This window comes from Cheilinus undulatus, linkage group 16 (assembly GCF_018320785.1).
Source record: "Cheilinus undulatus linkage group 16, ASM1832078v1, whole genome shotgun sequence".
Lineage (NCBI taxonomy): Eukaryota > Metazoa > Chordata > Actinopteri > Labriformes > Labridae > Cheilinus > Cheilinus undulatus.
The window spans coordinates 17004703-17075376 of NC_054880.1; the positions used below are offsets into that span (position 1 = coordinate 17004703).

The 70674-nt window shown below is 39.5% G+C and overlaps 5 protein-coding genes across 7 annotated transcripts in view; 4 read left to right on the forward strand and 1 right to left on the reverse strand.

Moving 5' to 3' along the window:
• The window catches only part of LOC121523276 (transmembrane protein 268), a 12047-nt gene extending 2143 nt beyond the window's left edge, over window positions 1-9904 (reverse strand). The window contains exons 1-6 of the mRNA XM_041808084.1: window positions 9672-9904; window positions 6010-6109; window positions 3738-3832; window positions 3528-3635; window positions 1742-1894; window positions 1539-1649 (exon numbers count right to left, since the gene is read on the reverse strand). Of these exons, the coding sequence (XP_041664018.1) occupies window positions 1539-1649; window positions 1742-1894; window positions 3528-3635; window positions 3738-3832; window positions 6010-6109; window positions 9672-9677 (573 nt within the window). The 5' untranslated portion in view covers window positions 9678-9904. The remainder of the gene's footprint in view (window positions 1-1538; window positions 1650-1741; window positions 1895-3527; window positions 3636-3737; window positions 3833-6009; window positions 6110-9671) is intronic.
• A 3687-nt stretch (window positions 9905-13591) lies between these two features.
• Window positions 13592-22365, forward strand: neu1 (neuraminidase 1). Its single transcript, XM_041810045.1, has 7 exons — window positions 13592-13834; window positions 15210-15399; window positions 17281-17543; window positions 19118-19300; window positions 20546-20765; window positions 21079-21307; window positions 21396-22365. The coding sequence occupies exons 1-6, from the start codon at window positions 13748-13750 to the stop codon at window positions 21297-21299; spliced, it is 1164 nt and encodes a 387-aa protein (XP_041665979.1). The 5' UTR covers window positions 13592-13747; the 3' UTR covers window positions 21300-21307; window positions 21396-22365.
• Window positions 22366-24349: 1984 nt separating this feature from the next.
• On the forward strand, window positions 24350-43426 carry prrc2a (proline-rich coiled-coil 2A). Of its 3 annotated transcripts, XM_041809536.1 has the most exons (17): window positions 24476-24661; window positions 29592-29743; window positions 30849-31026; window positions 31139-31235; window positions 31365-31446; window positions 31559-31702; window positions 32121-32362; window positions 32474-32562; window positions 32720-32871; window positions 35297-35399; window positions 36056-36245; window positions 36444-36536; window positions 36792-37332; window positions 37470-37726; window positions 37868-38174; window positions 38307-38529; window positions 38666-43426. In XM_041809536.1, exons 2-17 carry the CDS (start codon window positions 29629-29631, stop codon window positions 41688-41690), a joined length of 5838 nt encoding a protein of 1945 aa, XP_041665470.1. In that variant the 5' UTR covers window positions 24476-24661; window positions 29592-29628; the 3' UTR covers window positions 41691-43426. The 3 variants fall into 3 exon arrangements, with proteins under 3 accessions (XP_041665469.1, XP_041665470.1, XP_041665468.1); XM_041809535.1 differs by lacking the exons at window positions 24476-24661; window positions 36444-36536 and adding an exon at window positions 24350-24466; XM_041809534.1 differs by lacking the exon at window positions 36444-36536 and having other exon boundaries at window positions 24477-24661.
• A 2174-nt stretch (window positions 43427-45600) lies between these two features.
• Window positions 45601-56425, forward strand: csnk2b (casein kinase 2, beta polypeptide). The gene is made up of 7 exons (XM_041809659.1): window positions 45601-45708; window positions 46271-46352; window positions 49533-49635; window positions 50088-50203; window positions 50848-50923; window positions 51389-51578; window positions 53872-56425. Exons 2-7 carry the CDS (start codon window positions 46281-46283, stop codon window positions 53960-53962), a joined length of 648 nt encoding a protein of 215 aa, XP_041665593.1. The 5' UTR covers window positions 45601-45708; window positions 46271-46280; the 3' UTR covers window positions 53963-56425.
• Window positions 56426-66303: 9878 nt separating this feature from the next.
• spaca4l (sperm acrosome associated 4 like) overlaps window positions 66304-70674 on the forward strand; it is a 20912-nt gene continuing 16541 nt past the window's right edge. The window contains exon 1 of the mRNA XM_041809995.1: window positions 66304-66428. Within this exon, the coding sequence (XP_041665929.1) occupies window positions 66377-66428 (52 nt within the window). The 5' untranslated portion in view covers window positions 66304-66376. The remainder of the gene's footprint in view (window positions 66429-70674) is intronic.

The following is a 70674-nucleotide window of genomic DNA, read 5'->3' on the forward strand; positions in this document are numbered from 1 at the left end:
ACTTTACATGATCAGTGGAGATGCACTTCAAAACAAGAAATGCATGGTGTGGATTTTCTTGCTTTATTTAAGTGGTCTTTACTTTTATTAGTAACCTACTTATTTTCTTATATTAAGAGTATACTTCTTAACAAAGGTGGAAAAAGAACATGACTGATGCACTCAAGTAAAAGTACAGTTGCTCTGCTTAAAGTGTATTGAAATAGAAGTGAAAAGTATTTCGTGTAAAGTTTACTTTAAGTTCTGAGGACTGAGTTGCTACTGAGTAAGCTCAGAGAAATATAACTGTTACTTACTGGCAAATAAAATAAGATAAAAACAAGAGAGTATATCTCCAACGAGGGTGTTCAGGTAAAGTCAGACCTCTACAATAAATTTAAATAAACAGAGAAAATTGACACACTCTTTGTTTCCAATGCAAAGCGTCTTCCCCTCTGGTTTATTTCACTCTCCACAGTCGTACCAAAGGTCCTGTTCACAACACATTCTGATTGGTTAGATGTCATGACTACCAGCCAATCAACATCCAAGCCTGGGTGCCACTGACACAGTCAGCATATTGTATCTCTTCCTGATTTCCTGCAGCTATGGTGTTGCTCAGTGCCATTTCTCATGCAGATGGACCTTGGGCTAAATTGTTTATTTTGATTTTTTGATCAGGCAATTTTACTTCAGCCACATTAATTACATTTTGCATGTCATGAGAAATGCATTTTGGTTCCAAATATGATTATCAGTCCAAAGAACTACTAATGACTGGTAACAGCCCTGAACAACCCAGGTTGACCCCAAACTCTTATAATTAAATAATAATTTCTTTTACTCTTATAATAAACAATAATTTCTTCAAAACTCATGATCTGCATGAAGTTATTTTCTAAACTTGCAGATACATATTTCTATAATTTTCCTAGCTGACTCTTAATAGGACTTTCATTAAGATAGACCTTATTGATCCATCAAGAAGAAGTTCAGTTAAAACTTCATGTTGAACAGGATTAACACACTCATGAGGCTGAAAAGGTTGCCTACATTGTAATGAACACTTTTTAATGAGGCATGTAGTGAAGAATAAAATCTTAGATTTGCATAGTTTACCAAAGTAATGGACGGCTAATGGTGGGATTTTTTTTTAAAAGCTCAAACCACAGTAAAAATGAATGCCACTCTAATTCACATCTAAATAACATAAGATGGCCAAATAGCTTCACATCGGCTGGTAAAACTGGTAAAAGACAAACAAATAATTACTATCAAAAGAAAAGTTTTTTTTAGCCTTGCTCTTTGTTTTGTTTTGTTGATGACATTTTGTTTTTTTTTAATCTTGCTCTGTCATCAACCACATTTTATTGAATCATAGTTATTTTTTGTCAGTCTCACTGTCATATGATCCTCATCATCCATCAACATGTTATTTTATCTCTGTGTTGTCCATCCACAACACCACAAAAATGCGAGAAAGAAAAACAAAAGTAACACTCTCTAACAGCTATGTATTAGCTAAAATAATACAATACTGCTGATTATAAAACGTCTACCTTCATGTTTCCCTTGCAGTTCTGCACCCAGTCAGCCACAGCCACCAGCAGCTTGTGTTTGATCAACCTCTCATTCACCTGGATCAACCGCACATCCAAGTTCATGTTGATCTGACACACAAACGGACAAAAAAAAACACTCTGAGTAATAACCTTTTCAGCATTCCTGTAAACTAATTTTACTGAGAAATTCTTCTACTTACATCCTTGTTGCTATAGTGGAGGATGAAGATGATGGTGGTGGTGATGAAGATGGTGACCATGCTGACAGAGAGGCAGAGGACCCAGTAGTCACTCACAGTGATGTAGACGTGGAGGGTGGAGAAGACAGCACACCAAATCACCATATACAGAATCTATTGGAGGGAGTAGAGGTTATGTTTACACTAATAGAAAGCAAAAACATGAAATATCCAGAGCTCATTAATTTATTAAAATTTTTGGTTAATTTCATAATAGGTGAAAGATATGTCATTCTCATACCAGTCAGTTTTTAGCTACAAAGCAGATCCTGTTTTTTTGCTCAGTTGAAAGACTCAAATCAAGGAAAGGGTCAGTAGCATAACTAATGAAACAAACTGGATTTTCATAAGATAATAAGCATCATAAGAGCTATTTTCCTGCTCTGTTGCTAAGCTAACTAGTATGTTCATTAAGCTCCACATCAAAGCAAAAGAAAACATGATATACTGTAGATACACTATATAGTGTGGATTTGGCCACACGTGTTAATTATTGAGTTCAGATGTTTAAATCGGACCTGTTGCCTGGCTGCATTCTGCCACCTGTGAAGTTTGGCGGTTTAGGCCACACCCTTTTGGGCAAGACAGACAATGCTACACTTCCAACTTTGTGGCAACAGTTTGGGGAAGGTCCTTTTCTACTCCAACAAGACTGTACCCAGTGCAAAAAGCAAGGACTAATAAGACATGGTTTGATGAGTTTGACTGGCCTGTACAGAGTCCTGACCTCAACCCCATTGAGCACCATTGGGATAAACTGGAGCAGGTTTTCTGGTCCAACATTAGTGCCTGACCTTATAAATGCTCTACAGAATAAATGGGCACAAATTTCCACAGAAACACTCTAAAATCTTTTTGAAAGCTTTCCAAAAAGACTGGATGCTCTTATAGCTGCAAAAGGGGACCAACTCCATTTTAAAGTACATGCATTTGAATACAATGTTAATACAGCCCCTGTCGGTGTAATGAACGAATACTTTTGTCCATATAGCATATGTTTGAAATTAACAAAATTCTCTAGACTACGGTAGCTGATTTAAAGGGGTCCTTGTGGGCATTTTTTAAATTTGCTAAGCTAACTAGTGTTGGCTTTGTCTACAGAGCGGTAGCCAGTTAGCTTAGCTCAGCATGAAGACTCAAAGACTTCCAGCATGGCTCTTTAAAGTTAACAAAATTCACTTATTTTTAATTAGTTGACTTAAGAATTACTAGCAGACATTTTCATGCCATTTGAAAGCACAAAGCTTGCCTTTCTACCCCCAAACTGCTGTGCTAATTAGCATTTAGCTACAGAGCAGGATTTCTGTTAGCTTAGATTTCCATACAGACTGAAGATGAGGGCTTGCAGCTAAAACTTACCAGCACCTATGTTAAATTCAGTTATTCTTTATATTTTTATTATCCTGAGCCTTTTGGACTTATGTTAGAACTTGTTTGATTATGCATTTTGGACTCAAGAAGTGAGTTTTGGTTCTTGTATTTGGTCTAAAAAAATACCTTTTGTTTTTCTGCAACTGGGTTCTTCTTCCTTATCTTGACTTGTGACTGGCATAGTTTTAAAGACTAGGCTGTCTGTGTCTTGCAATGTGTCTTGCGCATTTTATGCGATGTAATTACAGTGCCCTTTAGAAGCAAAACCAAAAATAGTCTGAAGCATAAAGAGATGAAAGGAAAGGCGTGAGAGTTAAACCTGAAGACGTATGGGACAGAGGGTAATTAACTGGGGAGAAGAGCGGGATGATCATACCGGAGCAAAAATAAAGTGAAAGAGGGCCGAGTGGAAAACCATGAATCTCCTGACTGAAGGAGCATCCAGAGCTTTCCTCAGAGGAATCTCCAGGTCTCTGACTGGAATCTAGAAAAACAAAACCCTATTTTAACAAAAATTGTGATAAAAATGTAAAGAAACGTTCAGTGCCACAGCGTGTTGTTTAAACATGTTGGTGTGTCTGCTGACCTCGAAGCCATCATCCTCTAGTTTTGCCCGGCACAAGGACAGATCAAAACTGGGGTTTAGCGTTGAAGAGGTCGGCAATGCAAGAACACAACGACCTGAGAGAGAGGGAGAGATAGAGATCAGTTCAGGATAAATGTTGGCAATAGGCAGTCTTTCATCTGTCCAAATACTGTCATAGGATCTGAGAAAATAGCAGAGAAATAACAGAGAAATATTATCAAGGTATTCACATGAAGATTAAAGCAGAACCACTGCGTGTTTATAAGAATTTATAAGGTTTGCAATGAAAAATAAAGTAACAAAGCAAACCAGGTCAACTGTTATCAGTCTGATCTGAGGTGAGCTGGCCTGCTCAACCTCAGACTATGCAGACAAATAACTTGCAAAACTTTACTTTTAATGATTTTTTCATATCACAGAACTTTGTTTTCAGGTTTATCAGAGGGAATCTTCACAAAACAACCAAATATACTTGATTAACTGATGTACATATTCTTTACGTCCTGGATTTACAGTACTCTATTCTTGAATTTACAGGGGAAAAAAGGAAGAATGCAGTCAAGTTGTTCTTCTTTCACATTTTTATGTCTTTTTCTTTGGCATCTGAAGCATGTGAGACTGATTTTATGGTAACTATACCATGATAACCCTATCCCAGTACTGAAGATGCCCCGGTTGAGAAATCTGAGGCAAGGAAAGGTAAAAGGGGAGAGCTTTCTGGGGCCCTGCAAAATGGGGGCCTATGCAGCAGAATCATGGTCCATTGTAAAGTTAACCTGTGATAATCATATTTATATCTAACCTGAATAATAACCACTCCGATCAAAGCAACAAAAAAAATGTTTTTTAAATGTATTTATGCTGTAGTACAATACAGCCTTTTTCATAATGAGACCCTTTTTTCTTAAAACAGAATGACCCTTTTAATGTTAAAAATGTGGATGGACACTAAACTAACTGAACTAAACCATTTGGAAAGTAATATCAGGCTTCATTTCTAAGACATGATGTGCACAATTGTTAAGGTGCCAGAAAATAAAGCAGAAAAACACTGGGACAACTATAATAGAAAAGAATTGAGTATTGAAAGTCGCAAAAAATGTTACAGTGGCAAAAAGAAATGGGAACAATGGGAAATTAGTGGCAAAGCATGGAAAAAAAATGCAAAAATGGGCTGAAAGTGGCAAAAAAAATAGCTTAATTGGTTTAAGTGGCAAAAATGGGCAAAAAGTGGAAATTAGGGGGAAAGTGGCAAAAAGGGAAAAAAATGAGCAAAATCTGGTTAAAAGTAGAAAATTAAGGAGCAAGATTTGGCAAAAATGGGTGAAATTGAAAAAAAAGTCATTTTTTTTAAAAAGGGACAAAATTGGTTAAAAGTGGCAAATACAGGAAGAAATTGTGAAAATTGCAAAATTAGGTCAAAATTGTTCAAAAAAAAAAAAAAAAGTAGCAAAGGCACCCTTTATAAACCAAAGTTGGTTGAAGAAAATATAAAAAAGGGCAACTATGGGTTGAAAATGGAGAAAAATGTGAAAAATTGCAAAAATGGGTCAACATTTGATAAATAAGTGGAGGCAAAAATGGGTTGAAAGTAGCAAATGAAGCAACTAAAGTGGCAAAAAAAAGGCTAAATTTGGTGAAAAGTGGTAAAAAGGGAAAACTGATTAAATGCAGCAAATTAAGGAGTTAAAAGTGGCAAGAAATCAGTCAAAAATTGGTGTAAAAAGGTGTAACTGGTTAAAAAGTGGCACAAACAAATAATCCCACAACAGACCCAATAATAGTTTGACACTGTTTTTAGCTCCAAAATGAGGCGACTGTTAGCTAAAACACCAGCACCAATGCTACTGATTCAGCACACATGTATTTACATCATCAATAAACTGGGGAAGGCCCATTTCTCTTGGTTTTTCAGGGGCCCTGTCAACTCTGTGGGCAAGCCTGATCTGAGTTATTTATAAAAGGGCACTTAATACAATTGAATCAAGGTTAAAGTGATCATCAAAAATACAATGTAGTAAAATGCTTTAATAACACTTCTCTTATTTAAGAATTTGGACATTGGCTGGATTGATGAATATATTTTCTGGCTTGTTATCACGCCCAGACATCAAAGTGCTAATTTTGCTAATATGAAAGTCTTTCTAATGTCATGAGGGTCCACTGTAGCAGGAAATATATAGGTAAACACAACATATCTGACCTGGTATCTACATAAATCTCATTCTCATTCTCATTCCTCCTACATAGACAATAATAGAAAAGCATTTACCATTGGACCATTTGGGTCTGATTTGAGTATCCACCTCATCCTCCTCCAACAGATGACCTCCACCATTCTTCTCCGCCATCATCTGAGATGAAACCACATCCTAAAGTGGGTAGAGCAACAGCAACAATGAACAATTCTACTAACACTGAGCTACTGTCTTAATGTAAGGTTCAGAAGTCAGAAACAATCACTATAGTAAGACTCTTGAAAAAGAAGAAGTAATTTCCTGCAGATTTCTCTCACTTACAACGTCCTGAAATCTCAGAATGAAACAGGATGTTCACTGAGTCATACGCTGCTTTATCTGCAGCTACTTAAGAAACTCCAGAAATCATGAAACATGAACAAAAGTCAGCAGTTTGATGTTGGTTAAATGCTAGTGCAAAAGTTTATACTGGAAATAAAGAGCTAATTAGTTAGCTCTAGCAATACAGTGGACAATCAGTCAGTTTGCTAAGGTTAGCTTAAAGTATGTGATACACAGATGTTCGTGCTTACCTTAAAGTAATGGAAAACCAGCTAAAGTCAGCAAGATGTAACAGCCGATATAGTTTACCATAATGATAAAAATGATAGCTAAAGTCTTGCTGACAAATTAACTACAAATTAGCTTAAGTTAAAAGTCAGTAAAAGAACTATAGCTCCAAACAGCAAACATGGTAGACAATTAAAAGACAGCTTAAATTTGTCATGATCTCTGTTCTGATTTCTGTTGTTTTTACTGTTTATTCTGTGTAGTTCAGTTTATTTAGTGTTTAGTTCATGATCCCTTGTGCTCCATGTTTAGTTACTTCCTGTGTTTCATGTTTAGCTTTACTGCTTGTGTTTCATGTTTAGTTGATTATTGTCATGATGTTTTATCGTTTCTGTATAGTTCTAGTGTGTTTGTAAATCCTTGTGCCTCCCTGTGCTTGAATTTCCCTCCTTGTGTTTGGTTCTTCGTAGCCTCCTGTGTTTTCAGTGTTTCCTTTGTTTAGCTTCTAGTGTACAGTTTTGAGTCTTTGTGTGCTTCTTGTGTACGGTAGTGTTCCATGTTTCCTGTTTTATTTTGTAGTTGCCTTCCCTTGTGTTTGATTCCAGTTTTGCTTCCTGCTTCAGTTTCCCTCCTCTGTGATTACCCTCACTAGTTTCGCCTGTGTCTCGTTATCCACACCTGTTTCTCCTTGTGCAATCACTCCCTGTGTATTAAGTTCTGTGTTTCTCCCTGTCCTTTGTCAGTTCATCAGATGTCTTCCCTGTTGTTACTCCCCGCACCTTTCCTCGTGCTCCTTGTGGATTTTGCTTTGGTTTTTGGACCTTGGGTTTTGATTCCAGTGATTTATTTTGCAGTAAGTTCTTTTGTTTGTTTAATTAAATCCTTTTTGAGTTTATCTGCATTTTGGGACCTCCTTTTGAGTTTTTCCTACAAATCTGACAAACAGGCAGGTATATAAGGCAGGTAGCTAGCTTAGAATGAAGAACTAGGCAAACATTTGACATAGCTCAAACACATTCATAACCCATAAAATACTGATGCTAAAAGAAGGGTAACAGCTGTCTCCTTATACCATTAGAGATACGAAGAGAGAATGTTAATTACATGAAAGAGCTCAAAGTGGTTTGTCAAGCACATTTGACCACAGCAGCCTTATTAACCCTGACTAATCCATTATATCTCTGTACACATCCATGATGAATGGCACCAATGAAGAGAAGGCCTTTTATTCCCAGTCATGTAAGGGTTTACAGCTACATTCCTATCTGATCAGCAACAGCTAAATGCGTCAAGCTTGAAGAAGCAAAGCATTCACGCCAGATGACTGTGATCTATTCCTGTATAGGCATTCAGATAAGTCACAGCTTTTATCACTGATAAACAATCCCTGATTATTTCAGGCGACTGTAAGAAGGGGATAAGACGTACAGACACACAGCCCAACCAGAGCACTTCTGCTTTCAGATGAAAGTAGTCAGATCCTTTACTAAAGACAAGAAAAGCCAGATGAATGATGCAATAATGGCATTTAGAAGAAGCAGGAAGCAACGGGATCTGGCTCTAGCCCACACCCCACCACACTCTTTTTAGAATAAATGCTCATTACATACATATCTCAATTATGCAACGACTTTTAGAGCAGCTGAGAGATCCATAGAGTGCCTATCAATGTATTTACCAACTTGGATGCTTACCCTTTTATTGATGTTATAAATCAATCTTGGTCAATATAATTTAGCTTTTTTAACAAAAAAATACAAAAAACTCTCGAATGTCAAACTCAAAAAAAAAACATATTTTTTTTTACCAAGTAATGTCAATTGAATAGAAATGTGTGAGTTTAAAAAAAGTAATCGCATAAACACTCACCTCCTTTAAAGTGACCTAATTCAACTGAGCTCCAGCATATTGGTTCTAGTAATCTTACAGTGAAATGCAGATTACCTGAGTGCAGGGAATGTGTCTCAAATAAAGCATAAAAACACCTGTGTCTGGAGGGTCCGTCACTGGTTAATCAGTATTCCTGACTACCATTGCACCATGAAGACAAAAGAACACTCCAAAAAAACTCAGAGAAAAAGTTATTGAAAATCAGACGTCAGAGGACGTCAGCTGTAAGTCAGAATTCTACATCTGTTTTCAAGAAGTCAAATCTATGAAACTATATTTATGCAGGATACTACATTGATATGAGGAAAGTGTTTACAGATTCATGCCAGCTTTCACTCTGAAGACATAGAGCTGATCTGTCTGCTTTCACAGGTCATCACTCCCCAACTAAGCAGATTCCCTTTAAGGATTTAGATGTACATTTCTCAGGCCCTTAGAGCGGCCTTTATACTTGAACTCCTTTTATAATAAAATGTCCAGAATGTCACATTTTATCTCTGCGGCGTAGCTCAGTCTGTTCATGGTAGATAAGAGGCCACTTTAGTCGTGACATTGCACTTCAACAGGGACCCTCCAAAGACCACTTCCTGTGATCCTTTCAGCTGCTCACAGTCCACAACAGGAAGAAAAAAAAGATAAAACTAAAAGAAATGGTGCTCAGAGACAGAGGCAGCTCTCTGTAGAGGTCTTTCTTCCTCACTGTGGTGGAGCCACATTTCACCACTCAAGTGTGAAAACTCAACTGCAGCTGTAATTTTTAACCCTTACTCAGCCTCACTTCTGTTGCCACTCCTCTCTATATTTAATCTACCGTCTTATTTTCACTTCCTGGTGTGTTAATGAAGTCAAACTGACACTGAGCCAAGCTATCATTTCTGCTTATGCCTCTTTTACACCTGCTGAAGCAGAGACAAATGTATGATACTGATCACAAAATACACTGGTACTTTTTCAAAGCGGAAATTGCATGGTTAATAAAAGCTAAACATGCAAACTATTATCTGTAAGATGCATCCTGTCTATTTTCATTCTCCTGTATTATGATGCAAACTTTAAAAAAAATCACCCTTATGTATTTATTCTGCAGGTTGATACCTGAGCAAGGTAATTCCTGCAAAAATATCAACTACTTTTATCTAAATTAACACTAAAATGAAGCTGATTTGGTACATTTATGAAGTGTGAATATTGGATATAGCAGCAATGTTACATTTCTTGTTTTTTTATGTACCTGTAACTTAATTTGATCATAGTGAATCCCTTAAAACCAAACAAACCTTTATCAAACACATCTTACCTGCATGTTAGATGAAAGTCCATCTTGCCAACAAAGGTGTGATGATTATATTCCCTTCTTTCTCATCTCTCCTCTTGTATATGTCTCCAGAAAACATCCAAGTATGAGGTTTAAGGTTCTTTGAATGAAGTGCTGCTGGGTTGTACTACACTCACAGACTGATGCTGTATCTTGCTTTTAACACTCAAATGAGACCCAGCAGAGTTTCCCTCCTACTTATCTTTCTTTTGGTTTCTCTCTCTCTTTTCTCTCTTTCTTTTTGTGAGCGTGTGACTCGGATCAGCCGGCCCCATGACTGCAGGAATGTAGTCTGTGGTTCTCAGCTCACACAACACTAGAAAGAGCATGTTTGATTAGCTCAACCATTTTCTTAATACTGCATGTCAAGGCTGATTAAACCGGCGTATTTTCATCTTAATTAAAAGCTGCAGTTTGTAATTTTTCAAGCTTTAAAGCCCAGCTTCTTGTAATAAAAATATTTCATGATGCAAATAAAGTAACTGGCTTTTGTGTTTATTTTCATGGCAATATATTGAACTTTCTGCAGCACTATTTGTCACACATTAACTCTTGACTTTGGGGACTTTTGTGGGGAGGTCAAAGAAAGGACACGAAATGCCTCACACACTTAATATTTTCAGCAGGACTGAACTCTAAATGCCCGCAACAGGTCTTACAGAGATACAGTAAGAAAAAATAGTAGTTTTTTTTAGTTATTTTATCAGTTAAGTATTGGGGCCGTCTACATCTGAACTGACCAAGATGTAGAGAGAGAAGTAGGGGAAATAACAACAAAATACCCTTTTATTGATTTTATAAATCAACCATGGTCAATATAAAAACCTCCTTAATATCAAAGTGAAAACCGATTTCTACAAAGTAATGTCAATTAGATAAAAATATGTGATGTAAAATAAGTGACTGCATAAATATTCACCCCCTTCGAGTCACTATTTATTGGATGCACCTTTGGGTGCAGTCTCAACACTGAGTGCAGTTGCACAGCGACCTGGTGTGAACAGTCCTTTCAAATCCAGCCACAAATTTTTTATTGGACTGAGGTCTGGGCTTTGGCTCTACACTTTGGGTCATTGTCCTGCTGGAAAATAAATCTTCTCCCAAGCCGTAGTTCTCTTGCAGACTGAATAAAATTGTCCACCAGGATTTCCCCGTATTTTGCTGCATTCATTTTACCCTCTACCTCTGCAAGCCTTCCAGGGCCAGCTGCTGAGAAGCATCCCCACAGCATGATGCTGCTCATCTGACCAAAGAGCTTTCTTCCTCTTGACCATGGAGTCTCCCACATGCCTTTTGGTGAACTCTAGTCGAGATTTAATACATTTTATTCAACAGTGACTTTCTCTTTGCCACACTCCCCTGCTTTGACTGGTGAAGAACCCAGGCAACAGTTGTTGTATGCAGAGTCTCACCCATCTCAGCTGCTGAAGCCTGTAACTCCTTAAGAGTAGTCGTAGGTGTATTGGCCTCTCTCACTTGTCTGCTTCTTGCGTGGTCACTCAGTTTGTGAGGACGGCCTGATCTAGGCAGCTTTACAGATGTGCTATATTCCTTCAATTGGGGATGTTCGGTGCCTTGGAATAGTTTGATATTGAGCACTTCTGTGTGTTTTTATTACAAAGGTGTAAAACTCATTCTTAGAATCCAAGTTATGAAATGATTGTGATCTTGAAAAAACTGTTGCACTCTAAGTGTCTGCACGTTGGGGGTTCAATGCATGCGGTTGGCTCTTTTCCCCTTCTTTCTAATGAGCTTTCTTTTTTCCCTGTCCCTGCTCCTCAGACAACCTGAACTGCCATAAGAGACGTAAAGGCAGAAAGAGAAGTTGAGACATGGGGTCATGGACTGAGGTTAAATAACTCTTTGATGGTATTTGCTTAATCACATTACTGTATGACTTGTTTAAATCTTTAGTCCTAGCCAAGAAACCAAAGTTGAATATATAAGAAGTTGCATTGTAGGAGTGTGCACATGAGGAGAAAATACTGCAGTGTTTCCCCACTCATAGGACATACTTAGCCTTAGTAAGAGAGGTGGACAAGAACCCAGTGGTCACTCTGACTGAGCTCCAGAGATCCTCTATGGAGATGGGGAAAAGTTTCAGAAGGACAACCATCACTGCAGCCCTCCAAGGATCTTTATGGCAGAGTGGCAAGAGGGAAGCCTCTCCTCAGTGCAAAACACATGAAAGCTGGCTTGGAGTTTGCAAAAAAGCGCCTGAAGGACTCTGAGACTGTGGGAAACAAGAATCTCTGGTCTAAAGAAATCAGGACTGAACTGTTTGGCCTCAGTTCTAAATGTCATGTCTGGCAGATTCCAGGTACTGCCTGATACCATACCAACAGAGAAGCTTGGTGGTGGCAGCATCATGCTGTGGGGTTGTTTTTTTTTTTTTTAGCAGCAGAGACTGGGAGGCTGGTCGGGGTTGAGGGAAATGTAGTGAAGCACAGAGATATCCTTAATGAAAACCTGTTCCACAGGACCTCAAACTGGGCTGAAGGTTCACCTTCTAACATGACAATGACCCCCAGCACAAGCCAAAACAAGGGGATACTTAGGGACAACTCTGTGTATGTCCCGGAGAGGCCTGACTTGAACCCTATTGATCACCTCTGGAGAGATCTGAAAATGGCTGTTCACATCTGACCTGACTGAGCTTGAGAGAATTTGCAGAGAAGAGAGGCAGAAAATCCTCGAGTCCAGGTGTGCATGTCAAAGTGATGTCATATTCAAAAGACTCAAGGCTGTAAATGCTGCCAAAGGTGCCTCAACAAAGTACAGTGTAAAGGGTCCGATACTTATGTCAATGGGATATTTCAGCTTTGTTGCTTTTTAATACATATGCAAAGAAAATCAAAAATTCTGTTTTCACTTGGTCATGATCAGATACTGAGTGTAGATTAAAAAGAAAAATCAATGATACGATCGTAGCAACATGTGACTGAAAAAAGTGAACGGGGTCTGAATACTGTTTGAATGCACCGTGTAACTGCAGGGTTTCCTCTAGAATACCGGCTGGTGTGCATGTAAAATCTTTTTAAGTAAAATTGTACCCCCTTGTGGATAAAAGTTGTTAGTGGCATTAAAAAGAGTATAAAGTAAGAACGGTAAAAAGAATAAAGACAATAAAAGAAAATTCATTTATTTAATAGCCTCAATAAAAAAAACACTCTATTTGTTATGTATCTGCTGATAGCATGTACTGTATCTCTTTTAACAACATTAGGCTGTTTAATCAGTATTGAAATTAATTTGATATCAAGCTGATATACCACCTTATAGACAGGAAATGAGTGCAGCAATTTTTAAAACATGCTACTCTGTCGATGACTTTTAATTGCATTAATATTAATGTTAATTATAAGGATAAAATGAAATAAACACCAGCGGCAACGTCAATGAGTAAATAGTTTTGTAGCTATGGCTACGAACATCTTTCAAACATAGTAGGCATATTTTATAAAATAAAAACGTTGAAATTGCATTTCATTATGAGTCTAGTAGGCTTATTATTGGAAACACAATCTCACTAAATTGTCAATTTAAAAAAAAAAGATTGTTCGAAAGACTTTTATTTAAATTGTTTTGATTGTGCACGGCTTAAAAAATGGACTCAATGGCTTCATCTTTTTTCGTAAAAAGGTAAAAACGCTCAAAATTAACAAATAGTAGTTTAATTTCAAATCTTTAATAAAAAGTAAATAAGGTTAAATAAATCGGACGAAAGACGAAAGAGGAAAATTTAAATGAAATCATGTATTTATATTTCCATGAAAAATTGAAATGTTCTAACCTTAAAGAGTTTCTTTTCATAATCGTTTAGCGTTAATAGTTAACTTTTATTTTGGTGGGTACCAGTTGTCATGTGACCGCCTACCTAAGTCATATGACCCACACAGTGAGCTGCTGTGTGGTTGGACCTGTGGTTGTGGATGTGTTGAAGAGACAACTTCCGGCATTATCTGTGAGATCTTTGTCCGGTTTTTGTCGTTTAACTTTGGGATTTATATTTATATTTTTATTGGAATAAGAAGAAAGTTTGATGACGTAGAATTGACATGGAAACAAGATGCCGGCTCGCCGCTTTGTCGGTTCTTCTCTCCGCTCTCTTTGCACCCAGTGTTTGTGTCATCAGCCCTAAACAGGTAAAGTGATAATACAGCCTAAAATGTGATACAGAAATGTTAAAAAAATACAGTAATGTAGCCTGCTAGAATAAGTACTATCAGCTCCTTCACGTGAAAACTGCTTTATCTTATTTCAATTAAAAGCTTATAGTCTCTGTAACTGTATTATATGTAATTTTAGTTATTTATTTGAATGCAATCATTGATCTTATTGAGCCATTTAATTTTAATGTTACTTTACCTTCTGTTTGACTTACTTGTCAAATATGTCCCCTGTTTGGGTATTTTGATGGCCTTTATCTTGTGGTTAAAGTGATCACTGCTGTCTGTCTTATATTATTATTTATCATTTAGAAAAGGCTTGCCAAAGCGACCTTTCTTGAAGGAGAGAGTGAGTGCTATGAGCTGATGTAGTATTTAGTGTTTATTTGGTTTAGTTTAAAGCTCCAATGAGGTTATTTATGCTTTGTCAATTTCGGCACCCCCTGTGGACAGTATTTGCCGATTTTGTCTTCACTTTTGTCAAAGCATCATTCATTAAGAAAAAGTCTGTTCCTGCAGCGCACTGTAAATATTTTTTTATGGTGGTGGTTCTCAACGTGGGGGTCAGGACCCCCTCTGGGGTCGTGAGACTTGGGACAGAAGGGGGCCACCAGATGCCTTCCAAAAATCAAAGAATATTTTAAAATGATGTCAAACAGCATATTTAACCCTTGCTTATTTTTTTAAAAAAGGCCTAAATGTAGGTGAATTTAAAATAAATACATGGTCATTTGTTGAGATTTAAGCTGAAATCAGAGTAATATGTTTATTTTTAAAATCCTTAAAATTTAAGTTTGCACATGACTATTCTTGAATTTGCACAGTGTTTTTCAACTGTGCTTCAACCACCTTCAGGTACAGAGGGGCTGCCCCATCCCTGGCACCTGTATTTTGGGGGGCGCGACCTGAAAAGTTTGAGAGCCCCTGTTCTATGACACCTACCGTGTAGCAGGCATCAAAAACAAACTGTAGAAATTTATAATACAGTTGCTGATGGTCTAATTTGCTTTCACTGGTCATAAGACATCAGATGTACTTTCGGTTTCATTACCTGCTAAAAAAGTCCTGACAAAAAACTAAAGTGGTCAAAGTGGACTTTTCAGAGGCCAAACATGTTCCCTTTATTTTTTACAGTCAGTAAATGCTATGATGTTTTTAAGAGACTTCTGCAGCTTTGTGGTTTGAAATTTAGGAATGAATCCTGTTGAGGAAGTATGACTATCACATGCCTGTGTAACCTGACACCTAGTTCAGGTTAACATCCCTGCCCTAACTGGTCTTGCCACTTCATAATAAAAGCACCTTTTCCCTCACTCAGCCTGATTTAATCTTTGTCTTCTTGACTTGTCAGATTGATCCCCTGGTGTACGAGGAGCAGCTGCTGTGGGTGAGCGGGTCTCAGGGGGCGGTGAACACCTACAGAATCCCACTGCTCAGCTTCTCCCCTAAAGGAAGCCTGCTGGCTTTCTCAGAGGCCAGGAAATTCACACACGGCGATATGGGGGCAAAGTTCATCGCCATGCGTCGGTCTACAGACAAAGGCAGGCCCAGCACAGTGACACAGACAGATACACACATAATAAATCAAACCGTAAACACACACTAACAAACACGGTACTCGGCAGTCACTAATCCTATCTAGATTTTTCTGATTCAGACTTATCTTTGTCATTATTTATATAGTTTAACATATCGATAATTTTCTTAATTTTTTTAACCTCATAGTTTTGTTTGTATATCTATTGAAAACCAAGAAAATGAAGCAAAATACAATCTAAATGTGAAGTTACCAGATTTTCCAGAGCTTTCAGGCTATCAGCAGTTAACATAGTTAGCTCACAGAGGAAGAGGATGTTGTAAAATATTTCTTCATCAGGTCTTTACAAAAAAGAAACCCATTGTTTTACTATTATGTGTAATGCTTATGTTATGCTTTGAAATGTTTCCCACAAAAAAAGTATAATCTTTAGACACTTTACAAAAAGAGCTTTTTATAAAGCAAAGATCCACCATCAGAGAGTACATGGCCCACAATTGTGCAGTTCAGGTTAAAGTCTGGCTTGTGGCTCCTATCACTCATGTCATTAATAATAATAATAATAATACATTTTATTTAAGGGCGCCTTTCATGACACTCAAGGTCATCTTACAAAAATGTGCATTAAAAAAAAAATTCCCTACTCTCTTTAATCCTTATCCAATAACATCTTCTATTAATAAAAGCGTATAATGTCCAAACATATCTTAGACCCAGTGGAGACCCAATATTAATCCACCACGAGAAAAGCTATTAGCAGTATTTATAAAAGTCAGAAAAGTTGCAGTGGCAAGACGAAACTTTTCTCAACATGAAAAAGCCTTGAGCAGAACCAGACTCACATAGAGCAGCAATCATATGCAGGTATGTTGGGCTAGGGAAGTCAGATAAAAGGAGATGCAAAATGAAGAGATGGATAGAGACAAACAGATGAATATACACAACAATCGATAGATTTATTAACCTTGCAAAGCAGATGTGTGTTTCTCACTGGCGAATCCATCTTGCAAAGCCCCCCTCTGAACTGTTTGGGCCCGGTTAGAAAGTGACAGAACCAATCAGCGATGAAGGGGAAGTACTTTAGAGCACAGCGGAGTCGTGTCATAAGCAAGCAGCAACAAGAAGCCGGTCCAGTTATGGTGGAAGACATTAGAGTGAATGCTGCTAAAGCCCCAGTTTTATCAGGACCTGACGACATTTCTTCATTAATAGAAGAACAAAGAACAGTACTGAGTTGGCTTCTATTCAAAAACGACAAAAGTTGTGCACTGACATGTCTATAGTTGACATGGTTTGGGTTATGCTGTTCTATATGGAGTTTATTACTCAGTAGCAGTCCACGCGCACCTCAGTACATGCAACAGCGTCACGTGTTTTGTTGCTTTTTAAATCTCTTGTTTTGTTGCTCATTAAATCGCTGCCCAGTGCCTTTGCTGTGTCTTTGGAAGATCCTGGATAATGTTAAGCCAGAGATTTTTTTCTCTATGCCTCTAGTTAAGGATTTTTTGGTCTCATGCGAAGGCCTCTTTGTATAAACAATATATGCCATAATCAGCAAGTTTTTCCACCTGTGAAACAGAATTAATTCATTAAGTCAACCAAGTAAGCAAGCTTTATTTGACATTGATAACAGCTCTGATTCCCCTGGCCTTCTTTCGCTGCCAGCAGAGAGAGAGAGAAAAACACTTGTTTAAAGCGATGCCCCCCAAGAATGACGAGGCCCTACATGCTGTACATGGTCTACGTATGGGGAGTGGTTGGCTTAAGTACTGTAGAAGGATGTCCAAAACACTTAAATATGTTTATATACTCAGTGTAGACTTCTTCGACTTTGGTGCAGAAGTTACCTAAATAACTGTCTGAATCCTCCCCTACCTGCCTGCAGGAGCCACCTGGTCTCCCACCACCTTCATTGTGGATGATGGAACGAAGCCGGATGGTCTGAACCTGGGTGCAGTGGTGGTGGATGAGGAAGTGGGCTCAGTGATCCTGATCTACACCATCTGCTTTTACCTCAACCAATGTTTCCCAGCCAGCATCATGATGGTGGAGAGCAAGGACGACGGCCTCAGCTGGAGCCCGCCCAGAAACCTTTCTGTGCAGCTTGGAATCAAAAACTTTGCTCCTGGGCCGGGCTTTGGCATCCAGGTGAGAGAACAAAAGACACCCTTGAGGTGGTTTCTGGCTGCAAAGTGAGATGACATGTGGGCTAAATGTCCTTTCATGCTTCATAAAAGTCCCCTTGTAGGTACTGTTTTAAATAGATACTGCCATTTAAGACTTTGAAGTACTAGTGCTATTTACATGTGTTAATTTGACTTTTTAAAAGCAGGACTCCCTGTCATATAAACCAGGGATGTGCATGTTCAGCTAAATAAACAATTAAACATTGCCATCCTTGCTAGGTGGCATTAGAATGTGTAATTGGTTTAACAATTTATTAATGTTCTATAAATTCAGACCCACAGTTCTGGCCAGTGTCTAAGCTTTAATACAGCTGCTCACCAGTAGCTGGGGCTGTTCCTACGGTTAACGTCCATCACCGCACCGCTAGACTACCTTGATCCAAGTCAGTACAGTGGATGCTTGCATCTTAAAACCCAGGGTAGTGTTGCAGCAGTTTAAACTAGAGGATTAAGTATGTGATGTCAGCATAATTGATCATTGTGACGAATAACCCATTTAACATAGGCATGTTGATATTAATCCGTCTAAGGTATGAAGGCTGGAGGTGCTAGCATTACCCACACTTGCCCATGTAAAATAAACCGTGAACTGGATATTTACTGTTTTGGGGCGTTTTCTTACCTTAAGACCAGTCAAATAATCAGAATTTATGCTTGCATTTAGTCAGTATTGAAATATGACACTGAGGATCATCCCTTCTTTAAAGTTACATGATGTAACCTCAGCTGTCCTAGTCCTCACCAGGGTTTTGTAATCACCTTATTAAACAGGGTTGTAATTTTTCTTATTATACTGCAATTAGTCTTAGAGATTATGAAATGCTTGAACCTAACTGATCATTAGTTCATGTTTTAACTTTGGTTTTGTTAGAGGAAGTTTTTCTTGTGTCCATATAAAAGAAGAAGTGAAATTAACTTTGTTCACATTATGGCTGTGTCTTAGGTTTTAGTGTCTGACCTCTTTTTCATGTACTAGTAGAACAAATATAATGATATTGCTTTCTGCATTGTGTCTAAGGTCTTATATGATACTATAATGCCAGGTTTCAGTATCAGCAAGCTTAACATTGTTTGCATTAATTCCATTAAACCTCCACAATGTGTACCCTTGTTAATTTTTTAATTTTCTTTTTTTATTGGAGCTGGGTTAGATAAATGTTCCTACACTTTTAGCCTCTGTATACCTCAGTGCTGGTCATTTTGAAGGTTTAAATAAGAGTCAACAAATTCATTACAGAATTTGAGGGGAGCTGAAATGTTGCAAATTAGTGGCTTATTATCCCTCTTACACAGTCTGAGCTGAGCATCTGTCCAGTTATTTTGTTTGTGTTTGTGCTTGCCAGTTTTTAGGAAATTAAACCTTCTGGTGTCCTGCAGCAGATTGTTCACTCCTGATAATCATTTCAGTTCATTTAATGAGATATTAATGTCTATGTCGCTTGCATTTTACCACTGAAATATATACATTATTCAACGTTGTCCCTTATGCATCATGTTCTCACTGTATGTCCTGATTTTTTGTGTCTTAAACAACAGAAACACTATGAACCAGCTAAGGGGAGGTTAGTTGTTTGTGGTCATGGCACACTGGAGGGAGACGGAGTGTTCTGCATCCTGAGTGATGATCACGGGAAAAACTGGTTCAATGGTGCTGCACTGAAAAGTATTCCTTATAACCAGCAGAAGAGGGCACAGGACTTTAACCCCGATGAATGCCAGGTACACTATGATTGCTGCCACTGGTGAGAATAATGCCATGTTGATCACATCTTATTGGATTGTCAGCCATACCAGAAAGATTAAAGTCCCTTTAAAGTGAAATATAAACTTTGTTTCTTAACATACTAGATATGTTGGAATAAGGTTGCTTTAAACATGTGAAAACACTGTGTGCGACTGTTTGTTTTTTTTATTCAGACCAATAGAAAGTTGTTCACCTCTTTCCTGTTTGCTTGGTTAATTTGAGCAGAGCAAATCTGAGCCTATAATGGCACCAGTCTTGATGAGGAATTACCCCGTACCCTAACTCTACTATGATAGAAAATCACCAAGCAGTTCATATCAGTACAGTTTGTTGTTAGCCGATGTCACTGCCTTCATTGGAAGTTGACAGCCAGCTACATGCTTTGTTTTGTTCATTGTGAGGTAAATTTCCAAAATCTATCAGCCAAGGTGGCCTAAGGGTCATTAAAAGTATCATAATGAGAGATTTGTACCAGAAAACAGTAAATTCAATTCCCAACTTCTGTCTCTCTGCTCTGGCACAAAGCCAGGCATCTGCGCTCTGATCAGAAGCATTTTTATTTTTTTGAGAGGATCGTGTTTCTTGTGAGTGGGCCTGGCTTCAGCTAATTCAACTGACACGCCCACACCATCTATATTATTACTGCCTCATTTTTCATGATTTTGAAGCTCAATTTTATAAACTTAGAGATGTTTTTCATGACTGAAAATTGGCCTGGTGGGTCATAAAACAGTGGCCTGTCATACGACAAACTTAAAATACAGATTGTTTTTTATCACTTTACAGGGACTTTATTTGGTTTCTTTAGTATTCAGAACATGAGATACAGCCTACTCTACCTGCACTGCTTTGTGAGTTTTTTTTAAATGTGGACAAACAAGAAATCTTCACAAGAGTTTAAAAAATATTCAGATTAAACCAATGAATATTACTTATTCAACTGCAAACAGCAGGCAGCCTATATAAAATCATAAATTGTGAAGAAAATTACAATTTTAGTCAGTGAAAGGCATGTGTAAAGTCTGCCAGCTTGTTATGGAGCTCACTGCCGTCTAGTGGCCAAATCAATCCAGCTAAAAATTAGTATTTTTAGACATTTTGAGTATATCTTCACCCATGCTTTTGCTACAATAATACTGCTTAGTCATAATTACTGAACTATTTTTTTATGTTTGACATCAATAAACCTCCCTTCACTCTCCCTCTGCGCATTCCTGCAGCCAGTTGAGATGACAGACGGCAGCATCGTCATCAATGTTCGGAACCAGAACAGCTATCACTGTCAGTGTCGTCTGGTGGTACGCAGTCTGGATGGAGGATTGTCCCTGCCTGTAGAGGGTCTGTACTTCGACTACACACTAGTGGACCCTGTTGTAGCAGCTGGAGCATTGCAGAAAGACGGAGTTCTCTACTTCACCAACCCGGCCAACAAGCAACACAGTAAGAACTACAATGCAAAAAAGTTAAAGTTGTTTCTTTCCTACTAGTTATTTTCACTGGTGCTGCTATTAAATTGGCCAAACCACAATACCATGTTACAAATATTTTCGATTCTTTTTGTTTTTAAAAGCTGTGATCCTGAAAAAATACTTTGTTTGCCCTAGATAACATAGTTGGTTTTCAGTTACTACTTGACTTTGATACATGATATGAACATGGATGAGACACAATTATAAGAAGAAATTAGGTACTGTGTTATCTCCTGTCCAATCAGTAAGTGAGGGTTTGAACTTCTTGACATCTCTGCTCTCAGGAGTCAACCTGACTCTGCGCTGGTCGATGACCGATGGTAAAACATGGGAGAATCAAGCTGTTCAGATATGGGCAGGGCCGAGTGGTTATTCCTGCATTACATCACTTAACAGCGGCTCTGCTGAGGACCGGAAGTACATCTATGTTATCTACGAGAAGGGACACAAGGACTACTGGGAGACCGTGTCGTTCGCCAAGATCCACCTGTTTGGTGGGCAGTAGAGCGGGAGGTAAGCCAAAGCAGAAACTCTGTTTATCTGAAAAGATTTGGTTGAATTACTATTTGACAATGAAAACTGGTGTCTTAATTTATTCTAGGTTTGTCTCCCGGATTCAAATGTTTGGAAGGAAAGGGAAACGGGAACTTGTTGATTACTCCCACGACTTTCTCAGGATGAAAATAAAAGACTTTCAATCACTTAAAGACTAAATCATGTTGGGAAACAGCAGGCACAGAACCAGGAATGTCAGACATTGTTAGTTCTGTAATGAACTGATATAAGAGGGCTCCTTTTTATGGTTAAGTTGCAGATATGTCTGTTTTATTGCATTCATGTATAACAAAGTTTGTTTGTCATCTTACACCAGAGATTTTTAAATTTCTTCCTGGTAAGCAAAAGCAAATATGGTGGAACAATGGACATTTTTGAAGCAAATTAACTGTATTCAGGACAAGGACACTAGTTTCTATGCAAGTTAAAATTTCTTTCTTGTAAATATTTGTTTTGAAGCTGGATTTTTTTCCACAAAAAATGATAATACTGCATTGAAGTATCACTTCAAACTGATAAATGACTCACAGTGGTAATTTTGGGGTCTTGAACTAATATGGTGGTTATATGCATCTGTCACTTACTCCTCTAACAGAGTCATTGTTTACTTGGTGATGGTGGAAATGGTTTTGAATTTACTTTAACCAATAGTAATCATATTCATCTACGAGGTTGCACAAAAAAATCCCACCTTTGCTTGTCAATATAATGAGGGTACTTTTTGCTCTCATTAAGATGTAATTGTGCCAGAAGTTATATATTAAAAGATTTTCATTTTAGCAGAACGGTATGTATAATTTAAAAGATGAAGTGTGTATGCGGTTGAATGTTGACTGAGTGGGTGCATTACATAGCCAAAGTTTCTCTTCTGCTGATTGTTTTCTCATAGTTTGTCATTTTATCTCTGCTTTTTTCAAATGACATCACCAGCATTGTACACTAGTTCACAATGTGCAAATGCAGAACACCATGTGATCTTTGCTACCCGCAGAATAAATAAATGATTTCTGACTGTAGCATAGTATTTCCTCTTTATTTGTGCCAGGTAAAGATGATCTGTTTTGCAGGGTCATTTTTTTAATAAGAAAAAAAGTGTATCTTGTTTTTCTTGAAAATGTGTAGAATATTTCCTGTTTAAATGTTTAAATGTATTTCCTGTCCTATTTAACCATCAAGCTTCAATTTTAGATACAATTTTGGCTTCCCAAAAACAAACAAGGTAATCAATTATTCTGCCACTTATTTTTGTCCAAATTGTTTGTCATATGTTAAAAATGGAGTACACCCTTCCTTCCTCTACAGCAGTGGTTCAAGGCCTAAAAGTGAGTCATGGGGCTGTTTTCAGTGGTACAACAGTTTGCCTGGAAATTTTTTTTATGCATAAGTCCGTGATGTACAGCAACCCTGATTTTTACTCAGTTTTGCTGCAATTACAAGTAAATTCAGGTTGTTTTCTCTGGATTTTGACTTATTTTCTCTTCTCACCTTGGTACAACAAAGCTAGTATCCCCATGATAATATGTCAATTTCTCAAGATTTCCATAAAATTTCCAATATTAATGTGTCAAGGACAGAAATAGAATAAATGTATTCATGTTCTCCTCTGGTTGATTTATTGCTTGATCTAGAGAAAGTAAATCACAAGCAATGCTTACTAAAGCAAAGCTATTTACTGTCACAGACTGACAACACTGTGTCATCGGTTCCCTCAACCGAGCAGCTCGATTGTGGTGGAAAAGCAAATCCCCTGCCACACTATGCCGAGTCAAACCAAAGTAAAGCCAAGCTGCTCAATGTCATGGAAATGCCCCGCAAGGTTTTAGAGCACACCATGTGTTATGCCCCTCCCACCAAAACAGCTCTCAATTAAATTTAAGAGAGGAGCAGAGGGACCCATGCATATCCTCCAGTCAGTTTGAAAAGCAACAAATAGGAGAAAGGCAGCTGTTAGTTAGCATAAAAGATCAAATGGCCTCAGTTATAGGAGAAGTTACACCTGGAACAATGCAGAATATGTTTAACAATTGTGGCTACTCCTCAAGGCAATATGATACATTTATTAATTATTGAAATTCATGGACAGAGTGGCATACATAATAAAAGTGATAAAAGTATCAATCAAAATAAAGAGTATTTTTGCCATAATCGGGCAGCCTTACTCATTTATAATGGTTTATCTTTTATAAAACTTAAGAAAAGCATAAGCTACTGATAGGTTGTTTCCAAAAAGACAGTAGGGTTACTCCTCAGAAATATGCCTATTTTTCAGATGAAACCAGTATTAACATTCAGATCAACAGATCACAGCTTATTATGTTTTGTAAATGCTTTCTTTAATTTCGACTGTTTCTTCTTTATTTTTTCTTTAACAGAAGGGTAGTCATCTTTCACATCTGCTAATAAAGGGATTGTGCTGCATGGGGACACAGCTTCAGGTTCTTATAATCGATTCTGTCGATCACTTTCTAGATTAATGAGTTCTCAGTAAAGTTCAAATGGTACTTGAGAGTTGACCCAGAGTTGACGCTCAAATGTTTTAGTGTCTCCACCTCATTGATACTGTTTATTTCAAAACCTCAAAACACATCACAGGTTTCATATCACTTTCTTTAGAAAAACCAAACATTAATTTCTCTTCAACAGATGCGGATCAATTCATTATTGACGTGTAATTGATTATCCTTCACCTCTCCATATGTGTGACCTGACATGCCCTTAACTCTCCAATAATAGACGCATTTCTCTGCCTCCTCAAAGTGTTTTTCTTTTTGTTTCAGGGACAAAAACGGGGGTTTACTGCTGTCACATTCTGACTTTATAAAGCGCATCCAAATTACATATTATCCAAATAGATAAATCACAGTCTTACCTTACATCATCAATAAACTGGGTCCGTGTATTCTTACATTAACGTTTATTTTCAAACTGTAAATGAACAGCGTTGATTTAAAATAAGAGTCGCATTTTTCCTGCCGTTAAGGTCCCAAACGGCTTCCATCTCACGGAATTACCCAGTAGCCGTTGACGGCTCTTTAGGTGACGGATCGAGTCCTATATCACAATTTTATTTTCCCCCCTTTCATTTATTTTTTGGGAAAAAAAAGAGAAGGAGCGCACGTAAGCAGAACACCTTTATTATCTGTACTAACCGACTTTACGTTTGTGCGAACTTAATTGCAAAGACCTTGTGTGTTTGGCTATGAAGAAGGATAACGCTGCTTAGCTAGCTGGGTCACTTGCTAGAAAGCTACGCGATAGCATAGCTAACCTCATTCTGCAATACAACCTCGAGACAAGTCGGGACAAGACCAGGTCAGTGGCCGGAAAATGTTGCATGTTTTTGTGTTAACACCGACGTTAAAACAATCATTAAATAACTTTAATCACCAGTATTGTTGGATACTGAATTAGCTCACCTGTAACAACGTTTTGTGAGGGGGGGCTGATTTTTTTTCGGTAAAGGCACAGTGACTTGGTTGTTGTTGCTAGCGAGCTAATGTCTAGCCCGATAGCCTGTGTTTGCTCGGTGGTTGTTGGCTTCTGTAACATCAAATTATTAAGTGCTGTGTGAATAATCATTCATGAAACAGTGAATTTGGCTATCATGTTGAGTTTATGTGGGAGAAATTGAAACTTTTGGTTGCTAATGAACCTTTCGTTGACAGCGGATAAACGTTAGCATTGTGTTCGCTTGAAACATGTCGATTAGCTGTAACTATTTCACCTATCCAATACGGTAGTAAATACGGTTCAGATGTAGTGTTGCGTGCATTATCTTCTTCTTCAAAGATTAAGCTAAGTGAAGGCAGCTTGTTTTCCTTAGAGTTTGATACCCTACCGGTTTCTATTAACGTTAGTATGCATGGGGCCTGTATCCACCGCCATTTTGTTTTGTTCTCCTAATAAAATGCTTTTTTATGCGCTGTCCTGTGCCTTCTGCGAACGATGGAAAGGCATCATCGTTTGATCAAAGCCCCCAGTCGCAGGGTCAGCGTGTTGTTCAAAACATAACACCTCACAGAGTAGATGAGCAAGTAGCTACTGTTACTGCAAGGTGTTGAAAATGCATTATGAAACATCAACGCAGTCCCCCTCCCAACGCGAACACTGGGCCCTGTGTTAGCCAGCTAACGCGAGTTAGCTCTACATCAAATATATTATATTCTCTTGGAGTTTGTGATTAATCTTTAGGGCGATAATAGCTGTTTATACTGCAGTAACCTTCCACTGGTTTGTCATCAGATGATGACTTGTCTATACGTTGTCAGTGGTTATCGTAAGGGTTAGCTTTACAAGGCCTCTTTGTGGTATATGTTGCTGCAGTTATGGCTCGGTAGCGTAGCTGCTGGCCCCTGTTAATCCCCATACAACATGCAGTTGACCAGCCATCCCACGACCTAATTTTCTAATCTCATCTGGTTGTTGAGACACGATGCAGCCCTGCTGCTCGGCATTCAGTCTCTAAAACCGTGTGTTGTTTCTTGTTTTCATATTAACACTGGTGTGTTTTTGCAGATACTAGCCATGGTAAGAATATTCCATGTGCAGAAGAAGGTCGTCTGACTTATTTTGGAGCCAAATTGCATTGTTTTGATTATAGTTTCACGTCCACCTACATTTGATACTGACATTTTTCAAAACATTGTCTTTGTTGTTGGTCATATTGCCAGTATGTGCCTTGTTGTATTCAGGTGGAGTTGTTATTTTGGTTAATGGAGGACTGGAGTTGTCATGACGTTTGTTTTCAGTGTCTTTACCAAGGGCAGACCAATAATTGTTAATCAGGGCCAAAGTTGTTACCAATCATAAGTAGTGCATGTTACCGACAACCGATATGCATTTGTCATCACAAAACACTTCTACTAGATGTGGCAAAAGTAAAACTGCACGATAAAATAATGTGGAACATAAACAATTTACTGCTCACTCTGTCAACATGAGAAGCATATAACACAGCAGCAGCAAACAGGAAGTGATGCTGCACAGTCCCTGTGTCAGTGCCATAGAGAGTGTGCTAGTAAGATAGTGTCATAGACAGAACATTAGGTGAGACTCTACAGAGAGAAAACAAAACCAGAGTGGAAGCCACACTTTGCAGTGCAGCCAAAGTAGCATATCTTTGAATTAATTGATTTTGGCCGATTATTGGAATAAAGTGCTGATACGATACTAAATGGCTGAATACCACATATCTGCATCAGCAGGTCAATATTCGGCCTCTCCCTAATCTTCACCTTTAAAGTTTTGCACTATGCAGGGACCGGTGTTATGCAGCTGTTTGAAGACCTTGTTTACATCCTAGATTGTTCACCTAGGTAATGACAGTTTGAATTTCCTTGCATCACTTCTCTGCTCCACAAAGAGCATCTAAATGGAATCAGTAATGTTATATGTGGCCTAATAAAGTCAGGGAGAAATGCTCTCGGTGATTATTCCTGATGGGAACTGGGTGGAGAGGGAGCATCATTTGAACCTGCTGGAGACAGCCAAATGATTCTGGACCGGACGGATGTCAGCACAGTGTGTTTTATTGATGTGCAGTAAAATGAGTTCAAGCTAAAGGCCCAGCTGTTGCCATGGAGCCAACCCAGTCTCAAGGCAAGGCATAGAGGAATATCATTTATAATGTGTTTCCATAGAAACCACAGTTCAGCTTTTTCCTCTTTCCTTTGTACAGTGTTTCCTGTAACAAGGCATTAAAACATATTGTATCAAGCCTAATCATGTTGAACAGTATCAGTGATGGAATCAAGCTGAATGTGACAGAAATGCTTTTGTTGTGATTCCTAACTCATCCCAGCAAATGACCATCTTCAAGCCGGATGAAAAAGCTTTTTTAATTATTTTATTACTTTGAACCTGTCTAAATGTTGGTGCATTCACTTGCAACAGCAGCACTTACACACCACAGTAAGACTCATGCCATCAGGATGATAGAGCAGTAGGTAAACAGTGCTGGCAATGTAGGTGGGACAAATGCAATCGTTTCCTCAAAAAGTAGATCATCCCCACAATACCAAATGTAATCTTCGTAGTTATCCACTGAGATTCTACTAACAATTGCTTTTAATAATTATACTTACTTCTTCATATATTTTGTACTTTAAGTTTTAGAAATACTTTTGCAATATTGGGAAATATACATTTCCTTTTTTTTATTTTGCAAAACAACCTTTAAATTTTGATCAAAGTATCATGATAAAGTGGTGAATTGCTTAATGCATTTGGCACACATTTGCAATGGAAATGATCAATTATTGATATTTTGTACAGATTGATAAACAGATTACACATTTTAGAATGTATTAATTTGGGATCAACCCAGGCTGATATTTGGCATTTGGCTGATTATTGGTATCAGCCTTTTTATTTTACACGTAATTGCTAAAATTAATTAATCAAAAAGTGTGCTCCTTTGGCTCCACTCAGAGTTATCTTCCCCTCTGACTTTATTTTTACCCTCTTCAGTCTCACCAGTTGTCCTGTGTACAACACAATCTGGCTGTTTAGATGTCACATGAATACCAGCCAATCAGTACTTAATCAGAAACCAGGTCTTTTTGCCAAGTACATTTTCACATACAAGGAATCTGACATGGTGTTTGGTACAAAGCAACTATAGAGGAAGAATAAAAGTATTATGATGCAATTAAAAAGAAAATAAAAGTATTAGATATTAAGGGGTTAGGTTGAAATAAATCTTTATAGAATATATGTAAATAAAGTAGCAAAGTAAGATTATAACACACAAAATAGACATCACAAGATATGTATGTACAACGATACAGAAGGAGAAACTACAGATGTGCAGCTTTACTGGTGAACAGTTTACAGTGCTTTTTTGCAATCCTGGATGCCACTGACACAGCATATGGAATCACTTCCTGTTTTCCAGCTGTTACTGTTGCTCTGTGCCGTTTTTTCGTGCTGATAGAGCTAGGGCTAATTTGTTTATTTTTCCTTTTTGATCATGCAATCTTTTTGCCACATTAAGTACAATTTGTGTGTCAAAAATGCTTATTGGTTCCAAATATTGGTTGTTGGTTTTACAAACTACTAATAATCTCTCATTGGTTTCGCCCCTTAAAACCCAATATCGGTCAACCCTCAGTGTTAATTAAAAAAAACTTAAGTATATGCAGATATAGAAAGCTAATCACCAAAATGAAAAATCTGACTCTGTCAATAATTAGGGCATTTTCAACACAAGTATTTCTTTATTGTGCTATTTGTCATGATGCATGATGGTTCTTAATGCTGGGTAAGTGATGACCATAATGTTGAGTCCTTTACACCTTTGTTGGACACCACTCAGACAGCTCTGTTTTTTTAAAAATGGTCATTTCAGGCACAGCTATTGTCTAGTAGGTCTGTCATATCTATCCAGTCATACTGGTTTGTTTATGGGGTTAAATCTGTTCTAAGTTAACAATCATTGGATGCTGAGTTGTGCTGGAAGGCCCAATAGTTGTTAAATATTTGAATCCACACTTAGTCTACTAAAGCTGTAAATGGGTTTACTGAGAATTATATGAAGCGGTCTGCTGGCATTGAAAGATTTTGTCTTTTTCTCAGTTATGCATTTAACTTAAAGAAGTACAAACACAAACGGTATGATGAGTGGAAGTAGGGCAATTGTGTAGTTTCACTGACAGCCTGGGTTCTCAAAAGAAAAGTGCACAAAGGGTTTCAAATAGTTTATTTGTTAAAATGTTCTGTAGGTATTTATTCAGTAAGAATTAGGTCTGCAATAATGTTGGTATTGAATTGTTGGAAGAATTTGTTTTCATGTGTAACAGCGCTTAGTCTTACAAGTATGCCCATTTAAATTGAGGATGCAGTGCTGAATGAAACCTTCATAGCCATAATACTACTATCGTTTGAGTATTTCTCTCCACACATGCATGATTCATTCATGATTGTATTGCTATGTACCATGTTTCATAGAAGCTGCCTGTTTTGTGATACTTCAGTGTGGGTAACATTCCTAGCACTGATCTATTGTAAATTATTTTGTGTGTCCACACACACCCAGTAGAACCACCACTGTCACATCTATCAGTCTGTCGTGACAGAGAAATAAAATTGTCTGGAAGTACTGCTTTGTGATTTTTTTGTAATGTTTTTGAGAGTTGTTTGATTACATGCTACCATGACAATTTTTATTCTCACTTTCTGTGAAAACCAGGTGTCAAATCTCTCACGTTCTCATTGTCTTCCTGTCTATGCCTCCCCCTCCCAGTCTCAGGGCTCACCATACTCAATGAGCGGACAGCGCAATGTCAGAGCGCTCTGGGCAAACTGCAAAGGGGAAGGAAGGCAAAACCAAGTATGCGTCTCTCAACCTGTTTGATACATACAAAGGAAAGAGCCTTGAAACACAAAAGCCCGTTGGTGAGTATTTTGTTTTTGTTGTGTTCAAGTGAAGCTGTCATTATCACAACCTACTGTTCATTACTGTAATGCTTTGAAGAAAAAAACGTCTTCTGTTGTCTGGGTTGTCTGTCCTGTTAAATTCTGCCAGATGGTTCTGTTTTGCCATTGAGTATGTGCTGTTTGTTTTCTAATTGAAGAGATCTGCAGTGTCATAGTTGGATTTACCTCTTGTTGTTGTTTTTCTGGTTTAAAATGCCTGGCTGTGCTTTTTTGTCTCCTGATGCCGAGTACTGCAATTTTGATGCATGAGTCTGCTGTCTCCTTAAAAGCTCTGGTGTTCATTTTCAAAACAGCAAGTGAAAGATATACTACATCTCTCAACTGTCTGACAACCTGGTTTTGCCTTAAGTGTTATAATTATTCAGAGTTGTTTACTACTCTTATTTACAACCCTTTACTCTTTCCTCCAAGAATCAGAATGTGTTACTACTGTGGAAATGTAGAAGGAAATCGAGCCTGACCTAGAGCATGAGTAGCTCTAAAGCTTCAGCGTGTCAGCTGAGCCTCTGAGCCACTCAGCCTGACCTAAGACAGAGGCTTGCTTGTGGACGCTGTTTGACTTCTGCACCGAGTCCCCAGTCTATGTTTTATTCACAAGCTCCCCACTAGATCGAAGCAGCTGTCCTCGTTTTGCAAACTACAGACTTTCCTTTCCTACATAGTGAAGCCATGCACTGCTGTGGTTTCTCTCAGCCTTAAGGCAACAAATGAGGGATTGATATTCAGCGTAGGTTCGCTTTTCAGAACCGGAAGGCTTTTCCATGCTTCTGTGAGCTTCAATATCCTGATACTTCTCTATGAGCAGTAATTGAAGTGGGTTAGCTGAAGGTTTTTAATAACATCTTGAAACCTTTTTTCTAATCCACTTCATCCAAATCATCAGACTGAAACTACTGAGCCTTCAGCATTGTTCGATGTTCAGCATCTTAATTGGGTATCTGGCAAAGCAAGCAGCAAAAGCCAACCCTGAATCGATTCCTGCACACCACCACTACATTTAATTGGCATCAGGTTTCAGTTGGTCCATCTCTGCTAACATCCACCTTTCTCTTCTTCATATCAGTTCCCCCCCGCCATGGCCTGCAGTCTCTTGGTAAAGTTGCCTCCGCACGGCGTATGCCACCCCCTGCCAACCTGCCCAGTCTGAAGGCAGAGAACAAAGGCAACGATCCCAACGTCTCGCTCGTTCCTAAAGACGGCACAGGATGGGCAAGCAAACAGGAACAAGCAGACCCAAAGAGGTGAGCAAACCCCCTCAAAACTGAGTCTCAGATTTAAAATTATTTTTCATAGTCATTACTGTAGGTAACACAGAAGCAGAAGCTAAGATGTTTCTGCCTTTTCCCCTCTCAGTACCGATGCATCATCAGCACCGCAGCCGGAATCGCAGCAGCCTGTGGCTACAACGACACCTGCACCGACCCGCTCGAGAACCCCGCCAGCTTCAGAGGTACACAAAGCACAGATACATGAATGCAAACTTAATTATTTAATAATGTGCACTGGTATCTATAGACACCACAGTTTATATACAGTACACATACATGCTTGTCTCTTTGTATTCCTCCCCTTCCCCCAGGCTCCGGCCCCAGTTTCAACCCAGGCCGTAGGGGCAAGGTCCTGGGCACAGGCCAGTGTTACACATGGAACACAAGGGGATGGTTAGTCTCCCTTTTTTATACCTGTCATCACATTTCTTTGCAACAAGCTTTTTGATTCATTTGCTTCCATCTGGAAACAAAAGCCACTTTCCCCTTTCTTCCCGTTCTGCAGGTGGAAAGGGATCAAACCTACCGTCGCCATTCTCTCGCGAGGAATTTCCCACCCTGCAGGCGGCTGGCGACCAGGACAAAGCTGGCAGAGAACAGGGCACTGCAGATCAGTGGTATGGGCCAGGACCAAGCCTCCGCCCCCAGAGTGAGTAATAATGGTCAAACAACTGTTTAATTAGATCTGTGTGGGTTTTTTGAATCTTTCTTAAAAGCTTTTTTTGGTAATTTGATTTAATGCTGCAAGTTTTTGTAGTAATTCTTTGTCATCTTAATAATCAAGGTGCATTGTGGTTTTGTTAGAAATGGGCAACAACTGTGTAATGAATATAAATTTAGCATTTTTTCCTCTCTTGTTTTCATGTTGTATGTTTGCCAACGCCAGATTAAAATCAAAGTTGCAGACTCATTACAGTAAAATGTTATGGTTGCGTTCTCCAGACATAGGTCTTTGCAAAAGAAAGTGTGATATTTCCAGATTTATGACTTTGTATCTATGATCTTAACCCATTAAGGCCTATAAACTACACTGACTGCTTTGTCCTCAAATTTTCTTTTGTCCTCAGACGTCACAAGTTGGCGGGACGGTGGGGGCCGAGCCCTGGCGCCCACCCTGCCTGGGGAGGGGGCAGCAGAGGGTGGCACTGTTGGAGTTCTGGTGATGGATGGGGCAGCTGGGGCCCCCCCTCCGAACTCTCAGTCCCACGGGCCACCTAGAAACCCTCCTGCAGGCAGCCCTGCCTTGCCCGGGCCCCAGCCTCCTGTGGGGCCTGGGTTCCCCCAATACCGAGGGATCATGCCTCCCTTCGTAAGTTTTCACTTTTCGTTAGGTTTGGTTTCAGTCTGAATGTCCCACAACACCATTGCTTCTGAGAGCACATTTTTAGATGAAGCATAAGTATTTGTGTCTTATTTCTAGATGTATCCTCCCTACCTGCCCTTCCCAGCCCCTTATGGCCCTCAGGGGCCATACAGGTACCCTGCACCTGGGGAAGGACCAGCTCCAAGGTACACTTTCTTCTCTAATTACTTCTAAAGCTTGTGCAAAACTGTGTTATTTTGAAGTAGTTTGGTTGCTTTTTTCAGTAGCTATCAAAATCACATGGTTGCTTAAAATGATCTTCAACAGATTGTGTCTTACAAACAACCTCCTCCCCTCTCTCAGGTTCTCCCGTGGCCAGGGGGGGCCTGACAGCAGGCCTCAGGGTGGCCCACGTGACACAGGTGGAGAGGTGGTGAAGCGTCCCTCCATCCTAAAGCAGGATGATCTGAAGGAGCTTGACGAGCTGGACCACGATGGAGACGAGGGCTGGGCAGGTAGATAAAACCCTTCTTAGGAGATTCAAAATAAAATGAAGTTGTATACACTGGCTTTACTTAAAAGGAACCCTGCATGATCGGACAAGTTCATTTTGTTGGATAGATATTTGTATCTCTCTTATGTATATTGAACTAAAAAACTCACTAGATATCTGCATTTTGAATAATTGGAGTTTATAAACTCACCAGGAGGTCGCCATGTTTTGGTCTGTGCTGGTAGTGTGACATCACTTAGCAAGCGCACTCCTCGCTGTTCCTATGCAGTAACCGCTGTTTCAGACTGGAACCTCGTGTTAGGGCTGAATCTCACACGGTGTTGAGATGCTGCTTGTTTCACACATGAAGAATTTTGAGATTTGAGGTCTTTTCTGTTTTTTTCCTTGCAGTTATCGGTCAAACTAGACCGGAAAATGATAAATACAGAGCCATATTTACCTTATTGTAGCAAATATTTGTGCCCACATCAGTAGAATATGTTTAAAATCTGTTTCTCAATGAGCAGGATGAAGGCTACGAGCTAAAATGTCTATTTAATAAAATTGTTTCCCAAACTTCTATTTTTCATGTAGCTTTCTGTTTCCACACGGCTCAGAATGTTGCAGGTCAAGATAAACACAATACAAAAACACTTACGGTTTGCGCTTTTCAAAGTAAAAGCCCACCTAGCATTTCTTTGGAGAAACTACCTTTGTTTGTACATAATGCTTTTATTTTTAGAAGCTACTGGCACGCTTCTACTATACACTGAATCCAGTCACTTGTAGGGAGGTTTATTGAGGTAAAACTTGGGAGGAATGACAGAGCTTTGACAGCAGGGAGACAAAGCCAACCTGCAGCAAACTCATGCCTGCTATGAAAGCTGTTATGGCAGCAACAAAGCATACTGCCAGTCTGAAACACTGGTTACTGCATAGGAACAGCGAGGAGATGAACTCGTCTTAACATGCAGGGTTCCTTTTAAGAGGAACCCTGCATGATAAGCAGAGGTCGTGTTGTTGGATAGATATTTGTATGTCTCATGTACTTATTGAACTAAAAAACTCAGAAGATATCTGCATTTTGAGTCATTTGACTTTATAAATTAACCAGGAGACCGCCATGTTTTGGTCCGCGCTGGCGCCGTGACGTCACAGTTCCGTGGTGTGATCCTCGCTGTTCGTATGCAGTAACCTGTTTCAGACTGACAGCCAGTGTTAGGGCTGCATCTCAAAAACGCAGCACATCTCACGCACGGAGGTTTCTAAAATTTGCGCTCTCTTCTATTTTATATTTGCACCACGAGCGGTTATCTGTCCATCTAGACAGGAAAATGCTAAATACAGAGCCATATTTACCTTGTAGCAAATGTAGAAAATGTTTGAAGTCAGTTTCTTGATGAACCAGATGAAGGCCACGAGCTAAAATGTGTCTGTTTAATTAAGTTGTTCCCCGAGCTTCTACTCTTTATGAAGCTTTCTGTTTCCACACTGTTCAGGTAAAAATAAACACAGAACAGAAGGACTTCCGGATTGCGCCTTTTAAAGTAAAAGTCCACTTTAGCATTTCTTTGGAGAAGCTCCGTTCGTATGTACATAATACTTTTATTTGCAAAAGCTCCTGGCACACTTCCACTTTATACTGAATTCAGTCACTTGTAAGGAGCTTTATTGATGTAAAACTTAGAAGAATTACAGAGCTTTGACAGCAGGGAGACAAAGCCAACCTGCAGCAAACTCATGGCAGCAACAGCTGCAAGTAACAAAACCATCTGAAAAACGGTTACTGCTTAGCAACCAAGAGGAGCGCTGTGGAACCGTGATGTCACACTAACGTGACACGGATCAAAACATGGCGGTCTCCTGGTGAGTTTATGAGCTGAAATGAACTCAAAATGCAGATATGTGGGGTATTTAGTGAGTTTTTTAGTTTATCTATCCAACAAGATGAACTCGTGTGATCACGCAGGGTTCCTTTTAAGGGAGGTCTACATTTGTTTAGAAGATGAATGCTTCATGTCACAATGTGGGAAAACAGCGATCAAAACACAAAAATATGGAATCAGTTTTTTAATGCCTTCAAAAATGATATTATACACATACCTCATATTTATATAAAGAACATAACCAGAATTAGAAGAATTGCATTGTTGTGTTTGAAAATCTTTACTTTAGATCTGTTTGTATTTATTTATGTGTTATTTAAATGAAAAAATAACTTATACATGCAGTTTGAGTGAAGCTATATTAATCCAGCACTGCTGAGGCTTTCCTGTTTTTGTGCTTTAGCTGCTCAGTGATTAAAAATTCTGCTATGGTATTCAAAGACGTTTTTTATGACTAAGGTAGCAAATATGTATCCAAAATGATATTCTAGGCATATGTTTTGAGGATTGGGAGGTTTATCAGAGCGAAGGGTGTTAAATATCTTCTTGTCTCTTTTAAAGGTGCTCATGAGGAGATTGATTACTCCGCCAAGTTGAAGTTCAGTGATGATGAAGGGGAGGAGGAAGGGGAAGAAGAGAGATCCGAGAGCAACAATAATACATGGTATGTGAGCGAGTAAATTAGATGTGTGATACATTGTTAATTTCGTCGACTAAAGCTATTTGTCAACAGCCTTTTTTTCCATGACAGAAACTAGACTAAGACTAACAAAAATAGTTCTGTGATGACTAAAACTGACAAAAAGTAAGTTTAGTTTTTGTCAAGATGACTAAAACTAGACTAAAATGTAATGTAGTTATCATCGGGCATTCTAAATCCACGACATTTCTCTACTGGTGGTAAATCTGTCAAAAAACAATGCAGCTGTATCTATTCTTATTCTCAGGTGTAGAAAGCAGGGACCCCATGTTTGGAAGAGTGCATAGAACACACTACCATGACTTGGTACCAGATTTAGGCAAGAGAATAAATGCTTGGATTAAACGTAAAGACTGAAATGTGAGGACTTTTTATGCACTACAACTAGACTAAAATGTCTTGAGTTTTCATCAACTGAAATTAGACTATAACTATAAAGGGTAGAAATGACTAAAATGGGACTAAAACTAAAAGACTTTTTTTTTTTAAAGACTGAGACTAAGACTCAAATTAAAAAAAAAAAACTGCTAAAATAAACACTGGTATAATAACCTTGTTATACTTATGTAGCTTTTTTTTGGATTGGCTGAACATTATGGGCTTTTTTTTTCTTGTCTCAGTGAGCAGCAGAGGTCCCAGGATGCCCCCCCTGCATCCTCTCGCTCTCGAGCCTCAGACAGTGGTGGAGACACCCGTCGCACCCCTCCCACTAATGCTGACAATGGCCCCCAACCCCCCTCCAGCAAGCCAGGATGGGCCGAGGAGGGAGGCAGTGGCTGGGGGGGTCAAGGAGCATCATCCAATATCCAGGTAGCAGCTAAGTGCACTTTGGTGTCAGGTGTAGCAGAGGCAGGTCGTGCGTCAGCTGTGTTGTAACGACCCAAATAGCATGTCAGGATAGAAAATTGTTTTGAAAGTTACCATGGGCAGATCTGTTAGTATGCGTATGTTATTGCCGGTGTAGATAATTCTGGTGGAGCATGGCTAACTGTGTCTGCCTGTATACAGGGGCGCAGACCTGGATTGGGTTGTCCCCGGGAGCAGCCCTCCCCCCCACCAGGGCCGCTCCTCGGACAAGGGCCTTACTCCTTTTACCGACAGGTAGACATCTGGATAGGGCCTCATAGACAATTCCATTTAAATCATTATCTCATCCACCGCCCACAGATCAGATGGAAAAGTCATTTTTTGGTTTTTGGTTTCGCGTTTTTCTTTTTTGAGTTTGATTACAGTTTGTGTTATCATTTAGAAAACATTTTCTCAGGTTCATCATAGTGATGTCATCTGAAAAGGGAAAAATTGCATAAAAGAGCACCATGTATTTTTTTTTTTTTTTTTTTTTTTAATACTGTTCAGGAGCGGCCCCACAACCAAGGGGCCCCTCTAGGCCAAGGGAAGCCTGTTCCTACCCAGCATCAGCCAGCAGCAGGGGGACCTACTCCGCCTCCACAGCCTGGCGTGCTGGCCCCTGGAGCTCCGGGGGAAGATGAGGACGAGACTTGGCGTCAGCGCAGGAAGCAGTCCTCTACTGAGATCTCAGCTGCGGTGGAGCGAGCTCGTCGGCGTCGTGAAGAGGAAGAACGTAGGATGGAGGAGGAGAGACGAGCAGCTTGTGCTGAAAAGCTAAAGAGGTTGGATGAGAAGCAGCAACAGCAGCAGGGCAGCAGCACAGGAAGTAGTGACAGAAAAACCCCCACCCTAGATGGAAATTCCACAGCTGCCACGGCAGGCAGCCCTAGTCCTTCTGTTTCAGCCTCCTCCTCCAACATCAGCCAGCCTCCATCCCCCTGTGTTGACCCAGATGAGCCTCCAATGCTGGCTGTCCAGACAGGACAAAGTCCTGGAGTCAGTGACCGACAGCGAGCCAGCAGCAATAGTAGTTATGACTCGAATGCAGGTAAATTATTTTAAGATACAGTGACAAGTGTTTGAAACTTAAGGGTGCCAAGCATCATATGACATGAATATAAGAAAAAGGAAAAACAGCTCCCTTATTATGGCCCCAATTCACCATTGTTATCTTTTTTGGTTCAGATGCCCAGCCATGTCCCCAGCCAGTGATGCCACAGCCACAACAGCCGACATTGGACGCGCCTCTGTCAGGAGAAACTAAGGAAGAGAACATTGGGGGCTCTCACATTCGTGCAGGAAGTGGGGGTGAAAGAGGAGCTGACCCTGTCAAAATAGAGAATATTGGAGGGGGAACAGGTCGTCAAGCTGGTGGTCCTCCCGGCCAGGGTTACTCCAAGTACCAGAAGTCCCTTCCACCTCGATTTCAGAGGCAGCAGCAAGTAAGTTGTCTTCTGTCTTTTTTAGTAACAGAGAGTGCTTCAATGGTATATGTACTGTGAATAGCTGTAGTTCCTTACCAAAATAGCTACCTATTCCCACCGGTCTGAAGTTTTCTGCATCAATGTTTATTTCCTCTGTAGGAGCAGCTCCTGAAGCAGCAACAGCAGTGGCAACAGCAACAACAGCAGCAGCACAGCCAGGCGTCACAAAGCCAGCTGTCCCCACAGCCCCAGGCTCCACAGGGTCCTTCACCAGGTACAACTCCACAGCCAGGGCCTGGACCAAAGCAAGGTGGACCCCTGTATCAACCAAGCAATATGGTGCGGCCTCCACCACTGCCAATGAACTTTGATCCTCGCTGGATGATGATGCCCTACATGGACCCTCGAATGATGCAGGGCCGGCCTCCCCCTATGGATTACTATTCAGCTGGCATGCATCCATCAGGTAAGCTGATGCAACATTACCAGCAAGATCTGATTGAACAACATAAAGATACGTAATCAGAAAACTTAGTGACTGAATAAGTACAGTACATCAAAAAAACCTGCCAAATTACTAAAAATATTTTCTTCACAGGACTTATTGGGCGTGAGCGTTCTGATTCAGGTGGATCTGGTTCAGACCCCTTTGACAGGCAGCAACAGCATCCAGGGCACCCTCACCGGGGTACCCCTCCTATGGATCCCAAGCTTGCCTGGGGTCCAGAAGTTTTCCCTGGTGGAGGGGAGGGCCGAGGGCTAACATCCCCCCTCAGGCAGAAGCAAGCAATGGAGGAAGAGGATGGGACTAAAGGACCCAGGTATGGATACACGTCAATCTGGGGTAGATTTTGGTCAGATTAATACAGGATTAATTGCAGTGTCTTTGTCAAGCCTCCTTAGCGTCTTTGCACCAGGCTGAAATAAACTCAGAAGTAATTAATTTTTTAATTTTAGGAGCGACACTCCTCCACACCGAATGAGAGAAGGTGGATTGGGACCCATCCAGCAGCCCAGCTCTAGCTCTGGGACAACCAATCAGACTCCACCTCCAGTCGGCACCCAAGTTGGCAGCCAAGGAAGTGGCCACCATCCTCATCACTACATGAGTGGAAGAGGAAACTATAGCAATTTCCCTGAGCAGGGTGGGAGGATGCTTCCACATCAACAGCAGCAGAGGGCAGGTGAGCGGGGAAACCAGCCACACAGCTTCACCCACCAAGATGAAGGGCCTCCTCGAGGAGCTCAACAAGGCCAGATATGGGGGGCCCCACACCCTCACTATGATCGCAATGGTCGTGCAGATCTCCCCTCTGTTGAGAGCAATTCTCATCATCACCATCATCTTGGCCACCACCCTCAGCAACCTCACTTCAATCTTCACCCTCATAAACCAGAGAACAGCCGTGACAGGGTTGTTGAGGCCAATGCTAAGAAGACAGACTCGTCTCCTCCAATCCACCAACCTTCCCTATCATCATCCTGCTCTTCCTCCTCCTCCTCCTCCACCAGAGAAGACGGAAATGTCAAAGTTGCCCTGCATCATCACCCATCGCAGAGAGAAGGTGAAGCCGGGGGCGGGCACACTGTTGGTGAAAGAAGCAGCAGTGGCAGTGCTAGCGGCACCAGCCATGTAAAGCAGGAGAAAACAGGCCCTTCAAATGCACTCCATTCCTCTGTCCTAGCTACCCCAGCTTCCTCTCAACATGGCAATCATGCTCATCCTCAGCAGCAGCATCACCATCATAAACCAAACCAAAGAGGAGGGCGAGAGCACAAGACAGAGACCCAGTGGGGCCCAAGGCCTGGCAGTAGCCACATGGGTGGAGGGTCCTCTCATGGTAAGAGGGCCAACAATGCAGGAGGTGGGAACAACTCCCGTGGAGGTGACGACTCCTCCAACCCTCAAACGGACCACAAACCCTCCAACCATTCAGGAGGTGGCAATGCCAACAAGAGAGCTGGCCCCATTAAGAAGCCAGTCCTGAAAGAGATGAAGAAAGATGGAGGGGAAGTTGATGGAGGGGAAAAAACAAGTGCAAATTTTGGGAAAGATAAAGAACAAGATGGGGCCCAAACCACTTCAGTGAAGCAGGAAGCCTCCTCTGTCTCCCAGAACACATCAGCATCATCTAAGGATGAGCCAGCTCAGACAGCCAAACCCAGGAATGGAGCTAAAGAGAGAACAACCGGAGGAGCGTCAGGGAGAGGATCAAAAGATGTAGACACCAACTCCTCAAGGAGGGACAGGGACCGGTCGTTTGAAAGAGGAGGTGGTTCTGCCCACCACCATGGAGTCCCAGCCAAAGGTGGTAGAGCAAGTCGTGGACGAGGAGGTGAGTTCTACGGGCGGGGTCGTGGTTACCGTGGCACCTATACAGCCACAGCTGGTCCTGCTGGTGGTGGTCGTGGAAGAATGGGGGGCAGAAGTGGCAGAGATTACCGCTCATCGGCTGCTGGTGGCCACCACCATGAGTCCAAAGGTGAGGGGGGTGGCGGCAGGCATGGCCAGGACCGTTCCCAGCATAACCCAGCCAGGGCAAGGAACCGAAGTGAAACCCGCAGTGAGGGATCTGAGTATGAGGAGATTCCTAAGAGAAGGAGGGAGAGGGGCTCAGAGACTGGAAGTGAGAGTGGTGCCAGTGACCTTGGTCACTCAGACAAAGATGACAACCAGAAATCCAACACCAAGAACGGCTCAGGCACCACCGGCAGTAGCACTGTGTCATCTGCACCAACAAGAGGTTCCCAGGCCAGGGTTTTCACCCCTAGAGGTGTGCCCTCTAGAAGGGGCAGAGGTGGTGGTAGTGGAGGAGGAAACGTCTATAGGAGCAGTGGCAATGTTGGAGGACCACCTGGAGGACACAGAGTTGGACCGAACTCTGCCTCTCACGGTGGGCCCTCAAAGGCCTCAGCCTCAGCCCGGAAGCAACATGGCCCGCCACAAACGTCTGGGTCCAAAGACTTGGGTAGGGGAGGAAATGGAGGAGAGAAGAAAGACAAGACAGCTGATGCAAGTCAACCTCAAAATCATGGGTCAAATCCCCCCCAGGCATCATTGCCCACTGCAGCTCCCACCACTGTAGGCTCCACTGAAAATGGAGTAGCTGTGGCCCAGCAAGCTTCAAACAACCCTACATCAAACTCTGGAGGGCCAAATGCGCTCCCTCTGCCTACTAACCGTGGGTTTCCTCCAGGTGGGTTTGAGCGACCACCTAGACGTAGGCGTCATGGGCGTTCCCAGCATCAGCAAGACAAGCCACCACGCTTCAGGCGACTGAAGGAGCGAGAGAATGCTGCACGAATCAATGGAGGTGTGGGGGTCATAGGAGGAGGACGTCCCTCCTCTCCCTCCCTGAATTCAGTTCAGGACAGTAATGGGGCCCCAGTCTCTGCTCCAATGACAGGCAACACCCAGAATGCTAACCACAATACCACTGTAACTAACAACAATAACAGTAGTGTTGGGCATCTCAGCAATGCAAACAGCCACCACCATCACCACTACAACCAGGGCAGTGCTGGACAGCCCCACCCTCAGCACCACCACAGCCACGGAGCAAAGTCCCCTGACTTCACCAACCAGAACTCAGACCAGGCCAACGAGGAGTGGGAGACGGCCTCAGAGAGCAGCGACTTCACAGAGTTCAGAGATAGAGAAGGCGGAGGAGGGAAGTCGTACTCTTCTCACCATCCCCATCACATGGGAAGGGGTGGAGGGGGCGGTGGAGGAGGTGGAGGCGTGGTAGAGCGGGATTTGACAGGAAAAGAGCCCTCCGCTAATAAAAGAAGCTTCTCAAGCCAGCGCCCCGGTATGGAGCGACAAAACCGGCGAGTCAACACTGGAGGAGCTGGAGGCGGAGGGGGAGGTAGAGGTCCACGAGGCCCACCCGGTGGTGGCTCTGGTGGTCCTGGTAACGGAGGTGGTGGCAATCGAGGGGAGAAGCGTGGCAACTGGCCCTCCCCAAAAAATAGGAAGTGATGGAATATTATGAACATTTTCAGATGACCCACCCCACCTACATTTAGACCACCCTATTCCATCTTAATCCCTTTTTGATAATTATTTCATGGCTTATTATTGGCATCCCTAAACATGCTAGTGTATTGTACAGTATATGGAGATGGTATTCACATTCACTTTAGCCCCTACCCCCATCCACGTCAGTTCCTTCCCTCTGCATCCATCTGCTCTCTACCGTCCGTTAATGTAAATTTCTCTCCGTTTGTTCTGTCTTGCTCTCCGTTTAGTTGTGCCCCCTCCCCGCTTACCCCACCCCATCCCACCCCACTCCCCCCCTTTTAAAATCCCACCCCAGTTGGAATTGATAAGCATGTGGTTCTGCAGTAGAGATGCACGTGGTTTTGACAGACATTTACACAGAGATCCACACACACATTTACAAGCACAAATATGACATCTCTTTAAACATTGAACACATGCAGTCATGTGGGTGAAAATAGAGAAACGAGGGAGTACATTAGCGAAAACATGTTTGGATCGGGCTAATTTTTATATTTATGTACCTGTGAATATTTCTACCACACTTTGGCCTTGGGTGGTATGCAGTAGTGCAGATCTGCATTACATCCCTCACAAAGGGAAAGAATGCAGCTTCATCTTTTAACAAGAACAATGTAACATAAGATGTTTTGTTTCTTTGTTTTTGGCCTCCTGTTAGTTTAGTTTGAACCTTTGGGCAGTGTTAGGGGGTGTGTATTTTTTCTTCTAAAGGCAGGTCATTAAAACACCTTTTTACTAAATTCTCCAACTCTGCTGACTTTTTGGTCTCCTTCAAAGTATGTCTGATTACTGTGATAAAGTACTACTGCTCAGTGCTCACTTACCCTCATTTCCATTGATTTGTCTAATATCTATGTTTCTGCTGCTTGTTCAGGTTGACGATGTGACCTTTTTTTTTTCCTGTGTTTTTGACCTGCTTTTAAATTACATTTGCAATCAAGATGTTCATTTTTTTAAGAGATAAAGGCTTTTTTAGCCTTCTGGACACTGCAGAAATCCAAGTCGCCCACAAGGATAGATTTCTCCCATTCTTTCATGAGCTTTGTTTATCCCATTAAGACTATCAATGGCGTTATTTCAACTACTTGGAAACACTCTTCCTCCTTCAAGGTAAAAAACCTATCAGTCTTGTATGGGGGAATGAGATAATGAAAACATGATAGGTCATGGTGGATGATAAGAAAAATGTTTGCTTAATAGGTGATCGAAAATGTTCTAATAAGCACTCCTTGTAGTATAAAAATCCCTTTTTTTTCTTTTGTGTTGTATGTTTTTTGGGCAAGTTACATGTAATGCAACAGGACAGGTACTCTGTCTGGGCCCAGAGTACAGAGCTAGGCCGAGTATTGTACTATGACACAACCCTGTTATTTCTCTCTGTGCTCTTGTGGAGACCCCTCACACATCAAAGGACTGCTACCAAGAGCTCCATGTCAGAGGAAGTATTTTTTAAAGTGTGAATTCTTAGGATGGATGGTGGTTTTCAGGCAACAGAGTAGCCCCACACAAATTGAATTCAGGACAATGCCGAAGCGGTGGCGAAACGAGCCGCCTACTCGGCTAAACACACGGTTTCTGCTTGCAACAAATAATGCTGACCTGGAGTGTTGCAGGAATGTTGGATTGATTTAGGATTACACTTGTAAAACATAGTTTGTATCACACAAAAAAGACAAAAAATGGCACAGAGCTTGGAAAAAAAAGACTGAAGATGACATCCAGTGTGAACTTAATCGATTTGAACATCTGCATCAGTTGTGTCACTGCTGTAAGTTGGGGTTTGTTTGTTTACTGACAACAGTTTGAAGATCTTCTCTGGGATGTTGTGTGTAGGGCATTTGATGATTTGTGTATGGGTGTGTGTGCTTGTGCGTGTGCGTGTGTGTTTTCTGGTGTCTGTGTAATAACCTGGGAAGGGGTGGGGACCAGAGGGGTTAACATAAATGGCAAGCACTTTTCTGCCTTGTTTGCCCACACTTGATTTAACCAGTATCATTAAGACAATTCTACTGTTTCTTAAATACATCCACATATATACATTCAGCTGTGTGTATACCCTCATCATCAAGATGAAGAACATGCAGTGAGAAGCTTCACCTTTTTATTAGTGTAATTTAAGAAAACATTCTTCAGCAGGCAAGTAAAGTTGGACATATTTTACTTTTCACTGTCTTCTCAGCATGAACACACACCCATGGGTGCAGCTTGCCTTGCCTGTTACTGGTTTTTACATCGATAGCTGTACACTTAACACTGGCTCAAAGAGTCCTTCATCCCTCCTTAACTCTTAATGTTGATGTACGCATTATTTTATGTACCCATGTTAAAAAATGAAAACAAAAGTAGTGTATTCCAAAAAATTTACTCAAAAGATTGTATTGTTTCCAGCATTACCAAGGTACCTGGAGTGGTTCAAACTGTTTTTAGCATTTATGGTTTTATTAATGGAACCGTAATATACACACATGTATGTATATTGGTATGTATCTAAGTTTTGTCTACCCCAACTTACATTCCCACAAACAAATGTTGCCATTTTTAGTTCAAGGGAGCAATGTACAAGCAGAGAAGTGTCTTATTATAATAAAGTTATACAGAGAAGGCAAAGTTAAATAAACTACTTTTGATTTAATGGAAAATGTATTCACTGTGTCTTGTTCTTTTCAAAAAGATAGAAAAAAAAACAAGGTTTACAATAATGTAAGTAAAGTTAAAACTAGGGATGTAACTACCTGAAAGCATGGCTGTCTATAAGGGTGGATAAAGGGAGAGCTTTCTGGGGCCCATGGAGGTCAGGGAAATTATGGTCCATTATAAGGTTAATCTGTGATAACCATAATTTATATTTAAACTGGAAAATAACTTCTTATCAAGGAAACATGAATTTCATTTATTCATGCAGTATAGCCTTATCAAAATATAAACCCCTTTTCTGAAAACTTTTTTTGCTCATGTTAACGATATGGGTGACTACACCATCATAGTTAGTGGTTAGGTCATGCCCCATATACGCAGGAGGCTTTTTCCCCTCACGTCATTCCCGACGCTCTCTTCCCTGTTTATGTCTAACCACTGTTTTATGTCTCTAATAAAAGCAAAAAATAAATCCCCAATAACAATCCTATAAGAAAAGGTTAAGAGAGGCAAAAAATGGATGGGGAAATGGTGAAAAGCAGTTAAAAAGTGGCAAAAATTAGTTTGAAGTGGAAATATGTAGCGATGAAATGTGTTCAAAAGTGGCAGGATAAAGTAACTTTATTATCAGAAACGCTTAACACTTTTCAGAGTCTAAATGAAGTAGCTGTTGGCCAGGTTGCTAGTACCAGTGCTACTGATCCAACACACATGCCCAGCTAATTCTGTGGGCGGGGATGTCCAAAAGTACAGTTCAAAACTGAAGCAAACATTGACAATTTAAACTTTGACAAAAGTATATATTTTAGTACTTATTGGTGCTACTTTCAATGAATAACAAGAATGAATTTTTCATAAAGAACCATGCAACCTAAAAATTAAAAAGTATGCTAGTAGAAAGTAAAAAATTTGTAGTTTTGACATATGTTGTGTGAACATCACACATTATTCTAACATCTATAAATGTTGGCAACTATTGTCATTAGATCCATTCTGGATTATGTGATTACAAACAAGCTATATTAAAATAGAATAGTTGAATCTTATGACAATAAAGTTAAAGTTCCAACATTATTTGAGATTATTTGGATACAGTATGATGCACATATTCTTACCTTTAGAATACAAACCGGCTAGAACAATTCAGCTTTTTTAGACTTTACACGGTAGAGGGCAGCACAGCGTAATCAAGCGGTACGCTCCTACCAACGACCCTCCGGAGGAAGAGGAAGAACGTAACCTAGAGGGTGAGCAGGGAGGTGGTGTCCATCTTATTTACACCGGTGAGATTGCTCAATTTTGGCCTGTCGGAATTTTCACGATAATAAAAGTAGAAAGCTGGGTAAGTTGGTCAAATCTTTAACGTAACAGAAGTAAGATAAGTACACATCCCAGCAGAGAGAGCTCCGTAAACATCTTAAAATTGTCATAAGGCCTGTTTTCAAACGGTGCGCCATATTGTATCTCTGTTTAGGCGCTAGCCGTTAGCAGAGCTGAGCTCAGCAGGCTAATGTCTGCCAAATTAACCGTTGGTTGTTGCTTTAAACCGCAGTTTTTAATCCAAGGTTGAATAAACATATGTTGAGCACATTTTGGCGGATTTAAAGAGTGCGACTGGAACTGAGATAGTAAGTTTATCAAACTTAAAGGGGTGGAAAAAATCAGCGTTAGCTAGCTAGCCAGTTAGCTTTGCCTGATTCAGTGTCGGCTTATAACCACTGATATGTCAGAAGTCTTTTCAAACTCACAGTATTTCTTCACATTAAACACAGTTATGGCGAAGTCACTAGACATATACACAGGGGTATGAAGCTGGCTCTAGGAGTTATATCAGAGAGTTTAAATAGAGGGTTAATATAGCTAATTTTTTTCAGGATTATAACTGTTTTAACTTTCTTTGAAAGGTCTTCAAAGATGAGCAGTTCAGAAGAAGTATCATGGATCTCCTGGTTCTGTGGGCTCAGGGGGAACGAGTTTTTCTGTGAGGTGAGCTGGTTTAATCTCTGCTTGGTCCACTTCCATGTGGTTTGCATTACAATGTGATTCAAGTAAAGGCCTGTGTTGTAATAATTCAGCAAAAGTTAAATAATCTGAACATCCAGATTAGTGAAACCTAGTACAATGTTTTATCAACCATGCTGAAATGCATCTTAATATTACTTTAGGGATGTATAAGTTCTTTGGAATAAGATTCAAAATTGCCACAAATATGGACATCTTAAATCAATCTGGGAAAAATTAAACAAAGCATTATTCATTTACTATTGACGTTCATAGCTGAAACAGTTGCACTGATTTATTGTTTAGTTGATAATATAAATAAAAAAAAAACTCATAATTGTTGTATTCTTATCCCAAATTATTTTAACTGTACATATAGAACACAGTCAGCTAGTTTAGGAATGCACAATATTATTTACCTGATATCTGTATCGACTGAAATTACTGGTATTTTCAGATATCAAATTGTCAGCTACATTTGAACCCATATTTTGGCTGTGAATATCAGCATATATCAAGTATACATTTTGGCCTTGCATTGTGCAGTTTTAGGCCTGACCAACAAACCTATGTCAGTTAAGGTCTTTTTCTTGTTCTTACTTATTCTTTAAACTTAAAAGTGTGCTTTAAGGTCTCAAGTTTGTTTCTTTGTTCATATTTAAATTTTGAAGTATGTTAAAAGGAATGAAGTGTTAGGTCTGAACTACACTTAAATATCTGTATGCGTGTGAGTATCTAAAACGAAGCTTTACAATTTTCTTCGCTTAAGATATCGGTAGAAATCCAATAACCTGCATCCCTGAGCTAGTTCTGATCTTGGACTGTAAACCTTGTTTCAGGCCCTGCATGAATATCTCCCATGATTTTTGACATTTCCATCGAATGAAATTTGGGGCTTTGAATTAAAAGCCAAGGCTTGGTTGATTTTTGGCAAAACAATATTGTACAACTGTGTGACCTAAAAACTCAAACTTTTCTTATAAATAACAACCATTGCCTTACACAGAGTTTGGAAAGTCTGACTCTCTGAAGATGAATAATTCCCTGAAAATAGAAAATTGATGAACATCTTTAAGATTTATACTCTCAGTCCTGCAGTGTCTTCAGTGACTATCATGGGCTTATTTGGTGCTGCAGATTTTCTGTGGTCTTGGGTGCAGCTGTGAGACTGCCACTCTGTTCATTTTCAGTGTCCAGCTTGGATTTAGTTATTGTCTTGGTTGAGACAACAGCAGAAAAAATTGCGAGCCACTGATGTAGTGTCATGGCAACCTTTGGCTGTAGAATATACAGTTCCGTGAAAAAGTATTTGCCCCCTTTCTGATTCTTGATTTTTTTTGCATTTTTATCACACTTAAATGTTTCAGATCATCAAACCAATTTTGATATCTCACAAAGACAACCCAAGTTAATACAAAATGCAGTTTCTAAATGATGATTTTATTTATTAAGGGAAAAAATAATCCAAACCTATCTGGCCCTTTGTGAAAAGGTAATTACCCCCTGAACCTAATAACTGGTTGTGCTCCCTTGGCAGCAATAACTGAAATCAAGTCTTTGCAATAACCTGGGATGAGTCTTTCTCATCACTGTGGAGGACTTTTGGCCCACTCTTCTTTGCAGTATTGTTTTAACTCAGCCATATTGGAGGGTTTTCGAGCATGAACTCCATCAATTACAGCAATTGGTCCAGGTCCTGAAGCAGCAAAGCAGCCCCAGACCATCACACTGCCACCAGCATGTTTGACTGCTGGCATGATGTTCTTTTTATCAAATGCTGTGTTATTTCTACTCCAGATGTAACGGGCCACACACCATCCAAAACGTTTAAACTTTTGTCTCGCCAGTCCACAGAATATTTCTCCAAAAGTCTTGGGGATCATCAAGATGTTTCCTGGCGAATGTGAGACGAGCCTTTTTGTCATCAGTGGTTTTGGCCTTGGAACTCTCCCATGATGCCATTTTTGCCCAATGTCTTTCTTATGGTTGAGTCATAAACTCTGACCTTAACTGAGGCCAGTGTGGCCTACAGGTCTTCGGATGTCATTCTAGGATCTCATGTGACCTCCTGGATGAGCCATCGTTGCACTGTTGGAGTAATTATGATTGGCCAACCACTCCTGGAAAGGTTCCTCACTGTTCCAAGTTTTCTCCATTTGTGGGTAATGGCTCTGACTGTAGTTCGCTGGAGTCCCAAAGACTTGAAAATGGCTTTGTAACCTTTTTCCAGACTGATAGATTTCAATCACTTTGTTTTTCATTTGTTCTAGAATTTCAACAAATCTGGCGGTAACCTGGCCGGGGTGTGGCCAGTGAAATTGAGCTCAGCTTTCCAAGAACTGCGGTTAATCACAGTTTACTCATTATTTAACAAGAGGGGCTATTACTTTCTCACATAGGGCCTGATAGTTTTGGATTTTTTTCCCCTTAATAAGTAAAATCATCATTTAGAAACTGCATTTTGTATTAACTTGGGTTGTCTCTGTGAGATATCAAACTTGGTTTGATGATCCGAAACATTTAAGTGTGATAAAAAAGCAAAAAAATCAGGTATCAGAAAGGGGGCAAATACTTTTTCACAGCACTGTAAGTGCAAATGAGACATCATAAATCTCACTAAATCGTGGTCTTAACACTTCTTTGACACAGTTTTAAAAGCCAGGAAAGTTCTTATGGTGTATCTTGTGAATTTGTATTTCAATGATATTGTCAGTGTGTTTGAAATGACTTGCATCACATGTGTTAATACTTAACTTAAGTGGGCCCTGGTTTGGCTCAGTGTGTAGAGCAGGTGCCCATAAACATGGGCTATAGTCCTCAACCCACTGGTCTCAGAATCGATTCCTGGTCCTGGTGCTTGCCTTCCTCACATACTCCCCAAATTTCCTGTCTCTCTTCAGCTGTCCTATGAACATTTTTTAAAAGGAAAGAAGCCTGAAAATTAAAAAAAAAAAACTAACCCTTAAGAGATCGTACTCTATTTAAAATTTGTGGCTCTTGATTATAAACTTTTTTAAAGGCATTTGTTATTTTTTCTGTATAAACAGGAAGACTAACCACACTGATAAACTGTACAGATTTGCACCAAATCTTTAAGATAATGTGAAGCTAAGTTCTACGAGGCTGTGTATAAACACTGTTTACATCTCATTACTCCTTCCTTAGGTGGATGAGGACTACATCCAGGACAAGTTCAACCTGACGGGGCTCAATGAGCAGGTTCCCCACTATCGCCAGGCCTTAGACATGATCCTGGACCTTGAACCAGGTCAGTGCATCCGTCTGATTCACACATAACCTAAATATTGGGCATTTAACCAGTTGAAACACTGGATGCCGTCAATAATATGAGCAGAAGAAACATAATACAGAAATAAGCACAGGGTGCTGATCTGAAGCATCATTTATGAGCTGACTGGTGTAACGTAGATCAAAAAGTAAATGAGCTGTAGGTGTTTTACTCATTTGGCTAATGTTTGCCTTTCTGACTGCTGGGTTTAATGTGTCATCTGGAGTTTTGTGGCAACTTTCATCTTGTAAATACAAATAAAAGAGAGCATTTGATGTCAACTCTCTTCATATGTGATTAGCCAGCTAAGACACCTCAGATCTTTTTTCATTTCAAAGAGCTCCCTCTGTCTCTCTGTTTTATTTTTGGTCTTTCCTGTCTTTTTGTAAAATATGTCTCAGTAACATTCTCTGTTTCCTCTCTGTGACCAGATGAGGAGCTTGAGGACAATCCCAACCAGAGCGACCTGATCGAGCAGGCGGCTGAGATGCTGTATGGCCTCATCCACGCACGCTACATCCTTACTAACAGAGGCATTGCACAGATGGTAGGAGCCAGCTGCATCAGCAAAATATCCACCGTCCCGTCTGCATTGTTGAAGCTGTTTTTCTATTATCGCTGTCTTTATGGGGCAGAAAATTACTTACTTTGAGTCAATTATCACAAGCAAAAGATGTATATAAACCTTGGCTACACTTGAGTACAATACCATCTATGAAAACAAAGAGCTGTCCGACACAGCATCTGTAAACCTCATCTGACTCTCTGTGCAAGAAGATTTATAGTATTAAAGCTGTTAAGTTTTGTATCTTACGTATTTAGTTGTGTTAAGTAACAGACGAGTAACGCTGATTTGATTTCATTTAAAGGTTTTATAAAGGAGAACCATTTTTGTCATACAACCCTATATTCTACGGCTGTCTCTACCTAACTGTAAGAGACATTTTACCTTAAATAGCATACAAACCTCAATATTTGGAGGCTATTTATGCCCAGAATAATATTATGACCCTGTAATCTTTTTGTAGTTGCACAAATGTTAAAAATTTGCCCAAGGGATTTTTGTGCTCAGAGTATTTGTCCGTGTGTTGCAGCCTTCATGAACTCTCATCTTAGAAGAGCATTATGAGATTATTTTGCAACCCATAATCCCATTCTTCATGAGTTGATAATTTCATGTCCATTTTGCAGCTGGAGAAATATCAACAAGGAGATTTTGGCTACTGCCCCCGGGTTTATTGTGAGAATCAGCCTATGCTCCCTATTGGTGAGTAAAAAGATGAATGCAAAAATTTAGCTCTTAAATACATAAAAATCTACTCATATTTTGCTCAACACTGAATAAACAGAACAGTGCAGGTGATAGATGTGTATATGCTCTGGTTTACATGTATAATGTCTTGCGTATAAAAATGATTATTGAGGAATTCTCTTTTTTTGGGGTATTCTTAGATTGATTCTCTCCATGAAGATTGATGGAAATAGGAACAAAAGCTCTTGGGAAATGTTACATTTTTTTGTTATATTTCCAAGATAAAAGAAGCACTTAAATAAGAAAGTAATAATTTATTATATAAAACAAAAATCTAGCAATATATGAAATGTTCCTGTCTTTGTATATCATTGTGCTGGTGTCTTACACAGGCAATGAGTTACACCATGGTCTGTACTATGTCTATAAAACATAAATAAGGTTTAAGTTCGTATCGAACACATGTTCTGTTTTTCACAGGATTGTCAGACATCCCAGGAGAGGCCATGGTGAAGCTCTACTGTCCTAAATGTATGGACGTCTATACACCCAAGTCCTCCAGGCACCACCACACAGATGGAGCGTACTTTGGCACTGGCTTCCCCCACATGCTCTTTATGGTTCATCCTGAATACAGGCCCAAGAGGCCCGCTAACCAGTTTGTACCAAGGTGAGTGCAACAGGTTGAACTGTTTTCTCCTGAAATGCTGTTTTAGCTCAGTTGTTAGAGCAGACTACCATGTTACTATTGTTATTATTTTTGTTGTTAGTGCTGTTGTTATTATTATATACAGAGGCTGCAGTCCTCAATACTGTTTGCATGTCTGAATCCCAATCCTGGCACGGTTCGGTGCATGTCTTCCCCATATCCAGTAAAGGAAAAAAGACCCCCAAAATAATCTGAACTGTTTTCACTTCTAGATGGACATTGTATATTACTTTAGTAGCTGACAATCCATCACAAAGCGCCTCTGTCATCATAATATTGTGACTTAAAGTCCTCCACAGATAAGATCTAAGACTGATGAAGCCCCAAGTTTAACCTTTGACCACGTTTAAGAACCTTTCTCGACTTGTTGCGTTATAAAAACATCGCTTCAAGTAAAAGAGGCGTCCTGCTCTTGTGGTCATTTTGTTTTTAAAATCCGACCCAAACGCAGCTTATCCAATACACTAGCTCCACAGGCTGTGCCATAACTGTATCATAGTCTGGCAGTTCTGCCCACAGAATTGGCAGGGCCCCTGAAAAACCCAGTGAACGTGCCCTCCAGGACACCCTCCAGTCTTTTTTTTTTTTTTATTGTATCAGTGCATGTGCATTGGATCAATACATATATATATTGGAATTATTTATCAGTGCTACTTTTTCACCACTTTTCTCCCATTTTTTCCACTTCTTTTGGCTGCTTTTTGCACCTTTTTTGCCATTTTTTGCATCTTTTCACAGTTATTTTTATGTTTACATTAAAGTTGTCTCAGCTTTTTCAGTGTGCCCATCCCCAATGTTAACATTACTAATGAAAAAGGTCATTCTGTTTTAAGAAAATTATTTTTAAATAGGCTTTATTGTACTACAGCATAAATAAATAATATTCGTTTTTGATGCTTTGATAAGAGTAGTTATTCAGGAAAGAAATGAAAAATTTTATGTACCAGCATAACTTTATAGTTGACCATGATTTTGCTGACCTCCATGGGCCCCTACTTTAGCTGGGCCCCAGAAAGTTCTCCTCTTTATCTTAGCTTATGGATGGCCTTGTAGTCTGGTTCAAAATTATTTTATCCAATTTCACTGATGGTCTTAAGTGGAATAGAAACACATCTCTCTGTTTTTGCCACACTTCTTTCACAGCTAGTTTTGTGTTTTTTGATATTTCCTGACAGTTTGTTGACACACAATCCTTCCATTCTTTTGTTCCTGCTTTCCTGCTGCCCAAAACCAGCAATGTCCTATTTAATCTCATGTTTTTCTGGAGCCTTGTCTCTTACAGTTTTGCTCTGCATTAACCAATACAGTCATGCTTTGCCCTGGTTGGAGAATGCAGAAAAAAGTTACTATTAAAACACCGAAAAGTCAGTTTCCTTTCCCACAAATTGGGCAATCCGCTTGTGGTTCTGCTCTCATTGTGGGAGTGTGTGTAGTTCTACAACCAAAATATCAAACATGCCAGAAATCTGTCTGACCAGTCAGGAGCAGCTGGTGCATCGAAGGCGGCAGTCGTGTCTCCCTGTGCACTGCACGACAAACCAAGGCACGATCAGGCTGAAAGTTGGTCGGAATTCCAAATAAGTCGTGTGACTCAAAATTAATAACTGAATAGGCTGAAAATTGCACATTATACACCCAGCTGAAGGCAATTGATGATCTGTTTTTATTTGTGCTATTCTGTCCATATCTTACATTTATGAGGCTGAACTGTTCTGTCACATATGATCTTGAAACCTCACGTAATACATAATTCTACTTCTATAGACAATACGGACATGTATACATGTAAAGATATTTGGTGTCACTGCTACAAAGGGTGCTCAGAAAACCAATGGGACTCATAATCATCATGTGCTGTGTGGCTACTCCTTGTTATTTTATCATAATTCGATTTAATTGAGTGAATAATACTGGCGGCTGAGTCATCTCAACTGGGATCTCTTAGGACATAAAAGACAAATGTCATCCACATCCTCCTCCAGCTTCGCCCTCTATTCTTACCTGTAATCTTTTTACAGCTGAGAGTTTACAGATCCTGTCACAGTCTGGGTGGTGTGATCGGAACAGACAGTGCTTAAAATCATACTAAAGCACTCTCCCTGAAAGCAAACACACCCATGATGACAACGTGAAAGCCCTCATTAATTTGAGTGTGCATGTTTTGTCACATCATGTCATTTTATTTGAGGTTCATCTTTGCAGCTTTTGCTACTTAAACACTGGAAAGCTCACAATGTTCTTCGCTTCTCCTCAGGCTGTATGGGTTCAAGATCCATCCCATGGCCTACCAGCTGCAGCTGCAAGCTGCCTCCAGCTTCAAGAGCCCTGTCAAGGCCATCCGCTAGAGCGTCCAGGATTTAGGTGGAGGAAGAAGAGGAGGAAGATTCGTAAAAGCAAAGAGAGGAAAGAGTTATCATCAGAAGGGGAGGGGTCACCTGCACTTTGCAAAGCTTTCCAGATGCCCCCTCCCCAGATTGAAGACTGTATTATTTTGGTTTAGATTAGGGCAAATGAAAGTGTAAGGATTTTTGAGTGTGAGAGCAACATGAAAAAGACGCACAGCCATTATCTTGAACATAGAAACACACATTTAAACACAAATTCTGCCACACACTTGGGAATCCATGCACGTATCTTACCAAACTTATCAGTGCCAAAAACAGGAGGGGAGACGAGATGAAGCTGAACAAAACGGGATTAGACGATTCACTCACATTAAAGCACACTGATGAGACATTATATAATCAGTGACAGGCTTTTTGTTTGCAGATGTAAGACTGAAAGTTGAAGAAAGGGACATTAACGAGTCGATTTTTTAAGTTCTGGCTCTGTGTTCTCTGTATTTGGCACAGTTTGGTAAAAAGTGGTGGTAAACCCTCCTTCATTAAAAACCCCATTAACCAACCCCCCCCCCCCCCCCCCCCCCCAAATGCATGCACACTCAGGCTGGCACCCGCAAAGACAGTTTGGACTGATATGTTCCCCACAGAATTTGGTTCCTCATATTTTCTGATATTTTGTCCAAGCATTTTGTTGAATTTGCCTTAAGAGTCAGAGAAAACACATAGATTGTTTGGTTTTTTCAAGAGGTACACTTGTTTATATCTTAGTATTTTCTGCTGTTAGAGGTCATTATGTAGAAGTCGATGAATCTAACATGAATTTCAGACAATTGTAATCAGCCTGTGTCATGTTTCCAGCTGTCTGTGCGTGTGTCAAACAACTGTCTTTAACAGAAAACAAGTGAAATATAAGTTTCTCAGAGCAGCTACACTGCTGCATCTGCGTTTGTATTGTCAACCCCTGCCCTCTGTAGCTTTATCTCCCGTAAAGTAATAGTTTGACATTTTGGGAAATATATTGTAATGCTTTCAACAGGAGTATAGATTAAAAAAAAGTCACCTTTGTAAGATTCTTGTGAGCTAGCGATAACATCAAGGTTAAAAATGGGAAAACAGCTGGCCTGATTCCGTTTAAGGTAGCAATTTCCTTATACATGCAACATGTTTTACTTTTTTGTACAAATAACAAAGATGGTGCAAAAAGGGGAGAGTAAAGCCTGGTACACACTAAAATATTGTTTTGAAATCATAGCTGATCTTTTTTTGTAATGTGAGACACATTCTTATTCTGTGTGGAAAGGAAAAAGATGAATGAAACGTCACACCACACCTACAGAAGCTGTTCACAGATAACCAGTCCCGTTCTCAAAACTCCATTTAGTGTGGTCAAACTTGAATTTGTAGTAAACAAGCTAATGTGGCTAGCTACATCAATTTCTGTAGCAGTTTCAGTCCAGATCCCTTCCATTGTTGTAAGTTTTACTGGACACTTTGTGTAGAATCAACAAGTTTATCCCCTATTTTTGACATCCATGCTTATGTTTGCCAGTGTGGCAATGGCTGTGTTTGCTGTGCTTCATCCTATAGTCAGCTCGCTACCCAGTTGGCTACTGCTCCATTTATTCATGCTAGTTTGTCCTCAGTGGTCCAACCACACAACCAGCTTTCGGACCATGAATAGTGGACATGTTTGGTTTGGATCTCGAGTTGGAGCATTTCTGATCTTCCTCCTAGCAAATCAGAGAGGGAAAGATCACTCTTAACGAAGCTTTTACAGACTTTGGTTGGAAGAGGGGAATCGGGCCAATAAACTGCACGGTTATCGAGTAGTGTGTGCCAGATTTTAACTCCTGGTTTCATCCAAGAAGTGTTCATCTTTGCCATCCTTAGCATCACATAAAGCTGCTTTTACCTTCCATTTTTAAACAACATAAAGCAAGATGTCTTCCCATGTGTCAAACCTTTTTATGCTTAGCTCTTCTGCTCTGACTGACTGCTATGTGTGTTTTTTGTTATAGATAATACAAAGATACAAGCTGTCATTTTATCTACCTTGCTGCCTAAATAAGCAACTATTTCCCAAAATGTCAACGTTAAAATGGAGGACACTCAGAGAAAAAGGAATTTAGACAATCTGAATCCTTGAGCTCACTCCACCACTGCACTGATCCTCCTGCTGTTTCTCCACAGCACAGTCTCCTTATTTATGTACACGTTTAGAGACAGACAGACCACCAGCCACTTTTTTTTCTCTTATGGGACAGAGAAACACATCTGTCCCATCTCCCTGCCCTCTTTTCTTCAGTGTGACTGGAACAGTTTTTTTATTTCATGATACAAGAGAAAAAAGGTATTTATGTGTCCAGATTTTAACTAATGTTTGTCTGTTTGTCATTGTCTTTCTGCTACTGTTGGAGGGTGAGCAGGATTCAGAATTCTCAATAAACTTCTATTTTCTTTTCATAATCTTTTGTTCATTTTATTTTGTCAGACTGCAGTACCACTCTTCTGCCACCATATGTCAGCAGAGAGCTTGATTTTACACCTTTAGTTCCCTTAAAGGCAATTTTTTTACATGTTTTTGCTAAGATAAGGATAATATTGCACACAAAGTATTTTAAACCCACTGCGTTGACATATAGAGAAATTCTTGTGTGTTTGAGAGGATTTCCTGTGGTGTTTTCCTGAGGTAAAGATGGTTGCCTGACTTCTGGGTGTGGTGTCAGGGACATTTCACATGACTCTGAGTAACAGCAGTAGCAATGAAGCATGCACCAACACAAAACAGACTAATACAGTGTTAACAGAATCAACATGATCATAAGACCTCAGTCAGGCTTGTGTAATTACTCCTGAATTAGCATTTTTTGGTCTTTTGATACATGAAAGGAAAAAAATGGAGATTCCAAATGAGCAAAATACAGCTTTAATTTGAAAATATGCTGCTCTTATATTGGATTTGAGCAATTAAGTACGGCAGACACCTTGAGACAAACATAATGGCATGCCTTCTTTATGTATGACTCATCAAAGCTGTTTTTCTTCTCTGCACGGCAGCTGTCTTTGGCTAAAATGACTGGCAGGGCTGAGTTGTCTTCATGTGGCTGTACCCTGTCAGTTTTTCCAGAGGGAGCAGAGGAGGAGGTTCCTTCATGACTCAGGATAACCTCAAACCACAGCTCAGGACCTGCCCTGCTCCTGTACCTCCTCCCAGCTTATTTCAGCAACTCCTTTCAACGTAAAGAACAGGAATGTCTTTTTTACAGTAGGTGTACTGTATGTCTCCTAATGTTCTGATTTTACTCCATCAATCATCATGAAAAAATCACCAATGTTACAGCTAAAAAGAAGGCCACAAAATGTTTCAGCTGAGCACTCCTAATGCTGTTTGCAGAGCAAGAATCATGTCAGTGCTCAAACTGCAGTCAAATGTTCAGCCTCTGCTTTGCCACACCCAGAGGACATGTTGCACCATTTCCCACTCTTGGATTTCTTTGGGTTGCCTCCTTACGGATGATTCAACTATAAAGGAAAAATGTCTGCCACTAAGACTTAGACCACACCCTGAAACGCACTCCAAATATGTTTTCTTGATTTAAAATATGGCTTTGCTCTCCACAAATGGTGCTTCAGTCTTAGCTAGAGTTGGTTTTATATTCTGGGAGACTCCTTTAAAGTCTAACAAGCTGATGATTGGCATCATTCTGTCTCTTACAGTTACTACAGAAAGTCTTCACCACAGGAAAATGCTTGTTTTATTAGTATTTAAAGGTCAAACTTTTGGCAAAGTGTACAGATTAAGTTTGTCTCTACAGTTTTTGCAAATCAAGATGCTGAGATTTTTTTCCTACCCTCCTTGCTCAGCCTGTCAGACTGCCACAAATTTTCAGCTGGGCTGATTTCATGGCCCTGCCAGGGCCACTGCAGGACATTAACCTTATTTTTATGCTGCTCTTGTGTAGCTTTGGCTGTTGGGAAAATACTTTTTCAGTTGGAAAGTTCCTTGCCATAGAGTTTGGGTTTTCCCTCTTAAATTCTGTGTCATTCACTGCATGGATTTTATTTCAATAAATGACCGAGAATAACCCTTTTAGCATGATGGCATATTCACAGTGTAGTTGTTTGTGAGTCTGGAGGATAGGGCTGCTCCATTAAGGCAAAAATTATAATCCCTATTATTTTTATTAGAGAACAGCATTTATTTAACTTTAAAACTCTTCAGACATTAAAAATCTTAAAACTAAAACCTAGTGGAAAAAATACACGAATTAAAAGATACACAATAACAATAGATGATCAAAAAATACTCTAAGGGTGAAAATACAACAACATACAGAAACGTTTACTACTCTTCTCACCCAGTTCTGGTCCTTTATCCAGAATAAAAAAGTCTTGTGTAAAAACTACATTTCAAATAGTATAGCTACTAAAAATTACAGTGCCTATAAAAAGTATTCACCCCCTTGGATATTTGACCCTTTTATTAATTTTTGTAAACGAATCATGGTCAATATACTTTGGCTTATTTTACCTCCCCCCCAAAAAAATCTTTAATTTCAAAGTGAAAACAAATTTCTACAGAATAAATACATGTAATGTAAAATGAGTGACTGCATAAATATCCTCCCCTTCAAGTCAGCATTTAGTAGATGCACCTTTGGCTGCAATCACAGCACTGAGTCAGTGTGGATAGGTCTCAATCAGACTTTCACATCTAGGCGCTGCATTACTTCATTCTTTTTTGCAAAACTTCTCAAGCTCTGTCAGGTTGCACAGGGATCAGGCGTGAACAGCCCTTTTCAAGTCCAGCCACAATAAAATAAATACTCTCCCAAGACATGGTTCTCTTCCTGACTGAATAAGTTTGTCCTCCAGGAATTTTCTATATTTTGCCACATTCATTTTACCCTCTACCTTTATAAGCCTTCCAGAGCCAGCAGCTGAGAAGCATCCCAACAGCATGATGCTGCCACCACTATGCTTCACAGTGGGGATGGTGTGTTTGTGGTGATTTGCAGTGTTTGGTGTCCGTCAAACACAGCGTATCGTCTGATGGCCAAAAACACTTTCTTCCACTTGACCATGGAGTCTTCCACATGCCTTTTGGTGAACTCTAGTCGAGATTTAAGGAGTTTCCTTCAACAGTGGCTTTCTCTTTACCACTCTCCCATAAAGCTTTGACTGTCGAAACTTGTAACTCCTTCACAGTTCATTAGTGTCTGGGTGGCCTCTCTCACTAGTCTCCTTCTTGCATGGTCACTCAGTTTTATGAGGACGGCTTAGGCCTAGGCAGATTGACGCGTGCCATATTCCCTCCATTTCTTTATGTTGGATTTAACTGAACTCCAGGTGATGTTCAATGCCTTGATTTTTTTGATCCTCCCCAGACATATACTTTACAATAACCTTTTCTCTGAGTTGTTTGGAGTGTTCTTTTGTCTTCATGGTGTAATAGTAGCTAGGAATACTGTTTAGCCAGTAATTGGACCTTCCAGTTACAATCACTTGAGACTCATTCACTGCATTCAGGTGATTCCCATTTCTCTAATTGTGAGACTGCTAGCACCAATTGACTTTTACATTCTTGAATAGGGTGAGTCATTTCAAAGGGAGTGAAAATGAATGCAATCACTAATTTTATCTTACATATTTTTATTTAATTATCATTATTTTGCAGAAATCTGTTTTCACTCTGACATGAAAGAGGGTTTTTTTAGTACTTTTTCTCAGAAAAGCCAAAATATTTTGACAAGGAATGATTCATAAAATAATTTATAGGATTACATATCCAAGGGGGTGTAGACTTTTCATTGGCACTGCACCAGTTCTTCATTCAGTGACAGAAGGCAGTTGAAGTTACACTCAAACTTCATGCAAGATGTCATGGGGGCTAGGAATAAGATGGATTGTCACTTTTTATCAATCAGTCTCAAAATGTCCACCTTTAAACTTCTGTTTGAAATCTTTTAAAACAAAACATGAACTCTTTATTGGTTCTATTTAAATATTTTAACTGCCCTCCTTTTGTGGCTCATCATCTTCTTTACATTGTAAGGTTTTCACTGTTGGCTTTGCTGCTTCTTCTTGAGAAATCAGGATCCGTTTGGCTTGGCTTCCCCGACACGCCTTCTTCTCCAGGCGACAAGCGTTGAGAAACTCAGAGGATCTGTGGGCAAGACAATAGAGGCATTTCACCGGGCCCAAACAGCCTCCCTCTCTGCAAAGTATTTCAAAACGATGACTCTGAAGATGCCGTTTCATAACCTTTCCCCCCTCCACTTCTGCAGGAAGCCAAAAGAAGCCCCATTTTTAAAGTCTCATGCAGAGATAATCATTAAGCAGCACACACACAGACAGTAAACATTCCCACCAACTCAAAAAAGCGTCTGTCAGTTTGTAAGTGATGTGGACAAACTGTGAAAATCTCAGCAATCACTCAGCATGACACCACTTGTTCATTCACTATTGTCATTCTTTTATAAGATCGTTAGCATGAGCTTTGAGACAAACACACAGAAGAATGCTTGGGGACAAGCTGTGCAAGACCAGGCTTGTTTACATCAGTAAATGTAGCTCAGATCCAAAGTCTCATGTTGAAATGAAGTCAAGGAAGGACGTTTTATCACCACATTGCCTTTGGTAAGCTCAGAATAGGAGGAAAAGCCTGCAGACAACTCCCTTCCTTAGTTTGGTTTTTTATTACAAGCAAGAGAGACCATTTTGGTATGGAGGACTGAGTTATCTGACAATGAGAAGTAACAACTGTTTTAAGCATCAGGTCTTTGAAACAAACAGAAATCATACAGTAATTTCTCTACTGACAAACTGCCATTTCTTAAGGGTAAATACATTACATACATAGGTGGCAGTTCACCTCTTTCTTGCTTAGGTGCATACAATTTAAGTGGTGCACATTATTTAGATCTTATTAAAATAACACATTGGACTACTGTGGTTATTCAGTACAAGACCAAATCCATCAACTAATTAAGATTTAATTCTGAATGTAATGTTTCCTCTCAAATGTAATCATATTAGACCAGGGATGGCATTGCAAACATGCTATCCTTTGTTTTATGTTCAGTTCACAAGAGTAATTTATTTATGATTTTTTTTTTGCCTTTTATCACATTTTCTTGTGGCTAGTTTTCCAGTTGCAAAGTGAACTAGAAGGCCTGGTTTTAGAACACAAACAGCCAAAAAAAAAACCCCAAAAAACCTAAACAAACCTTGAGATCTATGTGTGACTGGATTTTTGATTTAGACCATTAGACCATTACAACAGACCATTCTGTTATAAGCCGATATCACTGCCTTCGTTGAAGGTTTACAGCCAGCTACGTGCTGTTTTTGTTTGTTGTGAGGTAGATTTCCCAAATCTATCAACCGATAAGTCATTAAAAGTATCATAACAGAGAGATTTGTATCAAAAAACAGTAAATTTAATCCCCAACTTCTTTCTGCTCTGGCACAGAACCAGGCAGCTGTACTCTGATCCAAAACCTTTTTTAAAATTTCAGAGCATCATTTTTATCCTGAGTGGGCGTGGCTTCAGCTTATTCAAAGACACGCCCACACCATCCCAGAGCAGATTTTACCACCTCATTTTTCATGATTTTGAAGCTTGATTCCATAAACCTAGAGACGTTTTTCATGACTGAAATTTGACCTGGTGGTCCATAACACAGTGGCCTGTCATACAACAAACCTAAAATGAAGATTATTCTATCACTTTACAGGGACTTTGCAGTGTGGGTAGCAAGTGTTTGATGCCGTGTTTGCATGCATGGTGTAAGCCAGGGGTTCCGAGTACACCAAGTTTACGTGACGGTAAATAAAGACCCTGTTTATACCTTGCATTACCATTAATTTTGGCCTTTCGGCTATCAAGTGGTTATCCTAAATGATAGGTATACAATTTGATATCCAGTTACTCGGACTGCATATGAAGGGGGTCCAGATGCCTTCATCTAGATTAGTTTGGTTGTATAGACCTAATGTTTTCAGCCACACCTGAGATCAAGCCAAAATGTTAAATTCCATATCCATAGACATGCAAAGCAGCCTCTTTAAAACATGTTCCACTAACTTACGTTGTTGTACAGTTGCAGTAATAATGTATGGTTGTGTAAATTCCCACAGCACACCTAGACTTGCCTCAAGGCACACTGGTGCTTTTTGAGGACATTTTGTACAGATTAGACTCTCGTAGTCAGCCATCTTGCCATGCTTATTTGCGCTGCATACAGCTGCACTGCTCTAAGTATGCAGGAATACCTTGCCACTAGCAAAGAGGATAGTGATGCCTCTGTAACCGCTTTTCTCCCTCATTTTGTGATGCACATGATCATCTAATACGGCTGGTTAAGTGAGGCTGTACAGACCTAAATAAGCCATAAAAAGAACAAGACCCATGCAAATAGGATGTTTTTGCGTAAGAGGAGGGCAAGTAAATTAGAGATCAGAGGAGATGTATCGTTCATGCAAAGTGTGACCTGAAGTACTTAAGTGCTACCAACTCGAAGGGATGTTGATGCAAAATATAAACAGGGCCAGAGTTTGTCCTGATGCATCTCATTCATCCAGCTGGTAACTCTGAATCACCAAACAGTCTCTTAGTTTTGTTTTTTCCTTGTTTTAATGTATCATGCTGCTGGTTGAATAAGTTTCTGGTCATTCAAGATGTTGAACCAATTAGATCAGATGAGGAAAATCTTAATTTATGTTTTCTTATGTTGTCTTCTTCTGTAATTTGTTTAACAAACTGTTGGATAAAAACATCACTCACAAGCTCCAGATGTACTAAATAACCAAACTGCAGGGATTATATTCAGCTCTTGGCCCGCATTCTCTGTCCTTCTTAAATTTCAAGCGCATTGTGGAAATATTGACAAAGTCTTCTGCTTTTGCTCTTTTGTTTAAGTTGAAAAAGCTTCACCAATTGAAAATGACAAAAAATAGAGATCTATTAAAATTAGGCAGTCAACCATAGAAAAAGAGAACAAAAACAGAACGATAAATATTTGTCAGTGTTCACCTTTATGATTTTTATAATTTAATTATTTATACATTTATGCTTGTTCTGTAGCTCTTATCTGTGTCTGCGGTTTAAGTTTGCCTTAAGTGACTTCCCTAAAAGTCACTTGCAATTCAGACAAAACTTAAGCTAACTTAAGCTGGCATTTACAAGCAAGGGATGAACTTCTGGCCCAATGACGTTGACCTTTGACCTATGAACTCTAAATCTACTTAGGTCATTCTTGACTCAGAGTGGACACTTCTACAAAATTAAGAAAATCCTTCAAAGCACTTTTGAGATAAGAGGTTTTCAAGAATGGCCAGGAGAAATGGAAAACAACACAAAAAACAAAATGCTTCCAGGCAGACAAATAAGCAAACCATCCTCTTGTTAAACTTGATGTTGAACATGCTGAACTACTAAATATAAGATACTGATAATATGCATTTGAGTCAATAATTTGCTTTTATATTTTATGCTTTTTATTGATGCAAAAAGACAAATATACAGTTGTATGCTTTATGTTCCCCATGGCTGTTGTGGACTAATATTAGAGCTTATCTTTACTGTATTTACAGATAGCCCTGTTGTACTTACAGGAGACAAAAGCCCTGAATTAGGCTCTGTAAGAAATTCTTGTATCGCTTGGTTTAACAGGAGACATTAGACAAAGGCAAATGCGCCACAGAAAAGATAGTATAGGTTAGCATGTGTTGAACATCCTGTGAGAGACGGGGATAATGTATATAATCTGTGAACTGAGTCACTCTGAAGTAGAGGTGTAGTGGGTTACTGCACCAGGAGGAAAATAGTAATTATGTTGCTGTCATCAGTGTAGTTGTGCCACTAAAAAAGTTTTCCTCTGAGTAGTTTTTTTTTTATAGATTTGCAATGATGACATATTTATAAACCTAAATAATGTTCAAAAATGGCAGCTTTGACTAAATACATGAATACGTTTTTGATGTACTTAGTTTGCACTGATGTATTTGAGTTTAGATTCTGTACTTTGATCTGATGTTGAATGTCTAGTGGGTTTAAGCGCTCTGACTTTAAAAGAGTCTCTGTTGTTTTTTTCATCCTCCAAGAAAACTCAAACATGTTTTTCAATTTATGACTGTGATGTTTTAAAAAGTTATGGAAAAGTTTTTGAATGAGAAATCCTTTTCGTTCATCTATGGTGCTAACTGGACAGCTAGTTTGCTACTCTACCATGAGGAATACAAATAGGTACACTTTGATTTTGAATTGTGTTTTAGATAAACATGAAACAATCCCACAAGCAGGGATTGTAGGCGGCCCAAATTATTTTTTACCCAAGTAAAAGTTGGTTAAAATAGCCATGAAAAAGTATGTCATGCATTGAACTATTAGTTCTCAACTGGTCTACCATCAGAGCCCACCACCACCAATTTCTTCAAAAAAATTTTTTTGCATCACTTTTGATACATGAGGATTTTTTGGGAATTGATAATTCACTTGAGGACATTTTTTATAATTTTTCAGATTGTGTACCAAAGGTTTTTAAGTTAATTTTTGATCATGTTGATTATAACAGTTTGGTGTAGGCTAGCCCTTTTAAACACAAATGTACTGTGTGTTTTGGTCAAACTTTAATCTTGTGTAGATTGTAAAGGATACAGCTTTGTAAAAACTTCATCTTTACATGATATTGTTTTTAAAGATACTGTAAAAAAAATCAGTTTGTGGTAGTTTTGGCACCCCACGTGGACAAAGTTGTACATTTAACTCCTTAAAGCCTGAAAACACTAATTATAGCCAGAAAATTCTTAATTTTTGGAAGTGAGATATTTATTTCACTTTCTACTGAAGTGAAAAAAAATCCAAATTTCCATAAAATTTAACATATATATTTTTTGTGTCTCATTTGATACATTAGATATTTTTGGGAACTGATAATCCACTTGAGGGCTTTTTTTTTTTTATCATTTTTCAGATTGTATTCAGAATTTTTTTTTTTTTTTTTTTTTTTTTTTTAGTAATTTATGATCATATTGATTAGATAGAGGTATCATAAGAGTATGTATCAAATATGATACAAAAGGCTTTAAGGGCTTAAATCTCTTTGCTGATGTTTTACACATGATAGAAGTATTTATTTCATTAAAATCTCTTCCTGTTGTCTTATAATAAATCGAATTCAGCCTACCGCTTTTTGTCAATATACAGTACTGAGCAGAACTTATAGGCATTTGGAGCCAAAAATTTCAGCTGAAGTAAGGCGTAGATGTGGCACGTAAGCCACCTGAAGGAGGATTGACACAACCCAGTTGTGCTCTGGATGTCTGGATGGCAAAAAATAACTTCCACACCTTAAAGGCAGAGTAAGGGGTGGGTGTGGGGAGTAAGCACAGCCTAGGGTACTGTCCAGGTGGGGGTTGCCACAAGCCTCTGGTCATGCTGTGGACATCCCAGGGGCCCAGAAAGCATTGCAGTCTCCTGGCGTATCACCAGGGATAAAAAAGACATGCCGTCGAGCTTGACCTTGGCTGCTGAGTGATACAAGCGTGTCGACATAAGTCAAGCTTGACTCTGCCAAGACTGAAATGAGTGATAGTGCTGGACTGCTGGATGTTTAAAATCCATGCTATTCCTCCACCCTGCATAAGGTCAGTCTTTTCATCAGTAAATTTTGAATCAATCAAAGTATTGAAAGTGCACAGATACATACTTTTTAAAATTTTTGGCTGATTTAATTAGTTCAAATTAATGCAAGGTTTTTTTAATTGACTAAAACTGGAATTTTTAAAAAGTCTTTGTCAACTAAACCCAGACTAAAGCTATAAATGCTAAAACTAAATATCACTTTAAGCAAGAAACTAAAACTAAATTCAAAATAGCTGCCAAAATTAACACTGTAGAGGTAACAGGCTATGAAAATACCAATGAACTGTTAATCGTGGGTTTTATTTTGAAGGTCAAAAAGAGGTATTTTATTCATAACCAACAGGAAGCTCTTTACATTGGGCTTTTCTTGAACAAATGTAATTTCCCATTTCTCAACAAATTGCTAAGCAACAAAAGTCCTTATGACAACCGTCACAACACCTGCTGTGATACCTGGAAAATACAGCATAATACCGTTAAAATCACCTACGCGCTGAATTCCCATCGGTTTCCCAGCTTTTCCAAACTTCAACTCGTTGCTAGGTTGCTATTTCCCTTTACCTGTAGATTCTTTAGGTGAGAGAGTTAGGATTAAGCGTGGACGTCCCAGACCTCCTCTGATTGGATAACGGTGACGTTCTGGATGGGAGGAGGAGGATTATAAATGCAGCGATGGCGGTGAAAAGTTTGTTGTTTGATCATTATTATAACGGTCTTCAGAGACACAGAAGCACTCTTGCTCGTCGTGTGAGTTTTTCACGTCTCCAAAGATGAACAGAATTATCCTCCAGATCTTTGCAGTTGGATTCTGCTTTGCAGTCGGTAAGAAGATATACTTATTTTTTCTTAAAATGCAGGTTTTTGAATATTTGACCCTTTCTTAGTAGAGAGAAGATGGGCTACAACGGTTCTCCGACTAAAAGGACCGTTTTCTGTACGAGCTTTGGTGTGTGTCATTGCTTTCATTTGCTTAAAATCAAAATTTAATGAGCCTATTTCTGTGTTCAAACCGGGTATATAAAACTGTTGTTCTTCATCTTGCTTTTATATAAAGCCGTGCAGATTTTTCCATGATTTCATTTCTCTTACCAGTAGGAAAAAGCTCTCCTTGTGTTTTCTCCCCCTGGCACCCCTGAGAGAATCCTGTCAAACAAGTTTTGACAGTAACTTTCTTTGGAGAAGATTGGGGATGTGTGCCATGTTTTTATGTGTCACTGGGTGTGCTCAGTGTTAGTGGGTGCAGAGCTTGTTGGGGATTTTGTCAGAGTGGGTGTGTTCCCTCTTTGTGTGATGGTCTCAACATCTTTGGAGCAGGTGGTCCTAAATATAACGTGTTCGTGTTTGAAAGTTAGCTAAAAGTAAAGTTGGCTAAAGATAATGAACAAAGTACCTTGGTAAAAATGTGGTTAGAGCAGGTCGCGTTAAAACTGATTTAAATTAAGTGTTTGGAAAAGAGTTTATGTCCATTTTAGTAAGCTGGTGTTGTTTTAAGAGCTAGTTAAAATAAATTAACAAAGCCTGTAAATGTAAGCTTGAGAAAACCGTTGAGACGGTTAGCTAACGGTTATGGATTAAACATTGATAACTGATGGATAAACTGTCAAAACTTCCGGTTTAATGTGTTGAAAAAGCTAAAGTACAAATCTCAAGTCAAATAGTGTAAAACTTGGCATGCTTTTCTCATTTCTAAATATTTTTTGGGGCTTTAACTGCATGGACTTTATCCATATTTCCCATTTTTGTCAGATCAATTCAGAAATAATCACCTGATAGTAAATCATTAGGAGCTCTCTACTCTAAAACTAATGTGAGGGCCAAAAGTAAAAGTTGGCTCAACTAAAATGAACTATTTAAGTGTTGGCTCAACTTAAACCTATGCATTCACTTGGTATATACATAGTTTAAGAAACTCAATATAATGTGTTGTGTCAACTAGTTCAGTTATCAAAAGTACACCCAATAAATCATTTTGCTCACTCAAAATTAAGTAGGATTTTGTTTTTCCTACGGTGATCAACAGATTTGCCATAGAATGGATAAAGTCTATACTCATGATAAAGAAGCAGCAGTGTTTTCCTGTGTTTACTGTCTGTGCACATCCTAGGATTTACTCTAATTCTGTTATTACAGGTTGGGCTGAGGCAGTTGGGAAAAACACAGGAAAGAAAATCTTCGTACCACAAACATTATTAAAAGACTGAATCATGCCCTGACCTGCCAGCCATTACATGAGAAATTCCTCACCTTGTCTTTGGGGCTTTGCCCGAGTCTCAAATTTCACCTGTAGTCTGCAGACTGGGTACGCTATATGGGTCATTTGTACTTTTGTGTTTTGGGGCTATTGTTGACCATTTTTTGTTCTCAGAATCCCCTCAGCTCTGTTGTTTTGGTGTCCCATTTCACACCACACCCTTCTTAGCAGAAACTACATTCAAATCTTTCTTTTTATGCTTTCAGGTGATATCTTTGACCTTTAGCCTAAACCTTTAAATAAAATAGTTCCTTGTGACAAAAAAAAGAGATTTATATTTGCATACTTAACATACTGAGAGCAAGTTTCTCCTCATACAATTGCTGCAGATGGGTATGTAGATGGGAGTTCTCTGGGGGAAAATCAGATGATTCAGACAGTGGTCTGGTTGGTTTTTGAAGTCAACATGTTACAGGCTACTGAGAGGTTTCCCTAAGCATCAGCTTCAAGAAAAACAGACAAAAGACTGATCTTCTGTTGTACTGGATAGATGCTGCTGTGCTTTTGTAAGATGGGAGTAGAAAATACTGAAACGCAGTCTGAACATTGTATAATACAGAGCTGATGATATTTCATGTAGACCTTTTTTTTGGGCCTACCAGTGTAATATCTCTTACAATGTCTCTAATAAAACAAATCATTTTGCTGAAATAAAGTTGAAACAGTTAAAAACTGTCAACACTTTCAGCCAGAACTAATCATTAAACCTTCTGACTAATGATAGGTAGTGGACAAGCTTAACTGTTATTCAAATGCCTTTTCTACTTGTATGAAACTCTGTTAACAGCCCAAGAGCTCAATTAAAAGACAGACAATATTAACCACAGGAAGAATGACTCTCCTTCAAACACACATTGACCAAAAAGTTATTTTTCTGGCACACCTTTATTATTAAAGAGGCACACTGAAAATACATCCAGTTTTTAGATTGATAACACAATAATGTAAATGTGTATCCTTTAGCACATTTTAAATTTTAAGAGGACCTTTTATGAAAACTTCCCTCATGGGTCATTAATTATAGAGAGGCTTAATTTAATTTCTAAATGACAGACTACAATTATTCCTCTGCCTAAGAAGAACACAGACATCTGGTGGAGAGACTAAGGAAGCAATGTGGACATGAAGAACAAGCCAGGATCCTACTGAACTACAAACTCAGTGGAAAAAGTTGAGTATAAGAGGACGTGCCCTCAGAAAACCTGCCATAAACATCATAATTAGCCGGGAACAGATGAGGGAAAAAGGCTGAGGCAGAAATGTCTGCCACAGTAGCCTTAATTTCATTTAACATTTTTCTTTTTAGTATGGTAGATAAGTCCCACATGAAAACAACCATAGGAAGTGAATGCCTCCCTGTGTTCAACAGGCAATTCCCCCGACTACATATTACATGGTTTCCAGAAAAGAGCAAAATAAACAAATCATTGTACAAATATCTTGCTTGCAAGAAGATTTTATGAGGGTGTTTAAAAATGGAACTCTGTTCCCCTATTAAACTGACGTAGATGGCTGTCCCAGTTACCAGTGATACTGTCTCAATTTACCAGTCATGTATTAGGAAACTTATCAACTAAATAGATGATGAAATAAATGTTTTAAATTGTGTAAATTCATAACCATTTTCCATAATAGCAACTTTTCCATTGTAATTTTAGCCCTAATATCACTCACCTCACAATGTGATGTCATTGTAACTTAACTATTGCTGGTTCAAGCTAGCTTGTTGACGATGGTGTGCCACCTTCCTGGAAGAGATAACATTCCCACAGAACCTTTTTTTGGTGCATACTTAATGTGAAATCAATTAGGGATGCAGTATCATATATGTCGTTATTTACAAAATAATTTTAGCAGATACCAAGATTGATACAGATATTTAAATGTAGTTCAGACCTAAAACTTCAGTCCTCGAAATATACTTTAAAGTTTAAGGAATGATGAATAATAAAGAGAAAGACTTCAGCTAACTTATTTGTTTTCAGCCAATGTTTCCAGCTGATATAGGCAGATTTTTATAGCTAAAATATGAGTTGTAAATACCGGAAGAAATTTTTACATCTGCTGATAATGACAGTTCACTTTTTTTTTCAATATCTTCTCATATCGATATGGCGATAACATCATGCATCCCTAAAATCAGTGTTGATTGTAGTAATGGGCCCATTTGAGCCAGTGCTCTGCTTTGCACGCCAAATGTAGTAAGTACGCTGTTGAAATGATAAACTTCTTGGACACAAACTATGAATGTTAGCGGAAATTAGTTGACAGACAGTTGAACAAGTTAGCTTAAAGTAGTAGACCTACAGTTAAAAAATAACATCAAGGAGTGCACCAAAGGCCAAAAAATTGCTTGAACTTGTAGAGTAGTTCAAAAACTGGTTCAAAGGTTGCCTAAGTGGTAGACATAAATTAAAACAGTTGAAAAAGCTAGCTTAATGAGGCCTACTTTAGGAACAGTCATAACTGTTAACTTAAGTAGCTGGAAATGGTTAAAAAGTTCAAAGTAGTGGGCACGAATTTAAAAAGTTGGCTTTAAAAGAAGTGGACAAACAGAGTAGTAGAGTAACTGTTAACAGCTTAAAGAAGTGGTCAAACTGTTGAAACTTCAGTCAGTTAAAAGAAGTGTAAACAGATACAAGTTAGTTTAAGGAGGTGGAAAACAGTAGAAACTGTTAGCTTAAGGGCAGTTTCATACTGGGGGCTTGGTTTGTTTGATCGGTGAAATGTAAGTGATCAATATCCAGAAACACTTTTGCTGCATCCAGAACTATTTCAGTTCTGTCTTTCTGACTTCCCCTGAAATTCTGTTATCCT

What these genes read in the sequence shown, in the direction of transcription:
- prrc2a (XM_041809536.1), top strand. Translation starts at nt 29,629, where the DNA reads ATGTCAGAGCGCTCTGGGCAAACTGCAAAGGGGAAGGAAGGCAAAACC. An exon ending in GAGGGATCATGCCTCCCTTC is followed by an intron (nt 32,363 to 32,473) that starts GTAAGTTTTCAC and finishes TCTTATTTCTAG; the next exon opens with ATGTATCCTCCCTACCTGCC. An exon ending in GAGAGCAACAATAATACATG is followed by an intron (nt 35,400 to 36,055) that starts GTATGTGAGCGA and finishes TTCTTGTCTCAG; the next exon opens with TGAGCAGCAGAGGTCCCAGG.
- csnk2b (XM_041809659.1), top strand. Translation starts at nt 46,281, where the DNA reads ATGAGCAGTTCAGAAGAAGTATCATGGATCTCCTGGTTCTGTGGGCTC. An exon ending in GATCCTGGACCTTGAACCAG is followed by an intron (nt 49,636 to 50,087) that starts GTCAGTGCATCC and finishes CTCTGTGACCAG; the next exon opens with ATGAGGAGCTTGAGGACAAT. An exon ending in GCTAACCAGTTTGTACCAAG is followed by an intron (nt 51,579 to 53,871) that starts GTGAGTGCAACA and finishes GCTTCTCCTCAG; the next exon opens with GCTGTATGGGTTCAAGATCC.
- neu1 (XM_041810045.1), top strand. Translation starts at nt 13,748, where the DNA reads ATGGAAACAAGATGCCGGCTCGCCGCTTTGTCGGTTCTTCTCTCCGCT. An exon ending in GTGTCATCAGCCCTAAACAG is followed by an intron (nt 13,835 to 15,209) that starts GTAAAGTGATAA and finishes TTGACTTGTCAG; the next exon opens with ATTGATCCCCTGGTGTACGA. An exon ending in TTAACCCCGATGAATGCCAG is followed by an intron (nt 19,301 to 20,545) that starts GTACACTATGAT and finishes GCATTCCTGCAG; the next exon opens with CCAGTTGAGATGACAGACGG.